Source organism: Cucurbita pepo, chromosome LG06 (assembly GCF_002806865.2).
Source record: "Cucurbita pepo subsp. pepo cultivar mu-cu-16 chromosome LG06, ASM280686v2, whole genome shotgun sequence".
NCBI lineage: Eukaryota > Viridiplantae > Streptophyta > Magnoliopsida > Cucurbitales > Cucurbitaceae > Cucurbita > Cucurbita pepo.
In genome coordinates this window covers 4,911,209-4,979,157 of record NC_036643.1, presented here as the reverse complement: position 1 = coordinate 4,979,157, position 67,949 = coordinate 4,911,209, and the positions used below count along the sequence as shown (strand labels likewise).

At 36.6% G+C, this 67,949-nt stretch overlaps 10 protein-coding genes across 16 annotated transcripts in view; 4 read left to right on the top strand and 6 right to left on the bottom strand.

Moving 5' to 3' along the window:
- LOC111797338 (indole-3-acetate O-methyltransferase 1-like) overlaps positions 1–1,614 on the top strand; it is a 3,070-nt gene extending 1,456 nt beyond the window's left edge. The window contains exon 3 of the mRNA XM_023680319.1: positions 1,006–1,614. Within this exon, the coding sequence (XP_023536087.1) occupies positions 1,006–1,359 (354 nt within the window). The 3' untranslated portion in view covers positions 1,360–1,614. The remainder of the gene's footprint in view (positions 1–1,005) is intronic.
- Positions 1,615–3,294: 1,680 nt separating this feature from the next.
- On the top strand, positions 3,295–5,740 carry LOC111797276. Its single transcript, XM_023680235.1, has 3 exons — positions 3,295–3,637; positions 3,982–4,140; positions 5,325–5,740. The coding sequence occupies exons 1-3, from the start codon at positions 3,359–3,361 to the stop codon at positions 5,436–5,438; spliced, it is 552 nt and encodes a 183-aa protein (XP_023536003.1). The 5' UTR covers positions 3,295–3,358; the 3' UTR covers positions 5,439–5,740.
- Positions 5,741–5,954: 214 nt separating this feature from the next.
- Positions 5,955–8,414, bottom strand: LOC111797274 (grpE protein homolog 2, mitochondrial-like). 2 transcript variants are annotated; one of them, XM_023680233.1, is made up of 5 exons: positions 8,047–8,414; positions 7,187–7,647; positions 6,912–7,079; positions 6,692–6,820; positions 5,955–6,423 (listed from the first exon to the last, which is right to left on the bottom strand). In XM_023680233.1, exons 1-5 carry the CDS (start codon positions 8,219–8,221, stop codon positions 6,349–6,351), a joined length of 1,008 nt encoding a protein of 335 aa, XP_023536001.1. In that variant the 5' UTR covers positions 8,222–8,414; the 3' UTR covers positions 5,955–6,348. The 2 variants fall into 2 exon arrangements, with proteins under 2 accessions (XP_023536001.1, XP_023536002.1); XM_023680234.1 differs by having other exon boundaries at positions 6,349–6,423; positions 7,187–7,633; positions 8,075–8,221.
- Positions 8,415–9,213: 799 nt separating this feature from the next.
- Positions 9,214–16,142, bottom strand: LOC111797463 (transcriptional adapter ADA2a-like). 2 transcript variants are annotated; one of them, XM_023680465.1, is made up of 13 exons: positions 15,856–16,142; positions 15,199–15,251; positions 14,589–14,767; positions 13,679–13,744; positions 13,016–13,141; positions 12,838–12,913; positions 12,391–12,451; positions 12,246–12,304; positions 12,048–12,128; positions 11,537–11,759; positions 10,929–11,139; positions 9,723–10,019; positions 9,214–9,606 (listed from the first exon to the last, which is right to left on the bottom strand). In XM_023680465.1, exons 1-13 carry the CDS (start codon positions 15,906–15,908, stop codon positions 9,415–9,417), a joined length of 1,677 nt encoding a protein of 558 aa, XP_023536233.1. In that variant the 5' UTR covers positions 15,909–16,142; the 3' UTR covers positions 9,214–9,414. The 2 variants fall into 2 exon arrangements, with proteins under 2 accessions (XP_023536233.1, XP_023536232.1); XM_023680464.1 differs by having other exon boundaries at positions 14,589–14,770; positions 15,856–16,128.
- Positions 16,143–17,085: 943 nt separating this feature from the next.
- Positions 17,086–20,096, bottom strand: LOC111796491 (GDP-L-galactose phosphorylase 1-like). The gene is made up of 7 exons (XM_023679129.1): positions 19,430–20,096; positions 19,167–19,285; positions 19,031–19,090; positions 18,293–18,535; positions 18,021–18,206; positions 17,685–17,933; positions 17,086–17,595 (listed from the first exon to the last, which is right to left on the bottom strand). The coding sequence occupies exons 1-7, from the start codon at positions 19,545–19,547 to the stop codon at positions 17,248–17,250; spliced, it is 1,323 nt and encodes a 440-aa protein (XP_023534897.1). The 5' UTR covers positions 19,548–20,096; the 3' UTR covers positions 17,086–17,247.
- A 4,799-nt stretch (positions 20,097–24,895) lies between these two features.
- On the bottom strand, positions 24,896–28,202 carry LOC111797672 (prohibitin-1, mitochondrial-like). Of its 3 annotated transcripts, none has more exons than XM_023680750.1 (6): positions 28,057–28,202; positions 26,586–26,773; positions 26,305–26,421; positions 25,843–26,013; positions 25,467–25,679; positions 24,896–25,325 (listed from the first exon to the last, which is right to left on the bottom strand). In XM_023680750.1, the coding sequence occupies exons 2-6, from the start codon at positions 26,760–26,762 to the stop codon at positions 25,131–25,133; spliced, it is 873 nt and encodes a 290-aa protein (XP_023536518.1). In that variant the 5' UTR covers positions 26,763–26,773; positions 28,057–28,202; the 3' UTR covers positions 24,896–25,130. The 3 variants fall into 3 exon arrangements, with proteins under 3 accessions (XP_023536518.1, XP_023536520.1, XP_023536519.1); XM_023680752.1 differs by having other exon boundaries at positions 28,103–28,168; XM_023680751.1 differs by lacking the exon at positions 28,057–28,202 and having other exon boundaries at positions 26,586–26,809.
- Positions 28,203–30,266: 2,064 nt separating this feature from the next.
- On the bottom strand, positions 30,267–37,224 carry LOC111797056 (CCR4-NOT transcription complex subunit 9-like). Its single transcript, XM_023679936.1, has 9 exons — positions 36,915–37,224; positions 35,292–35,363; positions 35,095–35,184; positions 34,924–34,966; positions 33,922–34,028; positions 32,948–33,043; positions 31,841–32,031; positions 31,688–31,757; positions 30,267–30,602 (listed from the first exon to the last, which is right to left on the bottom strand). Exons 1-9 carry the CDS (start codon positions 37,098–37,100, stop codon positions 30,498–30,500), a joined length of 960 nt encoding a protein of 319 aa, XP_023535704.1. The 5' UTR covers positions 37,101–37,224; the 3' UTR covers positions 30,267–30,497.
- Positions 37,225–39,064: 1,840 nt separating this feature from the next.
- LOC111797055 (1,4-alpha-glucan-branching enzyme 3, chloroplastic/amyloplastic) lies at positions 39,065–52,036 on the bottom strand. Of its 3 annotated transcripts, XM_023679934.1 has the most exons (23): positions 51,659–52,036; positions 51,423–51,494; positions 51,202–51,266; positions 49,449–50,120; positions 49,115–49,287; positions 47,790–47,879; positions 46,928–47,003; positions 46,251–46,358; positions 45,059–45,149; positions 43,949–44,050; positions 43,486–43,588; positions 43,089–43,226; positions 42,936–43,007; positions 42,707–42,811; positions 42,167–42,244; positions 41,963–42,070; positions 41,518–41,598; positions 41,240–41,344; positions 40,259–40,344; positions 40,103–40,157; positions 39,451–39,589; positions 39,282–39,372; positions 39,065–39,208 (listed from the first exon to the last, which is right to left on the bottom strand). In XM_023679934.1, the coding sequence occupies exons 1-21, from the start codon at positions 51,973–51,975 to the stop codon at positions 39,557–39,559; spliced, it is 2,730 nt and encodes a 909-aa protein (XP_023535702.1). In that variant the 5' UTR covers positions 51,976–52,036; the 3' UTR covers positions 39,065–39,208; positions 39,282–39,372; positions 39,451–39,556. The 3 variants fall into 3 exon arrangements, with proteins under 3 accessions (XP_023535702.1, XP_023535701.1, XP_023535703.1); XM_023679933.1 differs by having other exon boundaries at positions 39,065–39,372; XM_023679935.1 differs by having other exon boundaries at positions 39,065–39,372; positions 39,456–39,589.
- A 7,334-nt stretch (positions 52,037–59,370) lies between these two features.
- On the top strand, positions 59,371–60,915 carry LOC111797415 (mitogen-activated protein kinase kinase kinase 18-like). The gene has a single exon (XM_023680401.1). The coding sequence runs from the start codon at positions 59,383–59,385 to the stop codon at positions 60,913–60,915; it is 1,533 nt and encodes a 510-aa protein (XP_023536169.1). The 5' UTR covers positions 59,371–59,382.
- A 2,610-nt stretch (positions 60,916–63,525) lies between these two features.
- LOC111797005 (imidazole glycerol phosphate synthase hisHF, chloroplastic-like) overlaps positions 63,526–67,949 on the top strand; it is an 8,714-nt gene continuing 4,290 nt past the window's right edge. Inside the window, exons 1-14 of the mRNA XM_023679849.1 lie at positions 63,526–63,852; positions 63,938–64,020; positions 64,332–64,426; positions 64,576–64,679; positions 65,109–65,278; positions 65,384–65,498; positions 65,909–65,964; positions 66,056–66,094; positions 66,285–66,383; positions 67,202–67,264; positions 67,380–67,442; positions 67,545–67,627; positions 67,753–67,861; positions 67,944–67,949. The exon at positions 67,944–67,949 is cut by the window's right edge and continues 48 nt beyond it. Of these exons, the coding sequence (XP_023535617.1) occupies positions 63,660–63,852; positions 63,938–64,020; positions 64,332–64,426; positions 64,576–64,679; positions 65,109–65,278; positions 65,384–65,498; positions 65,909–65,964; positions 66,056–66,094; positions 66,285–66,383; positions 67,202–67,264; positions 67,380–67,442; positions 67,545–67,627; positions 67,753–67,861; positions 67,944–67,949 (1,278 nt within the window). The 5' untranslated portion in view covers positions 63,526–63,659. The remainder of the gene's footprint in view (positions 63,853–63,937; positions 64,021–64,331; positions 64,427–64,575; positions 64,680–65,108; positions 65,279–65,383; positions 65,499–65,908; positions 65,965–66,055; positions 66,095–66,284; positions 66,384–67,201; positions 67,265–67,379; positions 67,443–67,544; positions 67,628–67,752; positions 67,862–67,943) is intronic.

Below are 67,949 nucleotides of genomic sequence, written 5' to 3'. Positions count from 1 at the left end.
TCTTAATTCTTTTTAATACCAACATTTTTATTTTTATTTTTTGGATTTTTTCATAAATTTTATTTAAACTTATTTATAAAAAAACGGTTAAATTATCAATTTAGTCCCTATAATTTAAGAAAATTTAGAATTTACCCCTTATAATTTAAAAATTAAAAATCTTCCCTATATTTTAAGAAATTAAATAATATATCAAATTATAAAAATTATATTAGAATTTTATCCAAATTATAATTTAACCCATTTAATATTTTAGGGGTTAAATTATAATTCTTAGAAATATACGGCTCAAACTGAAATTAATAGTAAACTTAAGGAGCAAATTGAAATCAAATCGAAATTAAGCATAAACCATATGAGCTAGACAACACGACGAAATAAAATATGTCCGAACTATATAAACAAATTAAAATTTTAATTTAACCTAAAAAAAATTTAAAAAAAATATAAATATGTAATTTTTAGCTTATTCTCATGCACTTTATATATATTTTTAAATAAATGGGCCATTTAATTCTTTTTTTTTTTAGAATAATCACAGCCGTTGATTATTTAAAAGAAAACATTTTTTTAGAGAGAATAATCACAGCCGTTGATTAATTTTGTGGGATTTAATTTCGTACGTAAAAATGCAACTGAAAAATATCCCCACCCACTTGTTCATATCTGTCCTTTAGCAGACCAAAAAAGCAAAAAAAATAGCCCATAATTAGGAATAATAATTGGGTGTTGCCGGTCTCACTAAACCCTTTTTCTTTCTACTTTTGTGATGCACATCCATTGGTCATGATTAAACCCCCCATCATTCCTCACCGTCTGATCCTTCATTTCACAATTCCATCCTACCGTCCACTTGTCACAAGGAAAATGATTGTGTTACCACGATCGAGAAATTATTGAATAAGACCGTTATAATCTAACTGATGATTCGTTTAATACTATGAATTTAAAATTTAATAAATTATCTAATTATCTAATAAGACGAGCGTGTTATTGTTACTGCAGGGATTGATCAGTAGTGAGAAACGTGATAGTTTCAACATTCCCGTGTATGCTCCTAGTTTGCAAGACTTCAAGGAAGTAGTAGAAGCAGATGGTTCCTTTTCGATAAACAAGCTTGAGGTTTTCAAGGGAGGTAGCCCATTAGTAGTGAACCAGCCTGACGATGCAGCAGAGGTCGGTCGAGCATTAGCCAACAGTTGTCGAAGCGTCTCTGGTGTTCTCGTCGACGCCCATATCGGTGATCGGCTAAGCGAGGAGCTCTTCAGTCGAGTGGAACGTAGAGCAACGAATCATGCTAAAGACCTTCTCGAGAAGCTTCAATTCTTTCACATTGTGGCATCGCTTTCGCTTGCATAAACAAGAGACGAACAACAACCAAAGAACATATAACAAAACACAGTGCTTTCTTCTCTCTTTTGGTGTTTGTTTGTTGTGTCTTTTAAGGATGTGATATGTTACATAGGAAAGAACATGAATCAAACAGGCAAAAGAGAGAGGTCAAAGGAGCTGCCCATATTCTGTCTTTTCTTTTTGTTTATTATAACTTTGTAATGGGATGGTTTGTGAGTCATTTACTGACTTTGTAGCTATAAAAAGAATATGTGCTTATAGTTGACGGGCTTTGATCATCTTAGATCGATGCTAATATGTACGGAATGAGTATATATCTTAACCAGTGTTGAGTATAATTGATTTAAAATGGGTTCGTGAGGTACTTAAACTGGGATAATATTGTTTTAAGTCGCAATGTGTATGTAACGACCCAGATCCGCCGCTAGCAGATATTGTTCTCTTTGAGCTTTTCCTTTCGGGCTTCCCCTTAAGGCTTTAAAACGCGTCTACTAGGGGGAAGTTTCCACACCCTTATAAATGGTGGGTTTGTTGTCGGTGGGTTTGTTGTCTCTTTGAGCTTTCCCTTTCGGGCTTTCGTTGTCCTCTTTGGGCTTTCCCTCAAGGATTTAAAACGCGTCTACTAGGAAAGTACCATTCGGGGCCCAGCGTCCTTACTGGCACACCGCCTCGTGTCTACCCCCCTTCAGGAAACAGCGAGAAGAAAGTACCATTCGAGGCCCAGCGTCCTTACTGGCACACCGCCTCGTGTCTACCCCCCTTCAGGAAATAGCGAGAAGGCTGACACATTTGTAACGACCCAAATCCATCGCTAGCCGATATTGTTCTTTTTGGACTTTTCCTTTTGGGCTTCCCCTCACAGCTTTAAAACATGTTTGCTAGGGGAGGTTTTCACACCCTTATAAAATGGTGGTTTGTTCTCCTCCCTAACCAATGTGGGACATCACAGTGTAACGACCTATATTTGAGGGAAAGAAAGTTCAAGTCGTGAGTGTAAAAGGTATTAGCACGGGTTTGTCTCAGAACGGGTGGGCATGCAACCTAAGGAAAACCCTAAAAATCATCGTCGCTCGTGTCATCAACTAGGAATTATTCTTGAACAGCTTTGTACAATCGTATGTGGTGGCATTGAGCTTATGTTTGGCTACGATTTGATTTTTTGTTTTAGGGAAAAACTTATTTTGGTGACTGTTTGACTTCTTTAGCACGTTGTTATCATAAGAATGATTGTCAACTATACTGTATGTATATGTTATGTCGTCGTTGTTGATCATTGTGCCTTATCTATCGACAGAAGCATCACAATAGGGTTGGTGGTAAGCTCGATCTTTCCTTGATTTTTATTTTGGAATTCGGTTCAATTTTGGGTCAATGAATCTAGATTTTTCCACTATTTAGGGGTTTCGGGCTTGTTTTGTTGCAGTTAAGGGAGGAGAAATTCATAGGCAACTGAGAGAGGAGGAGGAGCGTTTATGAACCGAGTAATTGCGTCCGAAAATCGTACTACGAACCGCCCAATCTTGTAGTTTTAGCTATTTTTCAATTACTACCGTTTTTACCGTTATTTCTTTGATTGACTCAAAGATTTGAAAGGCGGGAAAGTCGAGATGGTTTGAGATACTTGAAAACCGTATAACGTTTATAGCAACTTTTACGACAAGTTTAGAAACATTAAACTCATATCGAGCATGCGGGTCCTACAAAATAAGGATATGGAATAAGATTGCTTAGATTTTACAAAGAATATGAATGTAACGCTCGACTTTATAATTTGAGGAATCAAAAATATAAACTTTTTAAATGGAAAGAAAATACAAAATATTTTCGTTAAATTTAAGAAATGAATGGAAAGTACCAAAATGCCCTTACATTTTCAGGTTATTTACAAGTATGGTATTCACAGTAAGTTAAAATACGGTGTCGTTTTGTTGTTACGGCGGTTGTCTACGAGTGGAAGCTTCACGGACTCGGTGCCGAAGAAAATTTTTCTGGGGCTTCAACTTCAATGGAGGGAATCGGATCCAGATTGGGCCGAGCCTCGTCGCGGTACGGTCCGGCGGCCACCGTCTTCAACGGCCCCGTCCGGAGGTGGAAGAAGAAGTGGGTGCTGGCCTCTTCATCTTCCTCCGGTGTCAATTACCAGACTTCTTCTCAGTCCCAATCCAACGCTCAGAAGCTTCTTCTCTGTCGCTGGACTCCGATTCATCCGTCTACTTCATCGGAAGCGGACGGAACTGCCGCGCCGCCTGAAGAGCCTCCTAGACGGAAGTTCCGTTACACTCCTGTAAGTTTGAAGCTCTATTTGAATCCATTTTCATGTCCGATTGATGCTCTGTGTTTGGTGAGCGAGCGATTGCGATTCCGTTTGAAATTCTTCGTTAATCTCGTATATCGTTGATTTTTTTATGGATGATTCAGTGCTTTTTGATTTCTAGTTACCGATTTTAGTATGCGCTTACTTTTGGCAACGATTCATGAAAGGATGTGGTTTCTGTTCATTTGTGTCTTGATTATGAGTGAGTATAGGTCATCTCGTACTCTTTTCTTATTGTTTCCTGTTGTTCTTGATTAGGATTTAAAACTCCGAGCAAACAATTTGTGTGTGTGTGTGTTGGTTGTGATGTGCAGATTGCTGTGCTGGAGGAGCAGAAAAATGCAGGATTGAGGAGTGTCAAAGATGAAGTTAGAGTGAAAGAAATGGACCAGTCGGCGTCGAAGACGGCTACTGTGGGCAATGACGCCCAGGGAGATCTAAATGTCAATGAGGTTTTCAAGGAAGAAACTCAGGTGACTGATTGATTTCAACTTGGTTTATTTAACTTAGTGAAGTTTCTTTGTTCTTGTACTTGCTCTCTACACGTTTATCTTCTGAACGATCGTAGAACATAGCTCAACTAATTTAGACATATACGAAGGTTAGAGGATCTGCTCACATATTGTTGTGCTAAAACGGACACTTTAGTTTGGCTAGTGTGTCCATACCAGACACTTAAACGCTCCAACACTTGTTGGACATGTATTGAACTTGTGCTCGTTGAACATTTAAGTACGATAAATAGACACATAATTATACAAAACAAAAATGGTATTGAAATGCATCGAACTCATTTTTATAAGCATATAGATGCATAAACTAGTTCATGTGTATACTTAATAAACATGTTTGTGTCATGTCCGTGTCCTAGGTTTTGTTCAACATGAGCATAGCTCAACGACATTTAATATGTACTCCTTCCTTTGAGGTTGGAGATTCGAATCTCCATCGCCGTTCTAAAAAAAGCTAAACAAAATGAAAAGGAAAACTTGAGTGGTTCTGTTTTTTTCGTTATAAAACTGGGTTTCTCTGTATAGTTCTGGATTCAGGGAACCAGGAAGAATGGAAATCATCTTTACTAGTGGGGCACACTTAGGGACAAGTTCCAATTCACATACTCATGAACTGTGGCATAGTTTACCAGATTAACATAATCATAGAAAATGTAGCTATTTGATGAACTTGATGAACTTGAATGGTAGATCTAACAGTACAAAATGGTAGATCTTCTCAAGAACTTGATGAACTTGATGAACTTGAATGGTAAATCTAACCGTACAAAATGGTAGATCTTCACAAGAACTTGATGAACTTGATGAACTTGAATGGTAGATTTAACAGTACAAATTGGTAGATCTTCTCAAGAACTTGATGAACTTGATGAACTTGAATGGTAGATCTAACAGTACAAAATGGTAGATCTTCTCAAGAACTTGATGAACTTGATGAACTTGAATGGTAAATCTAACCGTACAAAATGGTAGATCTTCACAAGAACTTGATGAACTTGATGAACTTGAATGGTAGATTTAACAGTACAAATTGGTAGATCTTCTCAAGAACTTGATGAACTTGATGAACTTGAATGGTAGATCTAACAGTACAAAATGGTAGATCTTCTCAAGAACTTGATGAACTTGAATCATTCTCTTTGCAGGAAACAAGCAAGATTCTGAACAGCCCACGGGATGGAAACAGGAACAATTTAGATTTGGCTTTGTGCTTGAATGGTCAGAACCCGAAACAAGACTCTGCCGGTAAGAGCTCTTAAAGTCTGCAAACGGGACCGAGCTGAAACTGGGTTTACCCTATGGACAATGGTATAGCAGAAGAAGCAAGTCTCTTATGAAATTAGTATCTCATGCAGTAGTAACTTGGAAGCATAGTATGTTATAGTGACTGTTTGTATATGATCTTAGGGTGTTACTGGGGGATGGATCAGTATATAATCTAGGACGACTTTCTCAGAATTTGCTTGTTATGGAAAGTGTATTTATTCTTCCTGAATAATGTGCAATCAGAATGCTTTGGGAAAAACAAGCCCTTTCAAAATGTTCATATAGAGTAAGCGAAGCTGCCTGGTCTCTCTTCCTAGGATGAAAAGCTTTGAATAAATGTGTAAATCGAAATCCTCATGCACACTTGGTCTACAATGGCCATAAACGCTCGAGAGAACGAGTGTAACAGTCCAAGCTCATTGCAAGTAGATATTGTCCCTTTTGGTTTTTCCCTTTTGGGCTTCCCTTCAGGTTTTAAAATGCGTTTACTAGAGAGAAGTTTCCACACCTTTAAAAAATGCTTTGTTCCCCTCCCAACCGATGTGGGATCTCACAAGGGGTTTTGATTACATCTCGAGATGGTCGCACTGGCTAGAAACCCTCGTGCACCATCGTTAATCCGGGTTTTTGGCTTGAACATGTAGATAATCTTGGGAATGACTTCTGTCCTTGACCCCTTAAACATGAAGCTTGCTTGTAACAATGTCTTAAGCACCACATATGGTGGGTATGTATATGAATAACTCAATGCTATTCTTTTTAACAAAAGAAAAATAAGTTCTAATTCAATTGGAAAGATAGAATGGTTGTTTGCACCTCAAACACCATGTTCTTGTTCTTGTTCTTGTTCTTGTTTTTGGGAGCCTGCCATAGCAGCTTCAGTATCTTTAGACATTAATCGGTCTAATTATCTTCCACTGCTTGAGTCACACCAACCTCGGCTGGCCGAAGAACTCGATCATGTAGCATATATCCAGACTATCATAAAAAAAAAACATGAGAAAATCACATCTCTCCACAACCAATTCAGTGTCCTAAAATAATCAGTGATGATCTCATGTTCTTGAAAGAAGTTGAAAGCAAATATTTGTTATGATGCATTAACATGGCTGTTCCTAAATTTGTTTATAGCTTAGTCTAAAAGACAGTTCCTTTCCAGTTTGATCAAATGAATTTTGCTTGGCATATGAACTAAGATGCATTTGTTCTTGTGAGAATAAGCAGAATAACAAATTGGAACTAGTACCTTCAGCACAACAGCCACAGTGCCGTCTGGCTTAGATCCATCCGGTATTTGGAATACAGCATAATGCTTATGCGGGTCAAATGGCTCGCTTGTAGGGTCGAATTTCTCGACCCCCGACTTCTTAAATACCTGAAGAACAAGTGTCTTAAGCCTTAGAACAATCGACTAAACTTGTGGCTTTCCTCTTGAAGGGTTTTGTGAATTATGCATATAAATTTACCTCCATAAGCTGTTTCTCAGTCATATCAACCCCTTCTAAAAGGGTTTTTAGAAGAGCTACGGCTCCACTTGGATCTTCAGATTCATCAATTTTTGAGAAACTGTCTTTAACAACAGATGAAGCTCTTCCCAAGTTGTCAGCAACATCAAGCAAACTCTTTGCAAAATTCTGTCAAACATATGATAACACACATGAGCTCGTGTTTAAGCAAACCGAGTACCGGGAGGAAACCCGACGTAAAATTTATAGCATTAAGAGAATGACATTCAAGAAACCTGAATGGCAAACTTCTTTGAATTCTCTGCTTCACGTTTTGTCCTGTCCATAACATTCTCCATTTCTGCATAAGAACAGAGGACTTTCTCTTGCATTTTCTCAATCTCTTTGTGCTTAGACTTCAGAAGCTCTTCCTTTCGTGTCAGTGATTTAACTAGATCATCCATGGAAGGTTGTTCGTCGCTCTCAGAATCCGAATTGGAAAATGCAGTTCTTATTGTCCGCCTTCTCTGTCGTCTTGATTTTGACTTGGTGGAATGGGAATCCGTTGTAGAACTCAATTCCTCTGCTTGGTTAGACACTTCAGAATTCACAGTACCTTGTTTTGCACTCCTCTCTTCATTTTCAGAAGATTCATGGGAAGCAGTAGAGGATAATCCAAATCTTTGGAAGGGGAAAGGATTGAAGACTATATGATTTAGTAGAGACACATGAACTGGAGCAGACTGGAAGAGGAAGCCTATTAATCAGTGACAGGAAACACAACCTTGAATCCTAACATTGGCGAGCAAAAATTCACCGAAAGTACCAAATCTAAGAACAATGCAGGTTAAGACATGATGAGAAATGCAAAATCATGTTAAAGAAACAATGCTACATCAACAGCAATCAAGAAAAACTCACAAGTTCATTGTTCGTTCATATCCAGATGAAATCACCTTTCGATTTTTCAATTTAGTTACGAAAACTCTCTGTACTTTTCAAACCAGATTGAATAGAAATCAAAGATCTCACAAAGAGTGATGAGAGCATGAAACTAAAGATTGCGCAATCGCAAGCGAAACAGTAAGATTTCAGAATGGAACAGTGCCTATTCAATGGTGACAAAAACCCTAACTAAAACACGAGAGGAGAGAACCTTGAAAACACGGCTTAAGAACCTCAACCTTGCCGGAGATCTCATCAACGAGACCGTGAAATTGCCTGTAGAGAATCGGAAAAGTTCGGCAGTTCTGTGATTGGTTGCCAATGAGGATCGGCGAGCTCCGGTGCAGGCTCCTGGAAGCTCGGAAGAGGATGCTCGAGGAGGACATTGAGGAGAAGAAGTTGAATACCGGAACGGTGAAATGGAAAACGAAGTCAAATGCTTCAAAATTACAGAGATGCAACGGCGGGAGTTCCGACGAGAGGAGAAAAATGTTGGGAATGAAGGCGGCAGGTCGGAATAAAGGCTACCGGTGATTTTGGACTTCACATATTTGCCCTCCACCTAGTGAGGCCGGTTGTGAGGTGAATTTTAAAATCTTTTCATTAGTGCTACACAATCATTATTCCGCGTCCACCTTCTTCTCTAACGTACTAAAATATTAGGGTTGGTCGGCCCTCGAACAGGCTTTTTTTGTTTTAAGGAGGCAAAGTCGTAGGCTACCTTCGAACAGACTCCTTTTGTTTTAGGGAGGCAAAGTCGTAGACTACCCTCGAACAGGCTCCTTTTGTTTTAGGGAGGCAAAGTCGTAGACTACCCTCGAACCGGCTCCTTTTGTTTTAGGGAGACACAAGCGGGCTCCTTTTGTTTTATGGAGGAAAAGTCATAGGCTACCCTTAAAGAGGCTCCTTTTGTTTTAGGGAGGCACGAGCGGACTCCTTTTGTTTTAGGGAGGCACGAACAAACTCCTTTTGTTTTAGGGAGGCAAAGTCGTAGGCTAAAATTTATTGTACTTTTGCTTTGACCTTGAAAGAGCGTAAGCCTAACTTTTGAGTTATTTTACTCGAGGAGTACCATAAAATACTAGGGTTATTTACATCTGAACTACGGTTACATAAAAGATTAGGGTTATTTACATCTAAACTACCGTTTATCTCAATTTTGGACTGAAATATCAAATGTGTGATAGACTCTTGAGGCCTTTCATCCAAAGCCTCAAATAACTCCGGTGAACCTGCACCCAGAATTCCCGCTACCGACAGCACCGCCTCTACTGGGATCGGTGGTCACGACACAACCCAAAAACCGACGTGTCGTTCGGGTAATTGCTTCTGATGGCCTCGAGAAATAACCAAGTTAGAAAATGGCTATAGTTTCCAATTTTGAAATACCAATTATTTTCGATAACGAAAATCATAAAAAATTTCTTACTCGATACAATATACGAGTAGTTAATCTTATATCAATTAGGTTTTCGAGCGAGAATCGAACCATCAAGTTGCTAATATGAACATAACAAAGTGGATAAATCACCAATTACCATTCCAAAGGTCGGTGGTTCAATCTCGGCTTTTCTCTAAGTCATGCTTGAGCAATTCCCTTTTTCACAACCATCTCATAAACTCTATCTACCTTACTTGGATCCACCTTGAACAGACCATGGACATCAGATTTCTTTGTAACACTGCCTTTTAGCATCTCAACTGATATGATATCCACCATTTTCAGATAATGAGCTGGTAATATTCGTATCTCACAGCAAAGTCGCCTCTCCTACACGAAGACATCGAAAAACGATTAAACATAACATCGACGAACGGTTTATCACAGCAAGGAGAGAACCAATGTCCAACCAGAGAAATATGGAAGACAGGAGAAAATGTTCTCACCATTTCAGATAGTAAATCAGCGCCTGCGAATCCCGAGATGTCCCAATCGTGAATCGAGCTCGAAATCCACGTTGTTGCTGGAGATGGTTCCTTGCCGCTGCCTTGCGATCTTGGAGATTCTTTTACACTGCCCCTGGGATTGTCATCATGTTCTCCTTTGAGATGATTTGATACATCACTTGGAACAGCTCGACTATTTTCCTTTACTCTCTTGCTGCTGTCTCTGGTTTCTTTCCTTTTCTGATCAAGAAATCTATTTGATTCGACAATTGTTCGGCATCCAGCAGCTCGAGCTTCCTATACTTACAAGATGTATATTAAATTAGTTAAATCATACAATAGAGAGATTTCCTGCAATATGATGATCATGCAAAGTAGTCTGAAATAAGAAATTTTGATCATATCAACCCCGCTAGTAGATATTGTCCTCTTTGGGCTTTCCGTTTTGGGGTCCCCCTCAAGTTTCTAAAAAGCGTCTGCTAGGGAGAGGTTTCTACACCCTTATAAAAAATGTTTCGTTCTCCTCCTCAACCAATGTGGGATCTCACAATCCACCCCCTTCAGGGCCCAGCGTCCTCGCTAGCACTCGTTTCCTTCTCTAATCAATGTGAGACCCCCCAATCGACCTCGCTTTGGGGCCCAGCGTCCTTGCTGGCACACCACCTCGTGTCCACCTCCCTCTGGGGCTCAAGCTCCTCACTGTTACATCGCCTAGTGTCTAACTTTGATACCATTTATAGTAGCTCAAACCCACAGCTAGCAGATATTGTCCTCTTTGGACTTTCCCTTTTGGAGTTCCCTCGAGGTTTTTAAATGTGTTGGTTAGGGAGAGGTTTCCACACCATTATAAAGAATGTTTCGTTCTCCTATCCAACCGCCCAAGTTTTTTTCTCCCTACGGTGGCTTAAAATGCCATGAGCCTCAACGTAAAATGAGTATGCAGCAGCACCCAGATAACAACTTATTCTTACTTGATTTCATTTTGAGAGCAAAAAACCAAGTTCCCATTGAACAAACGAATGAAAATGCAAGGGCATGTGGAAAAAACAAAGGTCAGGGACTCCAAATCTATACAAATATTTGCATGCACATGTATTTTCAATTGTATCCTAGCCTGATTATTTCTCTTTCCAGATAGAATTACCAGTCAATTGATAGCACCAAGCAGCCGCCGCATAATTTAAAAGGCAAAGTCAATAACTAAACCTGGAGTTCTTGTATTCTCTTCACAATGCGATGTTCTTCAATGAGATTCTTAAGAAGCTCTTCATGGTCTTCCTTGGAGTGGAACCGCATGAAGACCTTGTAGGGCTGACATATTGCCCTCTCTTCAGGAGACAAATGTTTTTCAAATGGGTCGGAGTAGAGTAGATCTCTGTCCAGTATGAATTCCTTCCTGCGTTTCCTTTCATCAAGCCTGCCAAGATGTCCAAATGCATATGAATCTAGATTATTAATAATCAATTAAACAAAGATTGCCAAAATATCTGCATACAGTAGCATAAACTAATTAGAAGAACAATATTAATGCTTTGGATAACAATTGCTTCAGATTAACAAAATAATCACTCTCAAGATAGTAATGATAATGCTAAAGTAGTTTAAGAAGTAATACTAATAATAATTGGAGTATCAAGATTCTCCTCCTGCTTATGACCCACCTGCTGATCAGTATAGAGGCAATCAAGTATTCAAAATGGAGGCTTAAACCCGAGAATTTCGAACTTCCTATCCCCTTAATAACAAAATAATAAAATTCTGAGCAGCAACATAACCACACCATCTAAGATAATACTAAATCGGTTTTGTCGCACCTCTTTGAGTATATGCGCAAAATCCTCAGTTTAAGTTCATGGTCAGCTGCAGAGTCAGTGTCCTTGAATTCCATATCTGCTAGTAAATGCTCAGCATCATTGTCATATTCAATGTCGAACTCCTTCCGCTTGAAGTTATATCCACTCAACTCAACCACAGAAGGCCCACTGTCACCTAACACCCTAGGTTTTTTCTCACTAAAGCTTCTGTCTGCTTCAGATTCTGCAAATATTAAAAAAGAACAGTGAAGGGGGGAAAAAAAACTAACGTAGATGCCCGATTTTCCATTGAATTAAAGCGGTCACTTGAAAACCCGAAGATAAGTAACTTTTTTAGAGCTACGAGAAACTTTCAAATATGGTTTACATGAACAAGAATATCAAGTGCTATATAATGCTCATGTTCTTGGCAACAAAGGAAGTCACATGGGCTTAAAATTCCATGTGATGGTGAGAATGTCACAGCAACTCAAGCAGGGAAGCAATGGTTTACAAAATGCAGAAAACAAACCTCCTTGTTTGATTTCATCCTTTATCTGTGGTTTGTTCGACTTCTTTACTGCACCTGAAAATGTGCTACCACTGATTGAACCTACAAACGATTTCATCTATTATAGTATGAAATCGAACATGTTAAAGAAAGCATATTCCTTTTTAGGAACACATTCATATACGAGAGTGCAGAAAAGAACAGTATTTATTAAGCTACCTGCAGTTCCACTTGATGAGGTTTGATGGGCAGAGTCTTCTTTTTTCGATTCTTCACATCTGATAACAGATAAGAATATTTAGAGAGGGATTAAACGAAGAAAAAAGAGGAACATGAACAGAAATGAAAATGCAAATGGTTATACTTGACTCTCGCTGATAATGAAGACCCTTCATTAAGGTTATGCTCCCCTACCATAGGAAACTCTGCAGTAAACAATACACAAATATAGTCTCCACATTTTGTACTAGAATATTCACATTTTTAGCTCTCGCAAGTATAATACTGACTGAAATCTGCACCAGATGAAAAAGGGTGCATTTCCAACAAATATGCATGCATTAGATTACAATTTCAGAAAAAGAAAGAGTCCATTGGATGACTGTCCAAATGCAATATCGATGATCACAAAGAAGAAATATGTTAGTGGTAGTAGGAAATATAACAATACATATTTTTGTTTGACAAATGAAGTCAACAAACACGCTTTTGTCCACGGTTATTCAAAAAAGGTAATTATCTAAAGACACAGGTTCATTAACTTTGACATCTAGGTACTAACCAACAGTGGGAAAGAGATATAATTCATTACCTTTCTTGACCTCACCAGGGACTGTAGCCATGGCGAGGAGCTCCTCCCTGCTCTTACCCTTAACATGTGACAGATCCTAAATAGAGTAGACAATACTGTTCTCATTTTCAGTTTCAGAAGATTGATTATGTATAGTATAGAACAAAACAACAAATGCAAGTTGATCCAACAGTCTTACAGGAAGAGGGAAGCAAGGGGAGTTCATATACATAGCATTATAGTGATTGAGACACTGCAACTTGCTCTTTGTTCCAACATGCTCTGCAACTCCATCCCAGTTTCCAAATCCATACACAGCAATGCCCTGAATATTCAGTGATTTTGGCCCAAGATCAGGATAACTAGAGTTCAAAAATTATGGGGGGAGCAGGATCCCTGATGGGAAAACTTGATCAGAGTATTTCAAGAAACTTCCTATAGATGGTATAGACCACTAATAAGTAAAGAGTTGAGCATTTATTATCAAACATCTTACGCGTGTATATATATATATATATATATATATATATATATATAGGCATTTTGACTTGAAGAAACGATAAATAATGAAGTGGTATATGTAATTGGAATTTATGTGATCATAAAATAAAACGATATTACAAGTAAGCTCTAAAAGACTACAATGTTCGAGGTGTATTCAGATTGATGACTAGATCATAATCTTAACAGAGGATGACTATTGTGTGGCCCTAAATCAATATAAGAAGAGGATGAAGCTAGAATAATATTTGTAATGGAGAGAAAAGTTATAATCAGTGCATATTTTGTTAAAACCTTGATTTACATATGCATAAGTGCAAAAAGAATCTAGTAGAAGACCCTCAAGTAATCATCATCATACCTCCAAAAGTAAGCTCTCTTCATCTGCATGCCAATCTGGACATAGAAGAGGAAATGACAAATTATCCTGTCAGAAAAAGTTTTTCCATCTTATGAGTAAATGTGTGTAAACAACAAATCAGTATTTTACGCAACTCAGATCCATTAATTGAAGGCAACAGTAATGATGGATATAAATTAAAGAAAACTCTTACAAGGCCATTAAGGTAATAAAAAAAGAATAGGTAGTTTTTCAATACGCAAAAAACCAACATCTAAGTGTAGCTAAGTGTAGCTCTCGCTTGAAATAATAAAGTAAACGGTTCATTAACAACAATAATGGAACCATTTCAATAAACTTGATCTATTTTATATTGTGCATTGAAAGCAGGGTATTTTTATTGAATACTTGAACTCTACCAAAATACGTGATATTTAATTCAACACGTTCATCCAACTTCTTATTTTAGCAAGGTTTTATTGAAAAGTAAACATCTACAACCTTTGAGTACGGATAAAATAAATCGAGGCAAAGGTTTAACGGTAAAAAATCTTGTGAAACTAGCCGTTCACATCTAGTAGATAGGAAAATATCCTTTCAAGGCTAATGTAGCAGTTGGAGTAAACCTTTAAGTTAGTATAAGCTAATATAAATACTAGTGTCCATTAGTAAAGAAGCAGATGGTTATGGTACATATAAGTAACAACCCATTCGCAAGTTTGAGTTGATTGCCTTATTAGCAGCATCAACTTATATGAAAAAGACTTCTAACTCCTAGGACAGTACAACATATATCTATTAAAGAACACGTAGAAGGAGATAGAATACTTATTGTAGATTCAATTGACGACACACCTAAGACAAGTAACCGTGCCCAATGGTTTAAATAAAAAGGGCCAATGTAATAACATATACTAATAAGGGTACTTACCATAACCCTATAAGGATGATTACTTTTATGAGGTGTAAGCTCGGCTCCAACAGAAAAGCACTCCACACAAAGGTCATAATCTGGGCATGCCACACATTTCATGCGAATTCTCCCCGATAAATCCTTATTGCAGTAATTACAATGATATAAGGCTACTTTTCCATCCCTCGATTCCTGACCTACTAAGATAACAATTGAAGTAAAATAATGGCCAGGGAAAAAAAAAAAAAAAAAAAAAAAAAAAAAAAAACAGCAGAAATTACATTACTTAACCCAACTACAAAGGCCCTTTTTTCATCACCCATTGCTTGACCTTCTATGCTAACAGCTCTAAAAAGAAACTATTGAAATTAACCAAAAAGAAAGCAAGACGGCAGAAAACACATTACTGGAAGCGCACCATGACTTTAGGATTGTATAAAAAGTGCATCCATGAGTGAAATAAGGGAGTAAAACCTTCACTAAGTCGTAAATGAAAGCGCAACATGACTTTAGGGGATTGTGTAAAAATTGCATCTACTGGTGAAATAAGGTACTACAACCTCACTAAATCATATATGAAGGATTGGACCAATTTCCCTCTCTCTCCAATGATATTACAGCAGAATACCTGTAGCTTGATTCGTAGCCTCTGTGGAACTAGGCCTTTTCCTCTTGGATTTACTGAAAATTGGATTCAGAGAAGTACAACATGAGAGCCACATACAAGAATTTTGCACCAAATAAAGGACAACATCATATTGAGTATTAACCAAGAACATACTCTTCTGAAAAAAAGAACCCTGCTGCACTCACGTTCAATCAAACAAGAGATTAAAAGAAAAAGAAAAGACAGAATAAGAATTTCGGTTCATCCAATATTTATACTTGCATCCCAACTGACCTTCTACACCAAAAAAAAATAATAATAACAATAAAAAAGCAGTAGATTGTGAAGGAGAAATTGAAGTACGAAAATGAAATTAACATTTCAGGATCCTACCGCAGTTTAAGTGTCATTTTGAGAGTAAAGGATTAGTAATAAATATGTTGCGACAGGTAAGAACTTAGCAGACTAGATTAAAAGAAGCCAGCGAGTAGCCCCTTCAATTCATGTTCGGTTTCCAAAAACTCCCTTCAAATTATAATTTCATTCAGACAAATCATAAAAAAAAGCTTTATGCAATTAAACAAAACGTAACGCATTCTCAATTGCTGAAATTTCCAGCAATTTAGAATCAGATTAGTTCGAATTCATAGCAAGAACACTTGAATGAAAAGCACAAACCTCTGATTGGGGTCCTCGTCTTCCGGACGTGACACCATCCGAGAACGACCCATCGATCCGAATAACAAAATTTCAGTAACAAGGTGAACGAGGGCACAAAATTGTTTTGACCTTCGTTCAGGATTCGCCTCGTGCCGGCGGAATTCGACAATCACCGAATGTGGAGGCGCCGCCGCCGCCGCCGCGTGAAGGATTACCGTCGGTGGGTTTCGCGAGAGTCGGGGCTGAAAGGGAACGAGAGAGACAAGAGTGTGTCTGTGTTGTAAAATTCATTTTTGGCTAAATACATGTTGGGCAAAATATATATATATATATATGTATGTATATACATGTTGATTTGTATAGATATCTCTCCCAACAACTATATAGTAACAACGCTGATTGCGTGTCGGGATAGCCAATCCATATCGACAATGTTTGTCACGTCAGGATAGATTCCTTTAAGCCTACGAGTTTTACATTTCGTCAGCGTGTCTCCCAACGATTTTTGTCACGTCAGGATAGATTCCTTTATGCACACGAGTTTTACACTTCGTCAGCATGTCTCCCAACGATATAATATACAGGTTTTTCTCGATAACTTTTCTATTGAAAATGGGGTTTTCCAACTTTATATTGTTTAATGATGGCACATGGAGGTGCTAGTTATAATTACTCGGATGTTTAATTATCCGCTCTGGTCCACTACGTATCGCCATCAGCCTCACGGTTTTAAAACGTACCTACTAGGGTGAGGTTTCCATACTTTAAAACGTATCTACTAGGGAGATGTTTCCATACTCTTGTAACGAATGTTTTATTCCCACATATGGTTTATTCCTAGAGGTTTTCACACCCCGTAAGGAATGGTTTGTTCCCCTCCACCGATAGACGTGGAATCTCAACTACGATCGATCCTAACAAAGGCTACATAATAGTTAAGCAAGCTTCAAAAACTCGGGCACCACTTCCAAAGTTCTAAAGATCCAACAATTTGCAAAATAAGTTATTCAACTATGATCGAACCGAACAAAGATCCTAGAAGAACTGAATAAGTTTTCAAGAACATATAAAGATCAGAGATTACTGAAATATGATCTAATCTACCAAAGATTCGAGAAATTGGCTCAAGAACAACTTTCAAAAAGTTCTAAAGATCCAACATTTTTCAAAACAAATCCGTTCAACTATGATCGAACCCACAAAAAAACACCGAAAGTCGAACGAGCCGAGGATGCATAAGAAGCACTATTAGAGAAGAGGGTTTGGAGGTTGAGATTGCATGAGAGGAAAAGGAAGAAGAGGATTGTTCACAACACCACTTCTACTAGTACAAACAAAAGTTTCCACCATACAAGTTTAACAGTTCTATATTAAAAGCATCAAGCTCTTGCAGTTGTAGTCATTGCAGAGCTAAACTAAGCATTCCCGCGTCCCGGTCACCTGAAGTGGTCGGGAGGCGTTGTTTCTAGCTTCAACTTCCTCTAGACAAGCATCACCGTGCTCCTTAGCCACGCTCGGGCTACCTTCAACATCAACTGTGTCGAGGACTTCGAAGATTAGAGCACACACTTCTTGAAACCTCTCTTCTGATAGGGATACCTCGGCGAGGAGCCTCCAGGCATTTTCCTCCGACGCCTCGTCGTAATCCTTCTTCCTCTTCAACACCATGTGTCCGCTTATCTCCCAAACGGCCGGGTTCACTTGGGTGTCGAGGAGCTCCGCGCTCACTTCCCCAAGTGCTTGTTTCTCAGCATAGCACTGTTAGTTATGATAGGTAAGGTCAGAGTTAACAAGGAAACAGGAAACTAAGAGCTAGCTAATGTTGGCATCAGATAATATCAGCTTGCCTGTGGGAGAAGGAAGATACGTTGCCCACAATCAGCAATTAAGACATTGTAAGGAATGTTGTGTTCTTGAAGGCATATGCAGGCATCAGACACTGCGTTCGATAACGCTTGCAGAGTGTTTTCGCCCTCGAACACGAGCCCTCGAACGGGATATTTTAGTAGCTCAGAGACGATAACTTCATCATTCAACGAGATTGTTTTCTTCGTCGGAGCTTTCTCAATAGGGAAAGGAACAGCCAAGTAATATGCCTGATTGATTATTTAGTTCTTAATTCACATGTTCTTGTGTAAAGACTAGCTTCATCAAGTCACTTTTTCTAAAGGGTAGATAGATACCTGAAAATGAAGGTGATTGATGGTGGCGAATGCGCCCAAGCTGTTGTACCCGAGTCGGAAGTATGTATTCCCAGCCTCCGCTGCCATGTGAAGAGCAAGCAAGAAGCTTTCTCGATCGATCCTTTGCGGCAAGCGCTCGAAAATACGAGGAATCAAGAGGACGTGTCCGTATTCAATGGGACTAACCTGTTGATGACATATTAAGAATGATCACAACACAAACATCCACAACAATTTGGTCTAAAAACACTAAAACAGGAACAAGTACACACATTAATGGCAACCATGTTTGGAGAATTTTCGACATCAAGAGGGGCATTTGGAATAAGCTGTGCATTCCCATTTTCATTTGCTTCAAACCGAAAGAGGATCTCTTCTTGCCCAACCTTAGTGAAGTTGAATTTGTTACCATCAAAAGGCTGGAGAACCTTATCAACTCGAAACTCGGTTGGCCTCTTCTTCAGATGTCGACCCTCGTTCAGCTGGGCAATGAAACCATACTTTCCAGGAATTACCTACACAAAAGTTACCGAAGATATTGAGTGTAACAGCTCAGACCTACTGCCAGCCGATATTGTCCTAGACTTTCCCAAACGGGGGCTTCCCCCCTTATAAAGAGTGCTTCGTTCCCACACCCTTATAAAGAGTGCTTCGTTCCCACACCCTTATAAAGAGTGCTTCGTTCCCACACCCTTATAAAGAGTGCTTCGTTCCCACACCCTTATAAAGAGTGCTTCGTTCCCACACCCTTATAAAGAGTGCTTCGTTCCCACACCCTTATAAAGAGTGCTTCGTTCCCACACCCTTATAAAGAGTGCTTCGTTCCCACACCCTTATAAAGAGTGCTTCGTTCCCACACCCTTATAAAGAGTGCTTCGTTCCCACACCCTTATATTCGTTCTCCTCCCCAACCAATCGTGGGATCTCACATTGAGACTACATCTATATCTCAAATAGCAGATTACTTCGCCTATCAACTTTTATTTCACAAATTACTGTAGAATTCTTACCTTAGTCTCACAAGCAGTGACATCATAGCGAAACAGCCCTCGCTGCATCCGGTCCTCCCACTACAACAACGGGGCATCCATTATAGCCATTGAAAGATAAGCAAAATTGATAACCAGAGCATGTCATCAAACTTACCTCCCCAAGAAGCAGCGAGTCAAGAAAAGCAAAAGGAGGTGCAGTGTTCTCATACTCGCAGCACAAGCCTTTTGAGATCTTGTTTAGCTTCTTGAAAGCATACAAGGGAATCTTGGCTCCTACAACAAAAGGGAAACGAACAATCATCATTACAGCCCCAATACCCACATGGAACGAAAACATTTCAGACCCACAAAAAAAAAAAAAAAAAAACGAANAAGCAACCAAACGAATCCTCGCTAGCTACGCATTTTAACAAACACCTTCATAGCAACATTCATTGAGGCAGTTCCGGCCGCACCCTGCTCTGGGAGCGACTTCCTCAGCTTCATCCTTTTGGAAATTAGATACCACAGTCGGAACACGCTTAATCCTCAACATATCGTCCGCTTCTAATTCAAATCAAACCCAACACCAAAATCGGCCCCCAAAAACAAACAAAGTCGTTGAAAAGCTAATTCGAAGAATGCTCTACGCAAGAGAATCCACCGCCGGCAAGAAAAAGAAGATCAGAAGGACTACCCCCTTCGGAGGGCAGAGCACCACGTCCACCGTGCGGCGAGGGGTTAGTAAGAGTTATACAACCCTTTCGTCGTACAGACCGGACATGAACGAACGACCGGAAAACCACGTGTATAGCCGTGATGTCTACAACTTGACGAACCCGGGTTTTACCCCCACCGGAAAATCCCCCGTCGATATCGACGATCCTTCACCGTCAGAAACTCAAAATCGAACCTGGGAAGCTGATTTTGAAGCGAAATTTACAGAACCCAGATCGGAAAACAGAACCGGACGACGAAGGAGAAAAAGAAAAATGAAGAATCAGCGAAGGCCAAGGTGAGTTCAACAAATGGCGGATTGAAAATGGCTGAATGAAGAGTGAAAATCGGGGAGGTTGCATTTATATAGAGAGAATTGGAGACGAGAAGAAATTTCTGTGGTGCAAGAATGGCGGTTCGTTGTGGGTACCGTTAAGCCATGATTCTGTACGCCAAATTACATAAATACCCTCACTTTTCGCCTTAGATTCTTGTAATTACAAATTCGCCCCTTTTTTCCTTGTTTTTTCCAATTTGGTCCATATTCTTTTGGAAATTTTACGTGCATCCTTAATTTGTTGACTATTTTCAATTAAGTCCTTTTTTGGAACGTTAATACTTTTTTAATTAATTAATACCAAAATAAAAGTATTTAATTAATATAATTATTATAAATATTCGTCATTATTTATTAAAATTTATATTTAGATATATAAATATATAAATAGGTATTTTTTTTAACGAAAGGAATGAATTTTGTAATAATTTTTCTTAATTTTATCTCTAATAATTTTTTAAAAATTATTTTTTTTCTAAGAAAATTTAATTTTTCATAAAATTATATGTAAAAAAATTCAACATTTCCAACAAATTAATAGGTTAAAAGATCTTATATTTAAATTTAATTCCACTCTAGAATTTATAATAATTTTTCAAATTAGTCCATTAATTTTAATAAATGTTTAATTTAGTATTTAAATAATAATAATACTTTTTATACATAAAACATATTACATTAATATATTTTCACCATTTATTTGGAGAAAAAAATAACAAATATTTATATATTTGAAAAGGCTATGACTATAAAAAAGACAATATATATATATATATATATAATTCTTTAAAAAAATTATTTTTTTTTTCGAATTTTAATGTTGAAATTTTAAAGCTAATCGAATCTCGACTTTCATTTAAAACTATTTTACTTTTTAAAAAAAAAATTAAGAGTAAAAAACAACTTTCTTTTGGTAATATTCAAACGGTAAAAAAAATGAGATTTAATTTTAAAGATATTTACGAGAATATATTTTCAGTCTTAATATCTAATTTTGAATATTTTAAGGTTACATAGGAATGAATTATGAGATTTAAATTATTTTATTATTTTATTATTAATTAATTAATTAGATACTATGAATATTTTGATTAATTAAAATATATTTTTTAAAATTAAAACAATAATATATATATATATATATATTTATAATCTAGGCTAATATAATAATTTTATTAGGGGAGAGAGTTAAGAAGTGGATATGAGATATTTTATGGGTTTATAGGTTTATTATATAATTAAATTTGGATAATATATTAAGATTTATATGTTTATTTTATTAAATAAATGCAAAATATAGATGGGAATTTATATGTTCATTTTAATTATTTTTAATGTTAAGTTTAATATTAATTAATAAAAGTCCATTAAGTAAATATAAAAAAGAGAATAATTGGGTTTAATTTAGCACTTTAAAATTGTGGGGCAAAAAAAATAATAAAATAAAAGTAATGATTTAACATAAAACGAATCAATTTTTATTGACTCAAGTTATTTGATTTAATCCATTTTTTCACATAAATTATTGATATTATTAATTAAATAAAAAAGAAGTTATATATATATATATATATATATATATATATATATATATATATNTTCGACCACACACGCCGCCTGTGTGTGCATGTTCAATCGTCTGTGATACATCCGATTTGCCTCTATACTAGGCCAAGTCATTCAGCTCGACCTTGCCTCTGCTTTGGGTCAAGGTCTCTCAATGCACCATCGCGTCTCCTCTTGTCATCTTGATCTCCATCGACATGGCCCATATGTCTTGATGCCATCTCGAGTCTTGGGGTGTCGTTGGCCATTGCAACTCGCTCGGTCTTGCCATCGAGAATGGGCCTTCGTGTCACTCATCTCATCGGGACTTTCCAACCATCCATCCATTTGGGTTCTATCGAGGTGTATTGGCTCTCCCGTGCTCGTGCCATGTCATTTACGGATACCATGTCGGATAGAAGGTGTATATAGCAATCTCCAACACGCGGGCTGGGGCACAATACCGGCACTCTCGTGTTGTTCGGTACTATCTTTGAAAAACCCATTTCAAAAGAAGTCGCCCGAGACACTCATTTCGACACGCTCGCCCACGCGTGATACACGCATATACCATAGGGTAGCTTACTTAGGCCACCAGACTCCGGGGTGGTGGAGAGCTGGGTTTAGTCGATAGAATTCGTGTATATACACTAGCCTTTATTATATAAATTTTGAAAAGAAAAAAAAAATCATATTTATGAAATTAAAATTATTGTTATTAAATTTAAAAAATTATCTAATTTAAGGATTTATTAAAAATAAAAGTGAATGGACTATAATGAAATAAAAAATATAATAATTGATTCAATATTTTAAACCAAAAAAATTATTTGTTCTCGTCCCGGTGTTAATAATATGGATGAAAATTCTAACAAGTTCTCGAGAATCGTTCTCTCGTTTTGCAAACAAAAACACGTGTAAACCAAATGACTTTTGTTTTTCTTAAAAATGATATAGGCCGACGTATGCAATAAAATGATTTCGGTTTTTTCTTTGAAATGATTACGTAGAACCTAATGTACCTCAATTCTTCAAAACGTTAGCGATTTTTAAAATTTAATATAATGTAACGTGAAGAATTTAATCTTCAATCTAAGGTAAGACAGGAAGTGTTTTAACCATTTATCTGTACTCGAGAAAATAAGGGTGTTGGTTGGTCGGTATCAGTTTTAGACTTATACTGACGCTGATTGTACTAATCAAGTTGAGCTAAGGACGATATTGATTTTTTCATCTCTATCTCCATCACTCACTCTATTTTCCATCTTTCATAGTTACCGATAAACTTTTTAAGAGATCGTGACGTTTTCTGTTTTCGATTGAATAATATATTCCACTCATTTTTTTTTTATATTTGAAATTTTCTATATATATATATATAAGAAGTTAATTGAAATCAAATTGATTGGCAACCATTTATTTGACAACATTTTTTAAAAAATTAAAATTTTAAAATCCAATAAAAATCAATTTCCTTATTATTTAGACATACACTTTATATATTATTTTAATGGTCCAAAAACTTGCAATAAATGACAATTATTTTCATTATAAAATCTCCAAAAAAAAAAAAAAATATTTATTATTATTATTATTAGTATATTTTCCTCATTTAAAAATAATATTTATTATTATTATTATTAGTATATTTTCCTCATTTAAAAATAATATTAGTACGTTTTTTCCCTATTTAAAAATAAAATTAATATATTCCTCCATAGTACTAAATGGTCAAAGTAATAACTTTCCCATATCAATAAAATAAAAAAGGTTAAATTATTCTTAAAATTGTTTAAATAAATAAATAAACTTTGATTTTTTTTTTTTTTTTTAAAAATAGATTTCTTAAAAAATTATTAAATAGTTTGTAGTGAAAGTTTAGAGAGGAAATAAATATAAAATTTATAATTTAACTAAAAAATTAGAATTTTCTTTATTTCTAAAAAAAAAAATTATTATTATTATTATTATTATTAATATGGGTAGGAAGAAAATGGAGGGTGGAGAATTTTCACTCACATGAGTTTATTTATTTATTTATTTATTTATGAAATTCAAATGGGAATCTCCCAAGTAATATATATATATGTGGAAGGAAATTGAGAGAGGGGCAAAATAGTCCAACAAAAGTCAATGTCTTAAAATGTAAAGAAAAAGAAAACTCCACCTCAAAAATTAAAAATTAATTGTTTGATTGTGATTTTGTTGTTTTTTCCCCTAATTTTTTTTTTTTAATGTACATATATATTGTGGCTTCTGAAAATTAAATATTCATTAATTATCAAATTTTGGCAACAATTTTATTTTTTTAAAAAAAAAATATTTCTATGTGGAGAAAATAATATGNCTGGAATAAAAATAATATTGGTACGAATTCAAACCATAAAGAATATAATACCTATCTTAAGATTGAAGGTTTGATTCTTAATTTTTCGAACTCAAGGTACGATAGGCTTATCCATAATAATAATGAATTAAAAGATGACTTTTTTAGCTCATTGGTGCAAGTGTGGGAGGTCGATCATTGGCTTTCAGACAACAATGAATATTATTTTTATTTTTGTTTTGAGCTCATCGGTGTGGAAGGTTGATCATCACCTTTGAGACAACAATGGATGTTTCTTTTTGTTTTTGTTTTGAGCTCATCGGTGTGGAAGATTGATCATCGGCTTTGAGACAACAATGGATGTTTCTTTTTGTTTTTGTTTTGAGCTCATCGTTGCAGAGGTGGCAGGTCGATCATCGACTTCGAGATAACAATGAGGGGTTTTTTTGAGCTCATTATTGCACGTGTGGAAGGTCAATCATCAAATTTGAGACAACAATGAGGGGTTTTTGTTAGCTCATCGATGCAGGTGTGGAAGGTCTCAGTACATAGTTTTAGACTCCATTCCAACTAGCCTAGGTGTGGGTAGGAATTGTGTTTGTTCACGAGAACAAATTCGCATAAAGGTTCCGATTCAAACGAGAGTCCAAACAAAAGAATTCATTGGGGCTCGCGCTTTCTTAAGATCAAATAGAAGCCCGAATTATAAATGACATAGCATTCCTGATAAAAAATGACGACTCTAGACAAACAAAGTTATTCAAGCTCTTTTTCCCAAATCAGTCCCACTCTAACGGCCGCCCGACGAGTCATCTACTTAAAAGAACCCTTCCCGCCCATCCCATTCTCTGGAGGCCTCATTCACATCAATAAGGACAGATTCTAATTCAAAGCAACCACTAAAAAATATACTGAATTCCTTTCCAAATCATCAGTGTGTGTGAAAATCAAATCTATTCATCACTGTCTACTCACACAGTTAAACAGTTCAAATGATACCAAAATTATTATAAAAACTATCTCAAGTGGAACAGAATTGGCAGCAGCCATCTAAGCAAGGCTCAGGTTGTTCATGAAGAGATGATACTAAACCATTCCATTTTGTTTACAAATTAACTCAGTCTTCCACGTAAATGATTCAACATTCACAATTAATCAAAGAAACGAGAGAGAATGAATGACCTGTGAGTTTTGTTTTGAATGGGTGAGGGAATTTACTTCTTCCCAGCAGGCTCCAAGTTCATCTCCTGAAGGTTCAGCAACAGATCATCTGAATTGAGGAAAACTTTGTTGGATGAGTTCGCAATCGTATGAGCGATCTCTCTTGCTGCTTCGATCTTCCTCAGAGTCATAAACGCCGGGTTATTGGCAACAGCTTGGCCTATGAGCTGCCCACTTGTGGCTTCTCCCTGGTGATCAAGATCAGAGAATACTATAAATTTTCACCTCAGACAAGAAAGATGGCTATCCATATTAAGAAATGAATAGCATCTTGCAAAACATCAAGAAAGTTGGGGTGTATAGTTCATTTATCATCCCATTTATCTCACCTGTGCTCTGATTATAGCACTTCTCTTGTCCTGTTCGGCCTTCTCGACAACGAATTTAGCTCTTTCGGCTTCTTGGGCAGCCACTTGTTTGGCTTCAATTGCAGCTGTGAACTCCCTTCCAAAAGTTAAACTTGTTATGGACACATCGTCAAGAGCGATATTGAACTGAGCTGCCCTCTCAGTCAATGTCTTTCGGATTTCTCTACTTACAGCCTGAAAATGAACGACAATCAGCATACGACTAACACGAGTAGGATCAGAAGGAACCATATTGAGTTGGCTATAAACAGAAAAGAAACTGAATCAATGGGAGAAAGCAAGGGAAATACATATATATTGGAAACCTAACTAGCAGAGAATAGATCTTTTACTTTACCTCTCTTTGTGTGAGAAGTTGGCTGGCATTATACTGCGCGACTACAGATTTCAGAGTTTCATGTATAATTGAAGGCAGAACCCTTTCATTATAATTTTCACCAAGTGTTCTATACAATGTAGGTAACTCATTTGGTAATGGACGGGTAAGAACACGAAGACCGATTTTCACCTGCACATCAAACCCAAGATCTTTACAAAAAAGGATATTGCCCATGTAAATGCAGCTAATAGCCAGTCATTAAATTTAAAATTCTAAATGGGGTAAAACAAAATACATGGAAAAACACTTAACTGCCTTCTTTCTCATGTAAGGTCTAATAAACACATGCCAACTTTTGTGCTAATCACTTAATGTTGAGCATTAGTCAAAAGCAGGTCTGAGCTCACATTCAACAAAAATAAAAATAAGAGAATAAAGAAAAAAACATGGTATCTTCAAGTAAAATAAAAAATATCACACCATCTGGAGGTCTCGGCTTCCAGAACTACTCTCCACAAGATTGGGTCGTGCACGGACATCGTATATAATTGGCCTCTCAAACCAAGGAATGATGAGATGTGTTCCTTCAGGATAAACCTGAAAGTTATGACAAGCAAAAAATTGTTCAAACAATATTGCTTAAAGCAACCCAAAAGTTTAGGCACTTATGTGGTGAAGTCATCCAAGAACCAGATAATTTTTCTAGAACAATGGATAATGAATTATAGATGTGTTTCATCTAAAGGACCAGATTAAATAACCTTATCTTTAACTCCAACTAGACGGTTAAACACAATGGCCCGATGTCCTCCCTCAACATTGTAGAGACTGTTGGAAGCTGCATATAATCCAAGCCCACCAATAATTCCAATCTTCACCAAAGCAGAAGCCGCACCACCACTAGGCACCTTGGGAACCTTGATATTGTTAAAATTCATATTCCAAGATTCTGAGAATTTTAAAAAGAAAAGTTATTATAGATTGACAGTAAGAATTTACGGAATATGAGTTTTTGATATAGAGTCCATAATACAAAAGAACAAGAAGCCATAAATGGAAGGCAGGCATATAACTAATGGAAGGGAGAGAACTGAGTACAGTCAGAAGATGCATATCATACCATCTTACAACAATAAATATTTCCTCAGACCTTTTATTAAGAACATTTTCTCAGACCTCAATAAAGATAAGGAAGAAAAGGTGGAAAATCAATTCAAGAATAACCATTGAAGTTTTCCAAAGTAGGTAGGTAAAGTGTATGTTTTAAACGAACAGAAACAGTAAATTGTTGCCTATCAACTGTAGTGAGATGCTTTAGATTAAATAACAAGACAACAGTTTTTCATCGATACTTTTCCAAATTCTAAACATGATTAGTTCATCTATGGAAATTAAAGGGGGGCACCAAAATTCAGAGCAAAGTTGACGTTGAGACAGAGCTTGGATCAAGCTCAAATAAACAAAAAATCTAATGGCCTCCACAATTGCACGTACATTAAAAAAAAAGTTACGAAAAAATTCATTAACAATCCACTTCATATATTAAAATTTGCCCAAAAGTATTCTCTGAAAAGGAAAGGAGATGACGTTTGGATTTGATTTTTGGTTCCCAACGTTTTAGTTTAAATTTGGACAAATTTTCCTCGTCTGGTGAAAAATGATTCCACCTATTGAAGATCCTTACCGACAAGATTTTAATAATAGCTTGGTGTAAATATGTGCACAATTTTGACGGGTAGCCAATGAAAAAACTTGCAAAATTTTGGATGAAAGCGCAGAAAGCAGCAGCAAATGTGGAACGAGCTAATGATGCAATTGCAGAGGAGATACGCTGCGAATGATCCTAATAGCAGAGGTTTCCATGCTACTAAAAAGAATCAAACTAAGCTGAAAAAGATGTCAATTACACAAAAAAAATCACAAAAACAAAGAACCCCAAAAGTATTCAATCCTAATATACTAAGCCAGTTTCCGTCCACCGAATTCAGAAGGAGAAATGAAAACTTCCCCAAAACCAGATGCAAGCATCCAAAAGCACAAGATCGTAAACAAACCAAGTTACATACGACCTCATTTCCTGGACTAACAGACCGAGAATCAAGTGAAAGTGGAGAATGGGCAAGGGAGCGCGAGATTGAAAACAAAATTCTTGTTCGACGAGTTTCATAGCGCATCAAACATAAAATACCATTGCATAAACACAAAAAACAGAACAGAAAACTTGAAATTTACCTCAAAATCTTGAACACAGACGTCAACAGGGGGGTTTAGGGTTTACCAGGTTCGAGGGAAGAAGAAGCCGCGTTGCAGGGTTTAGGGTTTTATACGGCTATCCCATTGGAGCTGCTCGATTCTGGGCTTTCTCCAACCGTGACCCATTTTAGTGCTCACCGGGTCCGAAAAAAATCTGTAAAAAAAAGTCATTTAAATTATTAACAAATAATTATTTTACATTAAAGTACTTTTTTAATATTATATTCATATTAGTGATATTTTATTGTTTTTTTTTTTTCTTATAATTCATTGATTTTTTACTATATAATTAAAATGTTGAAAATCATTTAAATTAACAAATAATTATTTTATATTAAAATACATTTTTTTATATATTATATTTTATTGTTTTTTTTTTATTTTTTATTATTCATAGATTTTTTTATAATATAATTAAGATGCCGATTAATCGTTTATGTTGATGTTGAGCTTATGGACATGTCAGTATGTCGACATAAATTTAATACCAAAAAATCTCTCTATTAATATAATTGTAATATTATTGAAAGATTAATGAAAATTGAGTGCGTATAATGTTAATTATTTTTAAAATAATTGAAAATTTTGAAAATTTAATATATTTTTAGTTAATTTTAAAATTAGTCCTCAAAAAATTTGCGGAGAAAATATGATTATGGTTCTGACATGTTCGGGTAAAGTTTTGTGATGACAAGAACAAAAAAAAAAATTCTTAAGACATTATGACATAATTTTAATGAAAATGTCAAGTACAGGACAAAGAGAAGAGATGTTCTAGGACAACGAAGCAAATGTTCCGGGACACCGAAGCAAATGGAAATTGAGGTTGAATTGTGAAAAAATTCCCTTAGTGATATTATAGTAGATACTTGAAAAACACCCAAGATTGTTGCTCATTAACTGGTTTGTAGCTCCATGCAAGGAACACATGGTGCGTAAGCTCAATAGAAGCTTGTATGGACTAGAACAAACATCGAGACAATGGTACGAGAAGTTTGACTCATTCATATGCAAGAGTAGTTTCCGCAGGAGTGAAAAGGACCAGTGTTGTTATTTTAAGAAATACACTGATTGATTCTTATGTGTTTCTACTCCAGTATGTGGATGATATACTGTAGGATCCAGTACGAGGAACATTAGTCACAAGATTGATTCTTATGTGTTTTTACTCCAGTATGTGGATGATATACTGATTGTAGGATCCAGTACGAGGAACATTAGTCACAAACAAGCATGTCTTTAGTATTTGAGAGGAAAGATTTGGTAGCAACGAAGCAAATTCTTGGGGTGAAGATTTCTCGAGATAGATCTGCTAGCACATTAAATCTATCCCAGAAGCAGTATATTGAGAAAATGTTATCCAAATTCAAGATGAATGATGACAGTTGAGGAGCATATGACATGCATGGAGTTTGATGCATGTTATAGTTTGCACTATGCCTAATATAACACATGAATGGAGCGGTGGCACATACATGGAGTTGTTAGCAAGTACCCAGTAAACCCAGAGAAAGAGCAGTGAGGTGGCTTCTAAAATATCAGAGAATATAATAGTTCGGTTTTGTAGATCATCTAATCAGAGTGTAGATATAAACTCTAGCAAGAGAGCATCTAGATAAATCTAAATTATAGATAGAAGAGCAATGAGTTCGATATTCAAGGTTCAAAAATGTTCGCTCTTTCATCTACTGAGATTGAGTACATGGCAAGAGCTAAAGCTGATAAAGAAATGATATGGCTAACAGACTATCTAGAAGAATTAGGCAAGAAGCTGCACGAGAAGATTCTTTAGAGTGTCATACCATTAATAAAAACCTCGGTCTATCATTCAAAGACAAAACACATCAAAAGACGATACTATTCCATTCACAGGTTAGTGAAAAACAATGATATATGTTTGGAGAAGATAGATGGTGTGCAAAGAATCCAATAGACATGTTGACAAAATGTGTTAATATTAAAAAATTAAAGTTGTGCGGTGCAGTGAAGATATGAATAATCGAAAATGAAATTCTTGGTCCAATTTACTGGATTCTCAATGTATTCTACCCAATATTCCTTCCTGCAAGTTCTCTCTCCTATTCTTTGTGTTCATCTAAATCTGAGTGTGTGTTGTTGTATGATCTTAACAATTACATGGTTCATAGACGCACAATAGATTACTCGAAAAAAAACAGAGAAAGCAGTTCTAATGACAAAGCTATAAACATGTGTACAATTCTTTTACTCGAGGAGTAAATGACAAAGCTATAAACATGTGTATAATTCTTTGACTCGAGAAGGTTTACTCGAGCAGGCATTGTTCAAGTTGAATGCATATCGGTTTTTAGAATTACAAACCCGTAAATAAGTTTTGGCAATGCTGAGGTGATGCTATATGCAAATACAGAGAATTTTGGAACATACATTACGGGTTTAGTTCACATCATGTGATCAAATCCAGCCCCTGCCTGAAGTGTAGGAACCCTACTCATTCCTACACTGATAAGCAACTGTTGCAGCCACCGCCTAGTGGTCGGATCATCCTGTCAACGTTAAAAATTTGGAAGTGATCCACCATGCGAAATCAAGGAGTTTTGATAATAAGTTATAACAAGTCCAATACTTAGTGAAGAACCTATATGTAACGACCCAAGTCCACCGCTAGTAGATATTGTCCTTCTTGGACTTTCCCTTACGGGCTTCTCTTCGGGGTTTTTAAAACGTGTTTGCTAGGAAGAGGTTTTCACACCCTTATAAAAGATGTTTCGTTCTCTTTCTCAACCGATATGGGATCTCACAATCCACCCCTTCGGGACCTAGCATCCTCGCTAACACTCGTTCCCTTCTCCAATCAATGTGGGAGACCCTCAATCTACCCCCCTTTAGGGTCACACCGCCTCGTGTCCAACCCCTTTTGAGGCTCAGCCTCCTCACAGGCACACCGCCCAATGTCTGGCTTTAATACCATTTGTAATGGTCCATCCCCACCGCTAGCAGATATTGCCGACGTTGGGCTTCCCCTCAAGGTTTTTAAAATACGTTTGCTAGGGAGAGGTTTCCACACCCTTATAAAGAATGTTTTGTTCTCTTCTTCAACCGATGTGGGAACTCACAATACACCCCCTCTTCAGGGCCCAGCATCCTCGCTAGCACTCGTTCCCTTCTCCAATCGATGTGAGACTCTCCAATCCACCCCCTTCGAGGCCCAGCGTCCTTGCTGGCACACCGTCTCATGTTTAACCCCCTTCGGAGATCAGTCTCCTCGCTAGCACATCGCCCAATGTCTGTCTCTAATACCATTTATTACGGTCCAAGCCCACCACTAGCGGATATTGTCCTTTTTGGGCTTACCCTGTCCGGCTTTCCCTCAAGGTTTTTAAAATATGTTTGCTAGAGAGAGGTTTCCACACCCTTATAAAGAATGTTTCGTTCTCTTCCTCGACCACGTTTTTTTTTTTTTCCCCAACGGAAATTTTACAGTATTTTCCTCTTAGCACAACCATTCTACAACGCCAACATAGTCAGCTTAGCCTAAGACACTGAACATGAATTAGAAACATACTTAGAACAGAAAGCTTCACAGAAGCCCTACAGACACAAATGAAATTCATGTCGAAAAGACACTTACCCGAAGACAGCCATTGAAAGTAGAATCTCTCAGCATGTCTGGAAGACAGCTCCTTAAGGCGTCGCAAGCTCTGGACAACGGAACAAGTCGTTAAAGAAACCGAAAAGGGTAATAATAATACCTTAACTGAAATGCAAATCCACTTTTACGCACTTCGGGTTATCGGACAATCGAAGATAACATCGAATTATGTGCTTCAAGAGACGAGATGAAGGTTGCTCAGCAAGAGCTGCAACCATATTCCCCAGAACTCGACCAACAGCGAAAAATCTTTCAGCTGTAGTACAAATATAATCCAACCCGACATCATCCAGTAAAATTTTCTGCACGATAAATGTTGCAACCTGCAGTTCAAAGTCGTGGGTCAATTTAGTGTAAGGTCTCCTCTAATATTTCACCTGCAAGAGCCAATAACAGTGCCAAACATAAACAGAACAAGAAATCCCTGTTGACACAAAGCAATCAGCACAATAAAGAGACACAAACCACCACCTATTTTGAGAGGCTGGAAACCTCTTTTACCAAGACATTAAGCCAAACAATTCACAAAAAAAACTCAACGGCCCAAGCCCACCGCTAGCACATATTGTCCTCTTTGGGCTTTCCCTTCTTGGGAGAGGTTTCCACATCCTTATAAAGAATGCTTTGTTCTCCTTCCCTAATCGACGTGGGATCTCACAATCCACCCCCTTCGAAGCCAAGCGTCCTAGCCGGCACTTGTTCCCTTCTCCAATCGATGTGGGACCTCCCAATCCACACCCCTTCGGGGCCCAGCGTCCTTGCTAGCACACCGCCTCGTGTCCAACCCCTTCGGGGTTCAACCTCCTCGTTGGCACATCGCTCGGTGTCTGGCTTTAATACCATTTGTTACGGCCCAAGCCCACCGTAGCACATATTTTCCTCTTTGGGTTTTCCCTTCCGGGCTTCCCTTCAAGGTTGCTAGATAGAGGTTTTCACGCCCTTACAAAGAATGTTTCGTTCTCCTCCCCAACCAACGTGGGATCTCACGTCAGGAGGGGTGTTTCCTACCCTATCAAAAGGAATAACTCAGTTTTAATAATTCAGAGTTTTAGAAAGGGCCCACAAATTGAGAGTGGGTCCTCATCCCTTAATTTTTGGTGACAAGTGCAATTGAGATTTTATAATAGATAATTTCCAATAAAATAAGGTATAAAATGAGATAAAATTGCAACCAGTTCACATTGCTATAAAAATTAAAAAGAGAAATATAGAAATAAAAGTAGCATCAGGAAACTCAGCTGTTTTTGACAACTCGCTTCCCATTTCCATTGTACGCAGGCATAGAGGAATTATTTCAGTTGACAGCAGAAAACTTATTACTTCTGTATCATCTACCTGGTAAAAAAAAAAAAAAAAAAAAAAGGAGGAAAACAAAAGTTATTATATTTTCAATATAGAGAGTGCCCAATAAAAAGGAAAAAAAGAAAAAAAAAGAAGAAATGTGAGATCTCACGTCCGTTGGAGTGGAAAACGAAACATTTTTTATAAAGGTGTGGAAACCTCCCCTAGTGGACACGTTTTAAAAACCTTGAGGGGAAAGCCCAAAGAGGAGAGTATCTGCTAGCAGTGGGTTTGGGCGGTTAAAAATGGTATCAGGGCCAGACACCAAATGGTGTGCCAGCGAGGACGCTAGCCCTGAAGGGGTGGACTGTGAGATCCCATATCGATTGGAGAGAGGAATGAGTGTCAGTGAGGACGCTGGGCCCCGATAATGGGTGGATTGTGAGATCCCACATCGGTTGGGGAGGAGAACAAAGCATTATTTATAAGGGTATAAAAACCTCTCCTTAGGAGACGTGTTTTAAAACCTCGAGGGGAATCCCTGAAGGGAAAGCCAAAGAGGACAACATCCGCTAGTGGTAGGTTTGGGCGGTTAAAAATGGTATCAAAGCCAGACACCGAGCGGTGTGCCAACAAGAACGCTGGCCCGAAGGGGGTGGACTGTGAGATCTCATATCGATTGGAGAGAGGAATGAGTGCCAGCGAGGACGCTGAGCCCTGATAGTGGGTGGATTGTGTGATCCCACATCGGTTGGGGTAGAGAACGAAGCATTCTTTATAAGGATGTGAAAACCTATCCATACGTTTTAAAAACCTTGAGGGAAGCCCGGAAGGGAAAACCCAAAGAGGACAATATCGGCTAACGGTGGGCTTGGGCTGTTATAAGAAAATTATAGGGAGAGAGTATAAGCTCATGCTTTAAAGTGACATACCTTCACCAATGCACCGATGACACCCAAGCTAGTAAGGCGCAAGTACTCAAAAGGCCTCGACTTGCTAGTCGTGTTGAGGAAAGGATACAAATACAACGGTATGTGCGCTGCAGAGGATAAATTTAGTATCAATCAATTCTTCAGGCAACTATGCAATCATCTTAAGGAACTCGTGAAAATCCTATGACTGCTAACTGCTAAGCACCCAACTAATATATGCATTCAAAAATTTTGCTAAATATTTAACTGAGAAGCCCCATGGTGGATTATGCAGAAGTTATAATTGTAATTATCTGTTAGGTTTAATTTTTTCTTTAGAGTGGAGGTCCTTTTTGTTAGGTTATGTAACGCCTCAAATTTTAAAACTGAGGGTTTTAGGTTGACCCTTATAGCGTTTTAAAACCGTGAGGGTTTTAGGTTGACCCCTATAGCGTTTTAAAACCGTGAGGGTTTTAGGTTAACCCTTATAGCGTTTTAAAACCATGAGGGTTTTAGGTTGACCCTACAAAGGTGTGGAAACCTCTCCTTAACAGACGCGTTTTAGGCTGACCCGGTATGAAAACCTCTCCCTAACAGACGCACTTTAGGCTGACCCGGTATGAAAACCTCTCTCTAACATACGCGTTTTAGGTTGACTCGATATGAAAACCTCTCCCTAACATACGCTTTTTAGGCTGACGACGATACATAGATACATAACGAGTCAAACCAGACAATATCAGCAAACAGTGGGCTTAGGCTATTACACGTTACCTCCTGTGGTTTTCTATTTTATGTCCTAGTATTCTTTCATTTTTCTCTCTTTGGCTATTCATAAAAAATGAGATGGAGACTCATTCAAAGTGTTTGGGATCCACATGGCTAGTTTCATTGCTTCCTCCCTCCTCACAAAGTAATTAGTGTAAATTTCCGACAAGCCCACTTCATTTAGTATGTTAGATTGTGTCTTGAACAAAGTCTCAAGCAAAAGTGTTCAAACACTAACAACATCAACAACATTACCGTTGAGAAACAACATCCTTGTATCTGGGTGTGAAGCTACACACTGCAAAAAAAACATACATAAAGAGATATAGACTGCATAAGTTGTAGTTTCAGATCAACAAGTTCATGTGTAACTAATGAGCACAAAACCATATATAATTCGATTCCATGATAACAAGTTCGAGTGACCTGAAGAAGAGCAAGAGCATTGCAAACTCTATTCGACTGCGCCGGGGTCAGATTAGGGGGAGACAGAACAGGATATATTGATACAATTTCCTGTTCCACCCCAAAACAAACAAACAAACAAACAAACACAAAATAAAACAAGATTAGGAGTGAATTATAGACAATTCATAGTATGTTTGAGAATTAAAGCAGCGTACTTGCAACAAGGCAGCAATGGTTCCAAAGGAGTTCCATAACAGTGGAGCCAAATCTTGAAACAGTTCCCTCTTCTGAAAAATAAGAACAGAAACAAATTAGGGTATCAGATATGCTTGGTTAACTGCACATATAATACCAAAAGAATTCCCATATGATGAACACTAAGAAAGAATCAGCAGATATTGTCCTCTTTGGGGTTTTCTTTCGGGCTTATCCCATCCCCCTTCCCCTGTTCCCGCCTACGTATATGGGATATGGGATATTTTAAGAAGTGAACATCTTTATTAGTCGTAGGGTCCAGGGAAAGACAAATTGCTCTGAGAGATAGATTGCCCTTCTTTTCTTTGATCTCGGGAGAAATACAATCGGGGGCTAATTCAAACCCTTCGGGTAAAATAAGAACAGCCCCCACATTCCAACCACCCTTTTCCCATTTGCAAGACCAGATGCATGTCATAAGTTCCCCATTTTCCCATTTGCAAGAACTTGTTTCAGTTGCATGTGGGATCGTTCCCCCTTCTACGGCGTGGGATCGTTCCCCCTTCTACGGCGTGGGATCGTTCCCCCTTCTACGGCGTGGGATCGTTCCCCCTTCTACGGCGTGGGATCGTTCCCCCTTCTACGGCGTGGGATCGTTCCCCCTTCTACGGCGTGGGATCGTTCCCCCTTCTACGGCGTGGGATCGTTCCCCCTTCTACGGCGTGGGATCGTTCCCCCTTCTACGGCGTGGGATCGTTCCCCCTTCTACGGCGTGGGATCGTTCCCCCTTCTACGGCGTGGGATCGTTCCCCCTTCTACGGCGTGGGATCGTTCCCCCTTCTACGGCGTGGGATCGTTCCCCCTTCTACGGCGTGGGATCGTTCCCCCTTCTACGGCGTGGGATCGTTCCCCCTTCTACCGGGGTGGGATCGTTCCCCCTTCTACCGAAGGGGGATGGATTGTTTCAGTTGCATGTCATAAGTTCCCTTCTACCGAAGGGGGATGGATCGTTCCCCCTTCGACCGAAGGGGGATGGATTGTTTCAGTTGCATGTCATAAGTTCCCTTCGACCGAAGGGGGATGGATCGTTCCCCCTCGACCGAAGGGGGATGGATCGTTCCAGTTGCATGTCATAAGTTCCCTTCTACCGAAGGGGGATGGATCGTTCCCCTCCAACCGAAGCGCAATAGACAAAAAATTGCAGCAAGTGGTTGAGAGAAAAGTGGAAGAAGAAGAAGGCTACGTAATTAGCTTGAGCTAAAAATAGTCAATTAACAAAACAATTCCGGACGTTCGCGAAAATTTCAGTCTATTCTATACAAAACAATTAACAAAAGTAGCACTAACACATGCAAGGATCAAAACAACATTCAACCTAGCTGCGATGAACTATACAGCAATAAGAACATAATTTCATTTCAAATAAACACATCCGATGGCGAAAATTCCTCTCAGCCACAGAAAGTTACAAATTCCTGACATGCCAAACAAAACCTACAAATTCTCTAACACCAACACAAATCCTTTCAGCCGCAATCCCTAATTATCACAACCATCACACCAAAACAAGAAAAAAAAAAACACCAATCCTCAACACTCTCCTCCTCCTCCTCTCTGGTCGCTTAAAGGTCAAGGAATCTTACCTTCGACAGTTCAAGGAGAGCGTTCTCCCGGAGCTCCGGGTTGCTGAGGTCGAGCACTAGTTGCTCCGAAGAAGCCATTTTTCGCTCCTTGTTCGGTGCAGCTCCGGAGGCACTGGGGATCGACGAACCGATACCAGGACCTCCAAACGCAGCATTCATGGAGTGCGATTGGGGAAGATTCGACATTTTCGACGATCAAAAACCTTCAAGTCTCAACAAGACTCCTCCGATTTCACGCCGGCGAAGGAAGTTCCTCTCTTTTGCAGCGGAGAGGGCGTCGATTTCTAGGCCTAGGAGTGTATACACACACATATATATATGCATATAAATCTTTAATATTATTTCCTATCCCGGATTTAAACTTCCGATCTCAAGAAAATGAACTAATCGGTGATTTGACGACAAAGGCAATAAGAAATCCGATATAGAATATTATTTACTGTGTTATAGGATACGATTGATTAGCAGATGTTTCAAAATTTAAAGCTGGTTCGTTAGAACCATATAAACCGATACTCATAACTCCCATTAACGAAGAAAATGGAACCTTTCGGGCGTACATAATAAACTTTATAGTTGAATACAGCCGTTTCTTTCCTCCCCATATCGATAGAAGTAGATAAACGACAATTAATTCTAACTCCCACATGATAAAAAATAGTAAGGTTAACGGTTTCTTTCCTCCCCACGTCGATAGAAGTAGATATACGGGAATTAATTCTAACTCCCACATGATAATAAATAGTAAAAGATCTTGAGCAGAAAATGATCGGGAACCTCGAGTAACTAACCAAGCAGCTAAAGTAGCCAACGTGGTGACTCGTGTTGAATCCTACCTATTAAAAAAAATACTCTTGATTTTTTTAAGTGTTTTAAAAATATAATTTTAAAAAATATTTCAACAATGAAAAGTTTTAATAAAACTCTTAATTTTAAAAAAATTAAAATTAAAAAAAATTAAAAAATACCCTTAATATATTATGCTAATTTCAAACAATAATTAAAAATATTAAATTAATGATTACTATGAGAATTTATTAAATTATACACTTGTAAAATTGATTTAAAGTTTGTCACCTCATTTTATAAATAATTTAATAATGTTTTTTAATGGGTTAAAATGTTTGATATTTAAATTTCCATTTTGAATTAATATATAAATTGTCCATTTAATTATCCTATTTTATTAATAAAAAATTCTGATAATATAGAATAATGGTTATTATTATCAATATTATAAATGAATCATTTAAAATTGTTAATAAAATAATTGTCTCATAATTTAGTCAGAAAATGAAGCAAATAAAAAAAAACTAAAATTTGGTAACAAAAAATCCAACTTGCAATAATATTAATAACAATCTTCACTTGAATTAATCTTTAAATAATTAAAACTGCTTTGATAACATTTTTTTCCAATTTAACATTTTTAAATTTCAAACATATAAACAAAAATGTAATCGAGGCAACATAGTTAATGAAACGAACATTTATTCAAATTTTGTGATAGCCCAAGATATTGTCTACTTTGGCCCATTACGAACTTCCGCCAACCTAACGATTTTAAGACGTATCTACTAAAAAGAGGTTTCCACATCCTTAAAAATATTTCGTTCCATTCTCCAATTGATTTGGGATCTTACAATCCGCCTCCTTGGGAGTGTCACAATCGTACTCTTGATGACAGTGGACTTGCGATTATGCGGCACTCACTTTCCAACGACAAGTGAGCTAAGTCAATTCGTTCTTACGTCGCCTCGAGCCTCTGGCCTCGGTTTAAGAATAAGATTTTAGAAAACAAGGACAGAGAGAGATTTTCGAAAGAGAAATTTTGAAAGAGACGTTATATAAGCAAGCAAGAGAGTAACAACAACGGCTCACAATATATAACCTTTGGTAGGGAGAAGTTGACAACTAGTCATATCCCTTATAGTACATTATGAGGCATTTCATGTCTGGCAGGCCTAGACATGATTTTTCCGAAACGTCATACTTCCTAGAAATACAAGGGTAAAACACTAGAACATGAAAAGACATAAAAGGTTTGGCTTGTCATGGGCATGCGGCCATGGGCAACACGCCTTGGACGAGCATGACCGTGACACCCAGCGTCCTCGCTGACACACCGTCGATGTCTAGCACTGATACCATTTATAACAGTCCAAATTCACTGCTATCATCAGATATTGTCTGTTTTGGCCCGTTATGTATCATCATCAGCCTCTAGTTTTAACGCATGTCTACTAGGGAGAAGTTTCTACACCCTTACAATAAATGTTTCGCTTCTCTAGAATCTTACAAAATTAAAATTTAGGTAAGAAATAAACGGGCGGGTAATAAAGTATAGAGTATAAAGTGAACACTTACTCATCATCAACCTAATATACAAATCTACCATGGCTGTTTAGAAAAGAGCCACAGTCAAAATTCCATGAGTGGTGAAAATAGGAAATGAAACCTGCAAAGATCAAGTGATTTCATCTCATAAATGCATTGAACATCAGCTGTTCTAACAGGCTTTGATTCAACAAATTACCTCACCACTGGAAAATCAGACTCTTTTGGGCATGCCTTTCTAGCAGACACATATTAGCAACTTTGGCAAACTTCTGTCTAATTTCTTCCAATGGGTTCAAAACGGCTTATATTCTCAATATTCGACTTAGTTTGTAGACCTGCACGAGCGAGCGAGAGAGATCGGGTGAGTATACATGGAAAATAAATTTAGTTCGAAAATTAACGAGGTGTGTGCAGAATATCTTAAGCAAGTGTAATATCAGTTCTTTTGCATCATTTTTAAGCATAGATGAAGTCTAGTGGTCGTGTATATTAGTCACCAAACTTTAACAAGTTTCAATTACGTTCTTGAACTTTCAACCGTGATTATATGTGCTCCGTGTTGTCAAGTAGAGTGCCATATGTAACATACGCTCTTTGATAGATCACGTTATTCTAATATTTTAAGTTATCTACTTCATTTTTTTTCACTTGCCTATCACATGATGAATCAATCATTCTTTTTTATTCAGAATTCCAAAAAACAAGAAACAAGAAATGGTTTCCAAACATGTTTCTATTTTTTTCGACAAAGAGGAAACGAGAAACAAAAAACCATATCCGAAAAACAAGAACGCTATCATTATAACCCAGATTAATGCATGAACACAACATCCACAAATTTAACGAACCTGTGCTGTTCTGCAAGGCAACGGCACTTCTAGGCAGTTTCGGAGGCCGTCAATTCTGGAAACATGAAGATCACATGATGATATATGGTGAAAAGTAATCTCAAAATGAATTACAGGAGAACGAAGGAAGTCTTCAAGAAAGTCGAAAACCGTTACCTTCGGCTTATTGTTCGTTGAAGATATTGATCATGCTTTATAATCCCTTGACCTCCATATTTAGTCTCATCGGTATTTAATATAATCTGTGCACATTAAAATATCGGACTTCAGAAGACTTTTGTTTAAAGGCTATAATTTTCCTATTTGTATAAAGTTCATTGAGTGACAGTGTGTATACATGTGTGCTATAGATAATAAGCAAAAGGTCACACCCCTTTGATAATAACCTTATTTCGAGTTTCCTATACATGTTTATTAAAGTCCAGCCACACAACATGAGATTCAAACATGTAACAGCCCAAGCCGACTGCTAGCAGATATTGTCCTTTTTAGACTTTCCCTTTCGGGCTTCACCTCTAGGTTTTTAAAACGTGTCTGCTAGGGAGAAGTTTCCACATCCTTATAAAGAATGCTTCGTTCTCCTCCCCAACCAATGTGGGATCTCACAATCCACCCTCCTTCGGGGCCGAGTGTCCTTGCTGGCACACCACCCGATGTCCACCCCCCTTCGGGGCTTAATGTTCTCGCTAGCACACCGCCCCGTGTCAGACTCTGATACCAACTGTAACAGCCCAAACCCACTACTAGCAGATATTGTCCTCTTTGGACTTTCCCTTTCGGGCTTCTTTTCAAGGTTTTTAAAACGCATCTGCTAGGGAGAGGTTTCCACACCCTCATAAAGAATGTTTCGTTCTCCTCCCCAACCGATGTGGGATCTCATAGAACCTCTTATCAGATCGAGGGAATATGATTTAACAATTGAGCTATTCTTAGGTTCTTTATTTTCTATTCTATTTTAAAACTATAACTTACTTTTAAAATGGTTTGAGTTATTAGTTTAAATTGTGTACATTCTAAAAATGTTTTATAAAAGTGAAAAAAACAATTTTAAGACGAAAGATAATCGTTATCGAACAAGATCCAAGTAATACTAAGAAGTTTCAGAAAAATATAACTTGGTAGCAAAGTAGTACTTACTCGATATTCTCCAGCTTCTTCCACACCAACACTGTAGCTTTCGTAAGAATCTGTGGGATGGAAGTTGCATATGAAGAGGAAGGGACCTCGAATATAAGAAATTACCTGAAAAGGTTAAAAATAATGTATTGATTCACACTGAACACTATATCAAGATGTTCCACCCAAGAATTACATTTATCTGCATTCTTCAGGGTGCGTTAGATAAGCAAGAACCAAACGTGTAAGCGTCCGTAGATAAAATGAACTAAAAAAGAAAGGAAAAGGATAAATCTTACTTTGGTAGCTTCATTGACATGGTGAACATTTGGTAAACTTCTTGTTCGTAGTTTTTCATTTTCATCCAATCCCATCAGGTCCTAGAAAGAAGAAAGTAAATTAGCACAATTGAATTAGATCAATAGAAACTCATTTTTTATTAAATTAGTTAAACATCATGTGATGAGGTTTGGAAGGTGGTGAGGATGTCTCCTTTTAAGCATCGGTCAAGAATCCTTTTTACAATTATGATTTTAGTTTAATTATTTTGAATTAGAGTCACTTTCCGGAGTTGGTTATAGGACTAATTTCTTTGTTGATTGCACGATTTTTTACCAAAGAAAATTATTAAACTAAGATTGGATGATAAAATATTTGTGAGACTTAATGCCAAGAACATTTACTTCACTTCAAGTTGCATAACAAAGTTTCCAATATTTATGATATTGAAAAATAGCTGAACACCTTGTCAAAGACGAACAAATCACGATGAATTTCCTCTTCTAAAAAATCCCACTGTCGGTTGGCAAGTGAAAACGAGAGGTTGTTGCTTGGCATCGGGAACTCAACTCTCTGATACATAGACAAATATTACACATATATTTTGACAGGAGACAAACATTACAAATATTATGCATCTTCATGCATATTGAAGAGATAGAACCTGACCTTCGGGTGCCCAAACTCATTTCCCATAAAGTTCAGATATGCTTGTCCGCCCATAGTAAATGTGATAAATCTAATCATCTGATTCAGATTCAAGGCCATCAAAAGAAAAATTACATAGATAGATCTTATGCTATGCATTTGAATGTAAGGACAGAAAGGAATAGAACGTAGAACTCTTTCTGCAGTATCTAGTTGACCCTATGCATTTGAATGTAAGCTAATATACATTGAAAATGGGGATAGACACACGATATGGACCTTGGACAGAACGTTCTTTTTTAACAGGCTTTGAGAGTTTTCGTAATAAAAGATTATAATGTAGTTAATGTAAAAACTGAAAGTGATTAGTTGAAATGTTGTTCGGTCAACATATCATTTGATCTACGTTCTAATTCCCAATTATTGGCTAACTAAACATTTGAAACCGGTAAAATCGTGAAATTGCAACTGTTTCTGAAGCTACAAGAATTTTATGCAAACTAGAACATTTATTGTCTAAGATGTTAAATGAATAATTTTACTTCAATAGATGAATCATACTTTGTGTAAGGAACACCCCCTGAGCAGTGTTTCCTTTGATCCAGCACCATGCTCCTTGGTATCACCAAACAGAATCTCAGCATACGAACGTCCACCAGAGATGGACTAAAAGAATAAAGAAACAACGAAAAAGATCAGGAAGATACGCAACCAAGCATGAAAAATCCATGCTTAAAATTCATTAAGGTACGGATAATCGTTAATTTAAAAAGGTTGAGAAGAAAATTACTTGGCTGTGGTTTTCAGCATACAGGAGCATCTTGTTCACGTAGTGTCTGTTGTCAATTAATGAGCTAACAATCTGCATGATGCAATTCTCTCCCTTTAATAAATGGAAAACCCTCTAAGTGATTCAAATAGGTTCACAAAGTATAGAAACAACCTTATTCATGCTCCATTCATGGTCTGGAACATTCTGAAGGAAAGACGACCACATCTCGGATGCGGAAAGATTCACATAATAATCAAAACCCAGTCCACCTTGAGAGGTCGGTTCACATAGTCCAGGATAATACGTTGCCTGAAAAATAAGAATTTTTAGAAAGCTAGAATGTATATAATGCCTAAAAGTAAATATCCTAGCCAAGAGTCTAAAGAATTGATCAGCACGAAGAGTCTAAAGAATTAATCAGCTAAGAGACCATCGATTAACCATTTACCAAGCCAAAACAAGGTATTAATCCAACCTCTAACTTTAACTACAAAGTGTAGAATAAAAGAGTTTTCAAGTAAGGTATGATAAAATTATATAAAAAGCAAATAAATTAGCAATTGTTTACATCTTCAGCAATCGTTATTATATTAGGATGAAGACCATGAAGTATCTCATTTGCCAGCATGAGGTATAGCAACGCATCCTTGTCTACATATTGATTGCAGAACCTGTGAACAAACAGGGTTGGGTTTCAATTACCACAAGGATAGCATAAATCAGAAACCAAAATACTAACGTTAAGCTGAAGATACACACAAACTTTCCGTGCAGTTGGAAAAACTTTTATTAAAAGCAGTTAACAAGGATAATTGAGATAAGATCTCTGGTTCATATGTGATAATGAGACAATAAACATGGTTTGAATCAAACAAATAAAGATCCATCTAGAGCTATTTTCCAAGTTATCAGTAAAATTGCTTTCCTTTCCGAATTAAAGTTTTAGTTTCAAATTGTATTAAAAAGAAATGCAGAAGGATAACAGAGCAGTTGCATGTATGTAAGATTACTAGCTCCAGTAGATGCCTTACTCTTCCATGTCTCCGGTAAAAGAAGCAAACCCATTGTGAGTATAGATCATTGAAGAGAGTGAATGAAAACGGAAACCATCAATACGATACTCCACAACCCACCTGTTAAAAGGTAAACCTACATGCGGATTAATAATTACATATGTAGAAGGTCCATGCTAACTAGTTAACATGACCATACCAAAAAACAAAAGCACGCACTTCATATACAATAGAAAGAAAACATAATGTCAAACAACTATTGCATACAAAACAGAAGTTGAACATAAATTTCATTTCAATATATATCTGTATAAAAGAAACCGAGATTTCATTGAGAAATAATAAAAGAAAAGGAGAATACAAAAAAAAAATAGTAAACAAAAAAACGAAGGGAGCCCCAAACTAACTAAAAAGGGGCTCCAATCCAACTAAATCAATCCAAGATCAGAATTACAAAAGAAACTAACCCCCAATGAGGCATTAAACCAAGCCCCTTCCTAGACCTCTTCATTGGATCTCTCAACCTCCCTAAAAGTCTTGTTATTCCTCTCTAGTCAAATACCCCAAACAATAGCAAAAAAAAAAAAAAAACTCGTATGCCATAGCACACAGCCTTTATCACAAAAAGGAAAAGAAAAGAGAATCTCCTCAATCATGGAGAAACAATTGTACTCCAAGCCAGATGTAACCCATTTTGATCAACATGATAAGTACAAGGATGTATAAAGAAAAAGGGGCATATAAAATTTTGGTCCTTTCCATCTAGACTGTAATTATTCACTCACTATTGTGACAGCTACATGGAGACCCTTCTTATAACTCAGTTGTCTTTTATTTTTTTTCTTCTATCGTGGAATGAATACTTCATTTCTTATTGAACAAATAAAAATAATAACAAGACCAATAAAAGTTCATTCTTTGTGGCTTGTATGAATGGGAAAAGGTTTCTCATCGTTCCCTATAGGATTCTATTTAAGAACATGTTCTTGCAACAGAGGATCAAAACTCACTTTAAAATATTGTAAACAAAAAGGAAAGGCGATGAACAATACCAAAAAGGGGGAAACGAATGAATATCACTTTCAATTATAACAGGAAAATAGCCTTGAGGTTTGTTTTGTACATTACCAGTTAAGATTTGAGAGAAGAAAATGCAGCACATCTTGATCCCCGTATTTAAACATCCTAGTTCCCCAATATTTGTGATGCCCTCTTTTACCTGTTCAAGCAAAAACTTGAAGAGTAACTAAGTTCAGAAAGAATTTTACAAATGGGTAAGCCAAGAAGAAATATACTTGATTAAAAAAAGAGCATGTAACCACAAGGCTTCGTACTACAATGCCAAAAAAGAAGCACAGATGTTCACACCTCTGACAGATCATGGTGAAAGACCCACACAAGGTTTTATACTCAGCTTATATAAGAAAAGACCTTGTAGTACTACTTGAACAGGATGTGTTCTATGGGCTGCGACCTTGAGTTCTAAAGCATAACAACGCTTTGCGTTGCAGCACAAGTGTGATAATAAGCCTATAAATTGCATCTTTCATATATGTTTCTTGAATACTTGTTGGGGAAACATAAGAGTGTTGGAAAAGGTCAGAAAGGCTAGTTGTGAGCATTTTATAAGAACTTTAGAGCTCCTTCGAATGATTTTTGTAGAGAGATATTCTTGTGAAGGCATGTATTTTATATTCTTCATCTCAAGTTAACCTTTATCCTTATGATAGTCTAAAGAATATGCAAACAATACACCAGGGTGAACCTATACGATCGTTTCTATACTTTCCTTCTTTGCTTTTATTAAGAAAATTGTTGTTGCTAATGTGTGCTGAATTTAGGATCTTGTAAACTTTCCAATTTCCTACAAATTCAAACTAGTTGGAAGCCCGCAATTGAAGAAGCAGCAAATGCTCCTAGTAGGAGGTAGAGCACAATTAATTTGGTGGATAATGGTAGGTTTCAAATAAATAGTGACATATCAATAATCTAACATTTTATGCCAAACTTCAATTTTGCAACATCTTTGAATGCCTCCTTGTACAAGGTCTTGGGGGTGGAATAGAAAAGAAAAATATATATAAATAAGAAAATTATTAATCTGAAAAGAAGAGGATTAGAAATCCAATCACAAAAGAAACAAGATACAGTTAAAAGAATTGAGTCAAAATATTAATAATAATTTTTTCCATTAACAACCGTGAATTAGAACACGGGCCCAGCCACTTAAAAGCAACGTTGGCATCAAGAGGCAATCTAGACTGACAGACGGCTAAGGCCTACTAGCTAATAAAGTGAGTAATCAAGGCTCAAAAAATACCAGTATGAAAGTAGCAGTCATTTGATCCATCAAATGATGATAGTCCGACCATCTCATCAGCAGCAGCATATGAATGAACAATATCCAAGAAGACAAGAAGTCCAAGGCCTGTGCCAAAAAGAAATAAAAGTGCAAACTAAAAGTACGTAAGCTTTCACTTTCTCTTCAATTAAAATAACAAAAAAAATGAATGGAATTCATGCAAAATTCACATTCTAAATTTTTTTAAAAATTAATAATCATAATAATAAAAGGAAAAAAGAAAAGAAACAAAGACGGTAACTTAACCAGACTGCAATCTAAATCATAAAGGCAGTAACTTAACCAGACCATATCTTTCCACATTGTATAGGACTCTTAACCAGCAGCCCAAAAACACCAGTTTTGGGTACATGCAAATTCTTCCATATCATATAAAACTCTCGACAGCAGATAGGACATTTCATTCATAGGGATATGGAAATTGTTCGCTTTATAGGGGACTCTTGACCAGCATCTGAAAACACTTTGGTTGTTGACGTGATCTAGCCTGTCTAGTAAGCTAAGAAGCACTTACAAATTCGATTGCAAAGAAAATGATAACCCTTTTATTTAACACAAGACGAAGAGAAAATAGAACCAACAAAATATTTAACGTGAGAAAACGAAAAGAATTGTAATAGATAATGAATTATAACCATGAGCTTCATCAACCAAGCGCTTGAAGTCCTCAGGGGTTCCATATCTACTGCTGACAGCAAAGAAGTTAGTAACCTGCATAAAGATGCTTAATCATTTACAATGCTAAAGCCTGATCCCCTGTTGCTCCCCCTCAACCCACCCTCACAACAGAAAAATAGAAAAAAGAACCAATTTTGCAATCATAGTCTACCAGTCAGTTAAACAGGATCTGTAGACATCTTAAAGTACAATTCACCCCTAAATTTGTGTAAGCATAATTTATTTAAGCATCTTTTTAACAAAAATAAAAAGGGAGCTGCTTGAGCTTAAGCTTCTTTATCGTCTTTGCTTTGTTTGATTAATCCTTCATTGATTAATCAAACATGATTTCGAACTAGTAGCCAATTACCATAATGGAATGATTTACTACAGCAATGTAGAGCCACCTACTCAAGGTCAACAAAAGTACACTATATCGGCATTAATGGGGACAAACTTAAATGTGCAAAAGATCTCACAGAGAGCACACAGATCAGAAATTAAAAAACTAGCACACTCTTTGTCTGCCTTTTCATCTCTCTCTTGATCACTCTCTTTGTCCCTCCTCTACGACCACCTAATTCTTTGCCTTTCTGTCCATCTCACATAGCATTATCATATTAGCAGCATAATACTCACTCGGCCCTTCATATGCAGGAAAAAAAATTTCTTTATTCGTACTTCAAAGACGATGGCAAAAAAATCCAAACATATCCAAAGCCCAATAACTTCTACGGACCAATACCTTACCAAAACAAAAGGTTGCCAATATGAATGTTCAAAAACGTAGAAGCCCTAAATTGTTCGATAACAGCAGAGATGCAAGAATAACTATCTTACTCTATAGCCAAGTGTAAAGTAATCTTTATGTTCAACCACTCCAAACAGTTGGATTGCGTTATATCCAGCTTCCTTCACATGTGGAAGAACCTGCGAGATAAAACGTAGTTGAAAGTGAAAATGAACCAACGTCATGTAATGTTACAATGAAATGAAAGCCGAAGTATAAGTTAAAATGTTAGATGATTTGCTGTTGACAATGTCTTTTTATATGAAAACTTACAAAACAATTAAAGAAATATGACAAACATAAGGGAGCGTCTTAGGTTTGTATAACTCATTGTTAACAAGCAGAGCTTATGTTTAATCTGATTCTGAGTTACAAATTTGTTAACCCTACAAGCTATATAAACCTGAGGCTGTATTAAATATAATCCTTAATGTTTCCAGTTGGAGACCTTTTCTTATAACTCCAAGACTTTTGTGCAAATTATATTTTTTCATGGAATGAATAGCCTCACACACACGCACACCCTCACATATTTGAGATTATATAATCTCTTAAATCAATGCATTTTAAACATTATTGATTATTTTCAAACTGAAAATTTGATATCTTCAAAAGTTCCTGCTTCCAACAAAAGATCGTCAACTGTCACAAGTCAAGTAGTTTAATTAGCTATTCCCTTACACGATAATCACACAATCTAGACAATTTCAGAGGCTTAAATGCACTAATAAAAAATTTCCATATGTTTTTAACAAACTTTTATGTCTACGAACATAATATTTGTTTATTCCTGTGTGTTTCACATGTAAAAGAAGCATTAGTATATCTAATGGTACACGAATCCAATGTTCTTTTATTAAATGAGCATTTGATTTTTTTGTGGTATTTCAAACATCTAATATTTCTAAATCATCTTCACAATTTTTTTGAAATATCAATTGCATCAACATATTGGTAGATAGTTGATGGAAAAGGTGCTCCCGAATTCTCCTTCTAAGGCGGAAAAGAGTAAGGTTTTGTGGCATGCTGGATCCTTTGCAGTTTTGTTAAGTATTGTGAGATATTAGGCTTGAGAGGAACAATAGAATTTTTAGAGAGGCCAAGAGATCATATGAGGAGCTTTGGGAGGTAGTCAGGTTTAATACTTCCTTATAGGCGCCATCTACCGGTCATTGGGGCATTTTGTAATTATGAGCTTGGTTGTTCTTCTGGATTGGCGTCTTTTTTGTAGTTAGGGACAGATTCCTTTTGTTGGGCCTTTTTTCAATGCTCTTGTATTCTTTCATTTTTCTCCATAAAAGTATGGCTTCTTACAATGAAAAACATATTGGTTATCATAATGCACGTGCATATAGTTGAAGCAGAGGAGACTCACCTTCTCTCTAAAGTAGTCGAAAGAAGAAACTTTCGGTTCTGATCCACTAATTCCCACATGACATTCATATATTTTCAAGGCCTTTGGTACATTAGGACTGGTGTTTTTCCATTTATATGCATATTCTGGTGGTGGTTCCCAATGGATTGCAAAACCCTGCTTCCCTTCAGCATCTGAATTTTTTAACCAATACACCAGTTAAGATAAAATTACCGAACTTCAGTTATCATGGAAAAAACATCAGAACTTTCTAAAAACTGCCTCAGGATAGTATAGCACTGATAGTAACGTAAATATCTTAGATAAATCCTAGTAATTATTTGTTCTTCATTACCTGGCTGCACATAAGTAGCCCAAGCAGGAATTCTTTCCAATGGCCCATCAGGAGTGTTGAAATATACCCTGTATTTGCTTCCATGTGGAATAGTGGGATTATACTTTTTTAACCAAGCTTTCCTTCCCTTACGTGTTTCTAACCAGTAAGGTATAGGAGGTTTCTTAACCTTAAATTTCTCCCTTGTTACGGGATCAATCACCACGTTAAAAATATCATACTCCTTCCCATTATCAATCACGTCATATGAAACACTAGATGGATCATCTTTATGTTGTTCTTTCCATGCCTTGTATCTTGTTTCTGCATCTGGTATTTCTTCAAGCTCTTCTAATGTTTGAGGACCATTGGGGCCAAATAATTCTTCATAGAGCTTAGCTGGAACTTCGAAACGGTTTTTGATGAACCTGTCCTCTCCAGGTTCCCAATATTCATCATTCGCTCTTTTGAAGATCTCGTCAATGCTGATCCCACTGTCACCTTTATCATAATCATCCACGTAATTATACTGTTGAAAATAGAGTTCCTCTGGTTTCTCTCCTCCCTTCAACTTATCTTCGAGGATGATGAACCAGTAACCATAATCATCATGGCCAAGATGCCCCTCTCTGGCAACGTTTTCTCTGGGTGACCAATCATTGAAGTCACCAATTAATGCACAATAGCGAGCACCTACAAAAAGAAAAGTTAACTAGTTATTAAAATGAGTGGTAAAGCAAAGCAAAAACCAATAGAAATTAGGTTTCCCTAAGACTTCAAAAAGATGGTTTGCACTTTCAAAATTGAAACTTCAAGCTCAACAGTGTTTTTTGTTATTTTGTATCTTTCCCAACCTAGAGAAAAGATAAAAGCAATGTTTAAGTTGAAGATCAAGATCAACTAAGTTAGGCTGAAGAAATAAAATAGAGCAGAAAGAGGAACTTGTCCAACGAAGTATTTCTCAAGCAAAAAGAAAAACCGGTGATCTCCACAAAGGCAAGGTATGCAGCAAAATGAAGATTAATAACCAACAAAGAACTTAACCAGACTTCAGCATAACAAACAAATATAGAAGCAATGGATGCACTAGGAATCAGGAAACTCCAAAAGTCTGGAATACACCCAAGTAGAATCTGAAAATAAAAGCTGGGGAACGGCTTCACTCTTCACCTTGGTGATCAAATACACTTGTAAGGGAAAAGGTGGACTTTTAAGTTTTTCTCTTGAATTTTATGATTCAGCCAAGATCCAGGAGGAAAAAACTCAACTGTTATAGTTCTGTAATAGCCTCGAAGGGGGTAGATTGTGAGATCCCACATCGATTGGAGAGAAGAACGAGTGTCAACGAGGACGCTAGGTCCCGAAGGGGGGTGGATTGTGAGATTTCACATCGGTTGGAGAAGGGAACGAAGCATTCTTTATAAGGGTGTGGAAACCTCTCCCAAGCAAACGCGTTTTAAAAACTTTGAGGGAAAGCCCAAAGAGGACAATATCTGCTAGCAGTAGGTTTGGGCTGTTACAAGTTCCCACCCAAGATTCACTAGAACACAACAGAGGGCAGATGTTCTGACATTGATACGGTACAAAAAAAAAAAAAAAAAAAAAAAAAAAAAAAAAAAAAAAAAAAAAAAAAAAAAAAANAGCTAAGTGAAATCTAGATTCAGGTTACCCACATAATCTGAATAGCTTTGCATGTACAACATGATGTTCATTACATATATTCCACAATCATATATTATCTAGAGCAAGAAAAGCAGAAGCATGGAATCCAAACCTGGAGCCCATTCCATAAAATCAACACGATGTTCCACATGGCGATGCATACCTAAAAACATAAATCTATACCCAAAATATCAAAAGCGTTAGATTCATGTGAGAAGACATAGTTCTAGCAAAAAAAACCAAGAACATGCTTTAAGTTCCAAGCACAAAATTAAACTAATAAGGAGAAAGTAATAGAAAATGATGAAAATGAAAACGAAAAACTCAACTAACCCAGAAGACAGGTCCTGGAGATTCGCATGACGATCGTAAATTTCATCCTTGAGGTCCTTCAACGATTTATATCTACAAGTAAATAAGATAGCCATGTTTACGATATTATTATTAATATAAAATGAAACATTCCTCAATTCTCTAAACAAAATTTCCATGGATGATCACTCCACACTCATTCAGCTTCCATTTTCCAAATTCCTTGTCATGAGACGAAACAAAACCAAGAAAACTACCTTTCGCGGAGGAAATGAGCAAATTGCTTGTGAGAAATGCCGAGTTTAGTGAGAAATCCAACAGGATCGACCCCTTTCTCGCCATCCGAGACGCTTTTTGTCTTCTTAGAGTGCTGGTACTTCGCTGGTTCAGCATGTTGTGAATGTTCGGATGCTGAACAAACTATCCTCAATTTTAGTTTCCGAGACAGAGCGATGGATTGAAGCGTGGAGCGGGAGTGAGGTAGTAGAAGGAGATGATTGGTCTTGTAAGGAGGGAATTTGATGGAAGGTGAACTTGAAAGGGCGTTCATGGCGGGGAAACTGTGCTGGTTCATGGCTTACCGGAGAAGGAATGGGGGGTTTAAGATAAGGAAGCGGGTACTACTACTACTGAGGTTTATGGTTTCACTCGTTCTGGTTTGTGACTCAACTCGGCCGTTTGATGGCCAAACAAGTCAGTCGTGTAGAAATCAAAATTTGTGAACCGTTTTAACATAGGATCGAGCCTCGAGTCACTTTTTATAAAAAGAAAAAAATATATTTTATAAAACATGAACGAGAAAATAAGTTGAAAACCGTTTGAAATAAAACAATATTATAGTCTAAAAAGTAAATGTCAAGTACATTTCGAGGCACTTTAATTTTGGTGGGCATAGACATGATTTTGGTGAAGAGTCATACACCTAGAGATGTACATTCAACTCGACAACTCGGACCAACCCAACCCAAGGTTGGGTTGAGTTGGATTAGCATTTCGGGTAGGGTTGGATTCATGTTTCTGAACCCAAACTGAATCGGCTTGGTTTCGAGTTCATGGGCAAAACCTTCAAATTTTATTATCTATTCTAAATTTTAAATATATATATATATATAATTTTAAAACATATCGTAAATTTTAAGATTATTATTGAAATAGGCATATTTCAATTAAAATATTTTTAAATGTCGGTATTTATTTGTATTTAGTTTTATGACAATGTTGAACTATGTTAATATGTTACCATTTTCGCTTGTTATTTTTTATTGAATTTATTATTTTTTTTTTTATTATTATTAGTATTATTATTATTTTGTCAATAATCATAGATTGATTTAGGTTTGTTTATGAACTTTTAATATATTTGATGTGAGATTGTATTCAAATAATTATAAATTGTGTATAAATAAAATTAAAAAAAAAATAAAAAAATTCACGACCCAACCCTGGACACAACCCGGGGTTGGGTTGGGTTGGGTTGCGAAAAGTTTTGGGTTGGGTTGGGTTACGAATCCAACCAACACGAACTTTTGGGTTGGGTCAAAAACAAATCTCCCAACGAGGACCATGTACACCCCTACATACACCTCTCCTCCCATATATACATGTTATGAATAGTAAATACTTAACTACACGTGAAATCAATTAAAAATGGGTTTAGAATGGGTATACGACGATGAACAACATGCTCTGGACAAGTATGACCGATACATCTAACATGCAGCGACAGACAACACGTTTTAGACAAGCATGATCATGACACTAGTCAGCGTTTACTACATACAACATCTCGTCTTCCAACATGTCTTTTCTGACGTTGAATGGTGACATTTTTGTGAACCCAATTCGACATCAACTTCCACTAATTTCAAGATTATTTAGTTAAGCGTGTCTTACTTTAAGCAATTCTATGTTCGGTGACCTCCTATGAATTTTCCCGACATACACGTAAGTGACGTTAGAAGAACCCGTATTGATTTCTAGGTACAGTATTCACTCTTACAAAGCAAAAAATGTATAACGTGTCCATTTTTCAACTATCAGACGTCGAATACGGATGTTTTAATGCAATGTTTTGCCCCTTTTTCATTTGCATCTTTATCAAGAAACCATAGCAGCCTTATTTTGTCAGTGCTTCCAAAAGCAAATATACAAAAAAATATGGTTCCCTTTCTTTCCTTTTGAGAATTGAAGACTTCCAACCAAATGCACCAAAATGGTCAATTTCGTTTCGTGTATGGACTCTCGATATTTACACGAAATTCAATGTGTCGATTCTTTTTTAGGGTTTAGGGTTTGACGAGGTGAGATCTTACATTGGTTGGAGAGGAGAACGAAACATTTCTTATAAGGGTGTGGAAAACTCTCCTTAGTAGACGTGTTTTAAAATTGTAAGACTGGTGACGATATGTAACGAGCCAAAGCGAACAATATCTATTTGCGGTGGACTTTGGATTGTTACAGACAGTCTGAATATTTAAAATTTCAACTTTAAAAAACGGTAATAGATCAACTGACAGATTAGTTTCTAAACTTTTAAATTGGTAAATCTTAAAGATTTAACGTTAAATCCATAAATTTTTAATTTTATATTTAATAAGTTTATAGTAAAAAAAAAAAAAAAAAAAAATTTTGTGTTTAATNCTATAGATTATTTTTTTAAAATTATTTAATATTTTATATATAAATTAAATTTAATAAGTATTATTATTTTTAATTATTAAATAGGACATAAAATTTAAAATTTAGAAACCATAATTTATGGACTAAATAAATAATTATTTAAAAGTTTAGAAACTAAATTTATAATTAAAAAATTTTGAGTTAAAATAATATTTTTTTAAGATTAAAAGATAAAATTAAAAAATAAAACGAACTACAAGATTATTTATATCTATCCTTTTAATTGTAACAGCTCAAGCTACTACCAGTAAATATTGTCTGCTTTGACTCGTTACGTATGAGGGAATGGACTTTCATTCTCGGGGCTGCCTCGTCTATGTACTCGGCCCCTCTCTTGAAGATGCACGCGCGATATGAGAAAAAAGAGCAGGTTGGGAGGAACCAATGAAAAGCCAGGGTAAATCCTCGGAGCCGACCCAAGTGAAGATCGGCACTCGAAGGCTTGAGGAGCAGCACGTAAAAGGGAAAGTTGTGGAGACGGCAGACTCGCCAGTCAGGCACACTGTGAGGCTGACTACAGCAGACCGGGAGGTTACAATTCATCTTTTCCTCTTTCAATTTCCGTCAACCTCATTATTTTAAAATGGATCTATTAGGGAGAGATTTCCACATCTTTATAATGAATGTTTTGTTCCGTTCTCCATCCAACGTGGGATCTCACGATTCACCCCTTGGGGGCCAGCGTCCTCACTGACACACTGCCCGACATCTTGCTCTAATACCATTTGTAACAGTCTAATCCCACCGCTAGTAAATATTGTTCGCTTCGGCCCATGACGTATCATCGTCAGCCTCACAGTTTAAAAACGCATATACTAGGGAGAGATCTTCACACCGTTGTAAGAAATGTTTCGTTCACTTCTACAACGATCTCACACTAATATATGTATAGATTTCATCAAGTAACCAACCCGAACAAAATTAAATTAATTAGACAAATATTTCCGACTAATTACTCAAAAGTTCAAATCTTCGATCCTCTCGTTCAACTCGAAATTAAAATTAAAATTAAATTAATATAAAAAAAGACACATCATTTTCATAAGATTCTCAAAACAATAGTTAGTTTCTAGAACATGAAACGATACCGACCAACTAAACTTATGTCGTTTTGACAGTTGGAGCTCAGGCCAACTTTTTGCAAAGCCTTGAGAACCACAATTTCTTTTAATATTATTATTATTATTATTATTATTTATTTATTTGTTTATTTATTTATTTATCTTTATCCAGCAATGAAACAGCCTTATTTTGTCAGTGATTTCAAAGGCAAAGGAGCAAAATGGGGTTCCACTTGTTTTGTAGCTTCTAATAACCTCCACATGTTCAACTTCTATAAGGTCAGGCTTCCAACCCAATGCATGATTTCATATTCATCTATGTTTTAATGCAATTTTCGGCACGTAAAAANAATCCTCGGAGCCGACCCAAGTGAAGATCGGCACTCGAAGGCTTGAGGAGCAGCACGTAAAAGGGAAAGTTGTGGAGACGGCAGACTCGCCAGTCAGGCACACTGTGAGGCTGACTACAGCAGACCGGGAGGTTACAATTCATCTTTTCCTCTTTCAATTTCCGTCAACCTCATTATTTTAAAATGGATCTATTAGGGAGAGATTTCCACATCTTTATAATGAATGTTTTGTTCCGTTCTCCATCCAACGTGGGATCTCACGATTCACCCCTTGGGGGCCAGCGTCCTCACTGACACACTGCCCGACATCTTGCTCTAATACCATTTGTAACAGTCTAATCCCACCGCTAGTAAATATTGTTCGCTTCGGCCCATGACGTATCATCGTCAGCCTCACAGTTTAAAAACGCATATACTAGGGAGAGATCTTCACACCGTTGTAAGAAATGTTTCGTTCACTTCTACAACGATCTCACACTAATATATGTATAGATTTCATCAAGTAACCAACCCGAACAAAATTAAATTAATTAGACAAATATTTCCGACTAATTACTCAAAAGTTCAAATCTTCGATCCTCTCGTTCAACTCGAAATTAAAATTAAAATTAAATTAATATAAAAAAAGACACATCATTTTCATAAGATTCTCAAAACAATAGTTAGTTTCTAGAACATGAAACGATACCGACCAACTAAACTTATGTCGTTTTGACAGTTGGAGCTCAGGCCAACTTTTTGCAAAGCCTTGAGAACCACAATTTCTTTTAATATTATTATTATTATTATTATTATTTATTTATTTGTTTATTTATTTATTTATCTTTATCCAGCAATGAAACAGCCTTATTTTGTCAGTGATTTCAAAGGCAAAGGAGCAAAATGGGGTTCCACTTGTTTTGTAGCTTCTAATAACCTCCACATGTTCAACTTCTATAAGGTCAGGCTTCCAACCCAATGCATGATTTCATATTCATCTATGTTTTAATGCAATTTTCGGCACGTAAAAAGAGTTCAATGTCGATCTCGAGGTAATATATCGAGCCATTGTATTTATGATGTTCTTATGGTTGGACGAGAATATCGATATGGGTGTTAATTGCTAATGCACCGTACTTCGATCATACTTTGGTGATAGCTGATGTCTACTTCATCTATTAAACTCGAAACTTCAAATATATATATATTCTTATCGTTCACGTTTTTCAAAATATTTTTCTTATATGTGACTCGAGGCTCGAGAATATACCGATATTGTTCGCAAAATCTGAATTTCATATGGCTGACTTGTTTGCTGGGTTAGAATAAGTGTTGCACAATCGTTCTTCTGCTGCTGCAAAAGTACGATTGTGGCAGAGTGCAATACTGGCACACCCGTGTCTTTCGGTATCGTCTTTGAAAAACTATATATATATGACAGAGAGGCATTGATAAAAAAGTTCTTGATGAGTGACCCTAAACCCATATCTCTAATAGATATGTGTTTAAAACAGTGAGGCTAACCGCGATACATAACGAGTCAAAACAGACAATATCTATTACCGGTGGGCTTGGACTATTACAAATGGTATTAGAGTCAGACACTGGACGGTGTACCAACGAGGACGCTGGGTCTTAGACCTTAAAGAGGGACTAGAGCATTCCATACAAGAGTGTGGAAACCTCTCCCTAGCAGACGCATTTTGACTCTAAATGAGTGGATTGTGAGATGGTATCAGAGCCATACATTGGACAGTATGCCAACGAGGACGCCGANTGTATTTATGATGTTCTTATGGTTGGACGAGAATATCGATATGGGTGTTAATTGCTAATGCACCGTACTTCGATCATACTTTGGTGATAGCTGATGTCTACTTCATCTATTAAACTCGAAACTTCAAATATATATATATTCTTATCGTTCACGTTTTTCAAAATATTTTTCTTATATGTGACTCGAGGCTCGAGAATATACCGATATTGTTCGCAAAATCTGAATTTCATATGGCTGACTTGTTTGCTGGGTTAGAATAAGTGTTGCACAATCGTTCTTCTGCTGCTGCAAAAGTACGATTGTGGCAGAGTGCAATACTGGCACACCCGTGTCTTTCGGTATCGTCTTTGAAAAACTATATATATATGACAGAGAGGCATTGATAAAAAAGTTCTTGATGAGTGACCCTAAACCCATATCTCTAATAGATATGTGTTTAAAACAGTGAGGCTAACCGCGATACATAACGAGTCAAAACAGACAATATCTATTACCGGTGGGCTTGGACTATTACAAATGGTATTAGAGTCAGACACTGGACGGTGTACCAACGAGGACGCTGGGTCTTAGACCTTAAAGAGGGACTAGAGCATTCCATACAAGAGTGTGGAAACCTCTCCCTAGCAGACGCATTTTGACTCTAAATGAGTGGATTGTGAGATGGTATCAGAGCCATACATTGGACAGTATGCCAACGAGGACGCCGAGCCCCCGATGAGGTAGATTGTAAGATCCCACATCAGTTAGAAAAGGGAACGAAGCATTCCATATAAGATGTCGAAAGCTCTCCATAGCATATGCATTTCAAAACCGTGAGGTTGACGCTAATACGTAACGAGCCAATACGAGCAGTAGACTTGACCTATTACACTTTTCATCTATAAAAAATTAATATCTTAACCCGTTGATATATATTTTCGTCGTTAATTTTAAAATTAAAAAAAAAAAGTTTCGTTTAACTTAAGGACCAAACCAATTTTGAACAATGATCAGAAAAATTCAATTTGTATGGTTTGAATTGGATTATAAATTTATTTAAATTGAATTAATTCATAAATTCTCGATCTTATTGTTGATTTTAAAAAAAATAAAAGTTTGTTTATAATATAATTTTATATACTTATTATTATTTAATTTCATAATTATTATTTTATTATTTATTTTTTCCTAAAAGGTAAATTGTAAAAAGAAAATATATATATATTCAAAATCGGGTAAATTTTAATTAAATATTTGAAAATAAAAATAAAAATTTAAATAAATGACTCGACCGGAACCAACTCAACCCAACCCAACCCAAATATGATTGAGTTTGGTCGGGTTCGTTTTTAATAAAGATTGTTTTGGTTAAAAAAAAAAAAAAAATTGGCAGCCCAAATAGTTGGGTCGAGTCTAAAAGATATTTCAACTCGACCCGACTCAACCCACGAACACCCATTAAAAAAAAGTATTTTTTCTCTCTTTTTTCAGACTATTTATTTACTTGTAGAGTTTAACAACATACAACAAAGTAGAAAGTCTGATGTTTGATCAATAACATTTGTTTTAATCGGTAGAGCTATGTTTAAATTGAGTTAAGATTATATACATGACATCTTTGCTTAGTCAAGCTTCCTTGTTCCTTAGTGTCCAGTTCTGGTTCAGGAAAGGGTCTAGTCTCTTTCACTGCGGCTTTGCTATCAAGACTACTACCACCGAAGGGTTATCGCTCTATCCCCGTAGGGGTAGAGAACCCATCGTTGTCTCGACTGTGCTATCGGAGGCTCTGATCCCAGAAACAAGATACTTTCGAGGGGCTTTCCCGATCAAAAGATAAGAAGCAATCTAATCCAACTATTTTCTCGAGTTGGTCCGTCGAAAATATGATGAACCCTAATTTTGAAAAGTTTATTTTTTATCGTTGAAATTTCAAAATAAAAAATATATATATATTAACCGAGTGGATAATAAAATAAAATAAAATAAAATAATTTAGATGGTTTATTTATTTATATTTTTTACGTTATTTATTTATTTGCATAAAAAGATTGGAAGATGCTATTTCGTTGCCATTGAAAAATTGTATATATAAATTCACAGTCTCTTCTTCCCTTCGCCACAAATTCATTTCTTCTACATTTCCTTCTACATCAGCCATGGTCTGGACGAGAGGCCCTGCCGTCGGCCGCGGCTCATCTGCCACCGTCTATTTGGCCACAGACGCCTCCTCCGGCCACCACTTCGCCGTCAAGTCCACCGACCTCTCTTCATCAGCGTTGTTGCAGAAGGAACACGCTCTTCTCTCCAGATTGAGCTCTCCATACCTTATCAACTGCCTAGGTTTCGACATTGAAACTGAAACCTTCAAGCTTCCGGTGTTCAATCTGTTCATGGAGTATTTGCCGGAGGGGACGCTGTGGGATGCGATTCAGAGAAACGGCGGCCGGATGGAGGAATCGACGATCCGAGTGTTTTCGCGCCAGATTTTGAAAGGATTGGAGTACCTTCACGGTAATGGATTGGCGCATTGCGATATCAAGAGCCGGAATCTGTTAATGAGTGATGCAGGTTTAAAAATCGCCGATCTAGGTTGTGCGAAATTTGTGGATGGAGTTTCTGGAAATGGAGTTAGGGATTTTTCTGGTTCGCCGGCGTTTATGGCGCCGGAGGTTGCGAGAGGTGAAGAACAGGGGTTTCCGGCGGATATTTGGGCTTTTGGATGTACAGTCATTGAAATGGCTACTGGCAAACATCCGTGGGCGGATATAAAGGATCCGGTGTCGGCGTTGTATCGGATTGGATTTACCGGCGAGTTGCCAGAGGCTCCACGGTGGTTATCGGAGAGGGCGAGGGATTTTGTCGCTAAGTGTTTGATAAAAGTCCCGAAAGAAAGATGGACTGCGAAACAGCTTCTTGAGCATCCGTTTCTTCAGGGATTTGATTCCGAGTCGGAAATTGAATCTTCGTGGATGAAAACTATGAACTCTTCTCCGAGGTGTGTTTTGGATCAAAGCTTTTGGGATTCAATAGAGGATTCGAAGACACCATTGAAGGTAACGCATCAAGCTTCGTTGGAGGATTGTCCGGCTGAGAGGATTAGAAGTTTGGCTGGTAATTTGTCGTGCGATTGGGATTTGGAAGGGGACGATGGAGATTGGATTTTGATCAGAAACAATGGCGTCGGCGGTGGAAGCCATGGAAATGGATCTGTGAGCTCGGATTTTTCAGCTACAGTTGAAGAAGAAGAAGAGCTGGAAATTTTGAACTTGGAATTTGAAGAAAATTCTGTATTGTTCTGTTCATATGATGATAATTCTGGTATTATGAACAATGGGAGAGGAGGATTAGAAACGGAAATTGGGAGATTTGGAGGTAAAAAATGCAATTGTTCTTCATTAATGCAATTTGATCTCTTAGTTCCTCATGATCTTCATCTTCTGTTATCTCATTGCCTCAAGATTCATGGTTTTGATCAAAGAAAAAGTGTTTTTAAGCCAATTCCAACCATCCTTCAACGTTTTAATCTTCCAAATCGTATTTCATTCCACCTTTTAATTGAATCGAATAATTCAAAGTTGAAATTTATATCGGAAAGTCGAATATTTTATATATCATTCGACATTGAAAAGTCCACTATCACATTAAAACCACTAATAAGAGACATTGTTGGCTTAGACCAGTACATATAGTAGTCAACTTTCAAGATTTTAAAACTGTGTTTTACATAGTTTCGGGTAATTAAATATGAACTCTTAGCAGCCCAAGTTTTGGACTGTTACGTATCGTCGTCAGTCTCACAATTTTTATATAAATTTGTAATCAATGTGGGATCTCACAATCTACTTCCTTGGGAGTCCAGCGAGGACGTTGACACATCGTCGAGTGTCTGACTCGTATACTATTTGTAATCGTATATATCCCACCGCTAATATATATATTATCCTATTTGTAGTTTTCCTTTTGGGTTTTTTTTCAAAGTTTTAAAAAATGCGTTGTAAAATTTTTCACACACTTATAATAAATGTTTCGTTTCCCTCTCCGACCAATATAGGATCTCACAATCACAACTTGCTGTTAAACAAACAGTATCATAAGCAATTCATAAATAATATATATATTTAAAATTAAAAATAATTAAACCGATAATTATTGAGTTGTTTTAAAATAAGTAATGTTTATATATATATAATAGAGAGAAATATATTTCAGTAGATAAGATATTAATTATCATTTTAATTGTTGAATTTTAATCTCTTATTTCTAGATGATGCTAATATGGATAATAATCAACATTAAATGAAAATATAAATTGAAATTCCACGTAATATAAATGAGTTATTTAATTATTCATCCTTCTTACATTAGTTTAATAATAATAAATAAATAAATAAATAAATAAAAAGTCATACCCATTTCTATCATATCCAACGGTCAAAACTGGGTTTTAGGAGTTTGAAAATTTGGCCCGTAGGAAACAAAATTTCAAGAAATTGCGTCTACATTTAAACACCAAAAGCCTTTTTGGAAACNTAAATATATTCATTGGCTATCTTAAAAAGAGGACTGCAATTATTATTATTATTGTTATTATTATTTTAATGATGGGTTTTTATATATTTTTTAATTTAAAAATGAGTTTAACTATATAAAATGTCAACCCCTACTTCCTAGGTTTTTTTTAGTCTTCGATAATCATTTAATAAAGGATTTATGTGTTTTAATATTTAGTTTTAATTCATTGTTCATTTTGATCCGTTACGTTCACCGTTAGTTTATTCTTACAGGGAATGCTTCGGGACCAGTGTTCTTATAAAGAATGTTTCGTTGCCACGCTCACTGTTGGTCAATATTGTCCATTTTGACCCATTACGTATCGTCGTTAGTCTATTCTTATAAGAATTGTTTTGGAGCTCGTCCTTATAAGGAAAGTTTCGTTTCTCTCTCTCTCACCAATATGAGATCTCACAATCTACCCCCTTAGGGGCCAACGTCCTCCCCAGTGTCCTTGTAAAGAATGTTTTGTTTATCTCTCTAACTAATGTGGGATCTAACAATCCACCCCCTTGGGTCTCGTCGTCCTCGCTAACATTCCGTTCAGTGTCTGACTCTGATACCATTTATAACAGCTCAAACTCATATCTAGCAGATATTGTCTACTTTGGTTCGTTACATGTCGTCGCAAGCCTTTCGGTTCTAAAATGTGTCTACTAGGGAGAGGTTTCCACACTCTTACAAGAAACGTTTTGTTCCCCTCTCTAATCTACGTGGGATCTCACTCTTTTAATAACAAATTGATTTCATTATAGTTCTTCCTAAAATGTTCGTCCTTAAATTTATATTTGTCTAAATTAATAAAAATATCCATAAATTTTGTATTTTGTCTAAACAAAATATCCAACTTTTAAGGGTTTCAATAAATAGATTATCTCCGCTAATTTAGAAAATGATCCTGGGTTTATAAGTAAAGGGATACATCTTCGTTGTTATGAGGCTTTTTAAAGAAGCCCAAAGCAAAGCAAAACCAGGAGAGTTTACACTTAAAGTGGACAATATCATACTACAAGATTTGTGATTCCTAACATTGTAGCAGAGTCATGCCCTAAACTTAGCCATGACAATAGAATCCTCAAATATCGAACAAAGCTTGTGAGCCTCTAACGTGTGGTATACTTTGTTCGAGGGCTCGAGAGAAAGGAATCGAGCCTCAATTAAGGGGAGATCATGAAGTTATAAGTAAAGAAATACAGACCATGTATTTGTGACCCAACACAGATTTTTCCCGTATATTTTATCCTCACTCACATGCATAAAATTCTTAAGAGATCGCCCAATATATAATTGCTTAAAGTTGACTGAGCCACCGAAAAGGAAAATAACTCTTATTTTGGTATCATATCTCGAGAATCACTCTATATTTTACTTTAAATTAAATTTGGTTAGGTTGACTAAAATTACTAAGTTTTTAAATTTTTTAAAAATTAAAAAAATTAATTTTATCATCAAAATTAATAGTTATATTAAAGATTTATAGTAGTAAAACATATTAAATATAAAGTAAAATGTATTAATAAAATTAATTAGTATTTAATAAAATAATATAAAGTAAGCTTCTTATAGTAATCTTTTATTTTATTTTGAAATTTATTTATTGGAGTTTAATACATTTTAATTGATAAAAAATATTTAAAGGGATTTTAGTAATTAACATAATTTAATTATAAAGAAAATAAAATTATTTTTTTAATTGTGTTTAGAATTTAATTTGTATTAATTTGTATTAATTTGTATTAATTTGCTCTGTTAATCACCACGGAGCTTCTTTCGCCATTTTCAGTCGAACGCCGCTACACCGGAGCTTTCTTCTTCGAGCAATTGCCGATTCGAAGCTAGAAATCTCCGTCCAGGCTTCACCGTTGGAGTTCCGGAGATTGTAATGGAAGCGCCGACGTTCTCCATCGCTGTTTCTTCTTCTTCCTCTTCTTCTCGGACTGTATTTCGGTCACTTTCATCGTCGGCTCATACGAGTTCTCTCTTTTTTCTTCGCAATAATCATTACAAAACTCGTCATCTTAAAGTTAAGTCCTCCGGTAAGTTCGCAGTTCGTGCCTCATTGAGTGGTGATTCAGGTACTCTCTTTTCTCTCTGTCTGCCAATGAATTTGTTGCTCGTTTCAAATGCGACTTCGTAATTTTCTTGTATTTGTTACTCTAGTTGTAACTTTGCTGGATTATGGTGCTGGTAATGTTCGTAGTGTGAGGAATGCAATTCGTTACCTTGGCTTCGACATCAAAGATGTGAGATTCTCTTTTCTTATTTTCATCGTTGTATGGATAATGATTGAACTTGCAGGAGTTTATGCTTTGAACTGAAGAGTATTGTTTTTGTTATCTTATAGTAATGTCTTGCAGAATTGTGAATACCTTTTTGGCATTTGATCAAGATTTATGATTTATTGACAATCTTACACTGATTCCATAATTTTTTATTTCAGTGTTGTAATTTCTTGTTTAGTGATTGAGTAGTTAGTATGCTTCATACCATTGATTATGGCGATTTGTTGGGTAAACATCTAGCAACCACTTGACGAATGAAAGCTGATTTTTAGGTGCAAACTCCAGAAGACATTCTAAATGCAAAACGCCTAATATTTCCTGGAGTTGGGGCATTTGCTCCTGCCATGGATGTGCTAAACAGTAAAGGGTAACTGATTCTTTTCCTCCTTTATTTTTAACACACTCGTGTGCATAAGCTTTTTACTACTGAAACAAATTATCCAGAATGGGTTGAAGGTGCAAATTGAAAGTTTTAAGCCGCGTTTAACGTTTTGGAGTATGTGTGATGTTTTGCAGCATGGCTGAAGCAATCTGCAGTTATATTGAGAATGATCGCCCTTTTTTAGGTATTTGTCTTGGGCTTCAACTACTCTTCGAATCAAGCGAGGAGAACGGACCAGGTTTGAAACTGATGCTTTTCATGTGTTTCTTATATTCATTTTTCATTTCTCTTAGTGGAGGCAGTAAACATTTCATTGAAGAGGATAAGAGGTTACAAAGATGAGAAATGGCCAAGGGAGTTCACCAAAAAGTACTTCAATTGGCATTAATAAGAATGGAGGAATGATCTTTGAACTCTTTTGAGAGGTTGCACCAATTTGAAGTAGCAAAAAAGATTAAGTCAAGAAACTTCCAAATCCCTTTACATATTACTTGTCCTTCTATTCCTCTCCGTTTAAAGTTTCCATAACCCAACAATGAGGGCATTCTACCGAAGAAATACATGAAAACCACTTGCTGGAAGGGTCTTCTTAAGATTGAATTAACTGATTATTTCAAAATCACTTTTCTTATGGTAATGACTAAACTACTCTTGTTATGTGTTTCAGTAAAAGGTCTTGGCTTAATACCAGGCGTGGTTGGGCGTTTTGACTCTTCTAATGGTTTTAGGGTACCCCATATTGGATGGAATGCTTTGGAAATCTCAGAGGACTCTGAGATATTGGATGAAATTTCTAATCGTCATGTCTACTTTGTTCATTCTTACCGTGCTATGCCAGTAAGACTGTCTTGTTTGAAATAATTCATTTTCCACGGGATCTTTGATTTTCCTTTTCTATCAACATGATGTGTATGGGAACCTAATTCTTTTCTCATATTTCAGTCAGACAAGAACAAGGAGTGGATCTCTTCTACTTGCAGCTATGGCGACAGGTTTATAGCTTCAGTTAGAAGGGGAAATGTCCATGCAGTTCAATTCCACCCAGAAAAGAGTGGAGGTAAGATATGCTTTGCTTGTGCTTGTGCTTGTTTTTAAATTTAGTTGGACAGTTTCTCCCTACCTTCAGATTTGTCATATGATTTTGGATAAGAGGCGGATTTCCTCCAAAACTCAGAATTTATGACATAACAGAGTATCATATATACCTCCGGACCACCGCTACCCCCCCCCCCCCCCCCNAAAAAAGAAAATTGAGGTCATTGTTGAGTTTTACTGCTTAAAAATGGTGGTATAAACTATTTCACTGTTACATTCTTTCATGTGCGTGACAGCAGTTTAAGGATCAAGATTGATTGATTTATTCCAGTCTCTGTTTGCCTTTTGACCCTGTCATTACTCTTTGTATTAGAAATTTTCCAATACTGTTGCACTTTGTGATTGTTAATGGCACGTATGTATAATTATCAGAGGTAGGTCTGTCTGTCCTTAGAAGATTCTTGTTTCCAAAGTCAACCGTGACCAAGGTTTGTTAACTTTCATCCCTGGATGTGAGCATTGTATCAACTCACGTTTCTTTTAGATCAACTAACATTTTGAAATGTTCACTTAAGACAGAAGCCTAATGAGGGAAAGGCATCTCGACTTGCAAAAAGGGTAATAATCACTCAACACTAACAATTGAATGCTATGATTAATATTTCTTTTCACTTATATAATCTTATCCCAAGGGTAGTAGTCCTCTCAAAAGCTCCTTGATTATACCACTTTTGGTTTTATGTCAGTTCTATTGTCCTCTATAAATGTGATAGAGGAGCTTGTCAACAACTCCTTTTAATTCTCTTAGGTTATTGCTTGTCTTGATGTGCGGACAAATGACCAAGGGGATCTTGTTGTTACCAAAGGGGACCAATATGATGTCAGGGAGCAAACAGAAGAAAATGAGGTAGAATAGTTTTCTCATGCCATGTTAAACAATTTTCCCATTTGGAAGTGCGTTTACGTTTTTTAAGTTGGTTTGGATACTCACGATTGTATTTTAAGAAAAAAAAGCAATTTCTGTATAAATTTATTTTCGTCAATTTTCCATCTGGAAGTGCATTTAGTATTTTTAGTTATAGGACGTTTGAAGTTTACCCTTTTCAGCATATGATATAGTTGTAGTCTTTGAAGATTGAAAGAGGATCTTTTGAAGTGTGGAACATTTACAGTTCAGCATGTTATTATGGGGCTCGATTATGTTTGAGAATTATTATTATTTTGTTTTTTTACATCTGAGAATTATTACAGGTGGGGTTTAATTGTAGTAGGGTTTTTTTAATAGGTCATGCCTTTCTTGGAGGATATTGTTTATCTTTTGAGGATCCTTTTTGTCTTGTTTTGCCTTTTCTTGCTCTTTCATTCGCACAAAATCTCTTGATTTCTATTTTTTTTAAAAAAAGGTTCAAACAAAATCCTAATACCAGCTAAATATCTGGCCTCCAAACAATCTGTGATAGTTTTCTCTGTGTATTGGTTATCATTTATGTGATAATTTCTGGTAAATTTATTTTATTTTATTAAAATTGTATATAGAACCTTAATTCATAACCTTTTAAAAAAATATATTAAAGGGGTGATATTTTTATGATGCTGTTTAGCAGTTTATTTTAGTTCCCTTGGTTAAAACGCCTACTTCTATGATCCTGAGTGGCTGATTAGTGTAATGATGCATGCTCTTCGAATTTCCAAGGAATGGAAATGACGCTATTATTTAATGTTTAGGTGAGGAACCTTGGCAAGCCGGTAGAGCTTGCTGGACAGTACTACAAGGATGGTGCTGATGAGGTATGTCTCATCACCTTTTAGCCTAAAAACTTTTATCCCTCAGGTTATTATTATTTCTAAAGTGATGCTATTCAGCTTTTCATTTGCTTGATGCCTTTATGACGTTAAATTGCAGGTCAGTTTTTTGAATATAACTGGTTTTCGCGACTTCCCTCTAGGCGACTTGCCAATGTTGCAGGTTTGTTAAATTTTAGGTGCAGTTATTTTCCCCCGCAATGTTGCCGTATATATAACTTTCGTTCTTTTGTCTAATCTTAATACTCCCCGATGCTCTTCATAGGTGCTGAGATACACATCAGAAAATGTTTTTGTACCATTGACTGTTGGGGGCGGGATTAGAGATTTTAAGGATGCGAATGGCAGGTGTGCTCTTAATATTACTAGGGTACTTTTTTATTTTAAATTCCTCAACTTTATGGGTTGTATGCTATGCAGTTATGCTGCTTTGATCTATTTCATGAACAATATATTATGCAAAACCTTGTCAGGCACTATTCTAGCCTGGAAGTTGCTTCAGAATATTTCAGATCTGGAGCTGATAAAATATCTATTGGAAGTGATGCTGTTTATGCTGCCGAAGAATATTTAAGAACTGGCGTAAGTGTTATATCAATCATCTGAAGTTAACTTGTGTGCATGGTTGTTTCACTTATAAGGTTCTTGAACTGTTTGCTCTCAGGTAAAA

Excerpts from the sequence above, each read along its gene's own strand:
- LOC111797056 (XM_023679936.1), bottom strand. The coding sequence starts at position 37,100 with ATGTCGAATCTTCCCCAATCGCACTCCATGAATGCTGCGTTTGGAGGT. Across the intron at positions 35,185-35,291 it reads CCATTGCTGCCTTGTTGCAA|GAAATTGTATCAATATATCC; the intron begins GTACGCTGCTTT and ends GGGGTGGAACAG. Across the intron at positions 30,603-31,687 it reads CTTTCAATGGCTGTCTTCGG|GATGATCCGACCACTAGGCG; the intron begins GTAAGTGTCTTT and ends TAACGTTGACAG.
- LOC111797276 (XM_023680235.1), top strand. The coding sequence starts at position 3,359 with ATGGAGGGAATCGGATCCAGATTGGGCCGAGCCTCGTCGCGGTACGGT. Across the intron at positions 3,638-3,981 it reads GGAAGTTCCGTTACACTCCT|ATTGCTGTGCTGGAGGAGCA; the intron begins GTAAGTTTGAAG and ends TGTGATGTGCAG. Across the intron at positions 4,141-5,324 it reads TTTTCAAGGAAGAAACTCAG|GAAACAAGCAAGATTCTGAA; the intron begins GTGACTGATTGA and ends TTCTCTTTGCAG.
- LOC111797463 (XM_023680464.1), bottom strand. The coding sequence starts at position 15,908 with ATGGGTCGTTCTCGGATGGTGTCACGTCCGGAAGACGAGGACCCCAAT. Across the intron at positions 13,142-13,678 it reads AAGAGAGCTTACTTTTGGAG|GGCATTGCTGTGTATGGATT; the intron begins GTATGATGATGA and ends CTGAATATTCAG. Across the intron at positions 9,607-9,722 it reads CTGATTTACTATCTGAAATG|GAGAGGCGACTTTGCTGTGA; the intron begins GTGAGAACATTT and ends GTCTTCGTGTAG.
- LOC111797274 (XM_023680233.1), bottom strand. The coding sequence starts at position 8,221 with ATGTCCTCCTCGAGCATCCTCTTCCGAGCTTCCAGGAGCCTGCACCGG. Across the intron at positions 7,648-8,046 it reads TCTTAAGCCGTGTTTTCAAG|GCTTCCTCTTCCAGTCTGCT; the intron begins GTTCTCTCCTCT and ends ACTGATTAATAG. Across the intron at positions 6,821-6,911 it reads CTGAGAAACAGCTTATGGAG|GTATTTAAGAAGTCGGGGGT; the intron begins GTAAATTTATAT and ends CTTGTTCTTCAG.
- LOC111797672 (XM_023680750.1), bottom strand. The coding sequence starts at position 26,762 with ATGAATTTTAACAATATCAAGGTTCCCAAGGTGCCTAGTGGTGGTGCG. Across the intron at positions 26,422-26,585 it reads TAGTTGGAGTTAAAGATAAG|GTTTATCCTGAAGGAACACA; the intron begins GTTATTTAATCT and ends CATAACTTTCAG. Across the intron at positions 26,014-26,304 it reads GAAGCCGAGACCTCCAGATG|GTGAAAATCGGTCTTCGTGT; the intron begins GTGTGATATTTT and ends TTTGATGTGCAG.
- LOC111797055 (XM_023679933.1), bottom strand. The coding sequence starts at position 51,975 with ATGAACCAGCACAGTTTCCCCGCCATGAACGCCCTTTCAAGTTCACCT. Across the intron at positions 47,880-49,114 it reads TCGACTACTTTAGAGAGAAG|GTTCTTCCACATGTGAAGGA; the intron begins GTGAGTCTCCTC and ends TTTATCTCGCAG. Across the intron at positions 43,008-43,088 it reads ATGAATGGAGCATGAATAAG|ATTGTTAGCTCATTAATTGA; the intron begins GTTGTTTCTATA and ends TGCATCATGCAG.
- LOC111797415 (XM_023680401.1), top strand. The coding sequence starts at position 59,383 with ATGGTCTGGACGAGAGGCCCTGCCGTCGGCCGCGGCTCATCTGCCACC.
- LOC111796491 (XM_023679129.1), bottom strand. The coding sequence starts at position 19,547 with ATGTTGAGGATTAAGCGTGTTCCGACTGTGGTATCTAATTTCCAAAAG. Across the intron at positions 18,536-19,030 it reads TCACTGCTTGTGAGACTAAG|GTAATTCCTGGAAAGTATGG; the intron begins GTAAGAATTCTA and ends ACTTTTGTGTAG. Across the intron at positions 18,207-18,292 it reads CAAACATGGTTGCCATTAAT|GTTAGTCCCATTGAATACGG; the intron begins GTGTGTACTTGT and ends TGTCATCAACAG.